The 60,948-nt window shown below is 47.8% G+C and overlaps 2 protein-coding genes and 1 long non-coding RNA gene across 6 annotated transcripts; 2 read left to right on the top strand and 1 right to left on the bottom strand.

Moving 5' to 3' along the window:
- Window positions 1-1,853: 1,853 nt before the first annotated feature.
- Window positions 1,854-31,012, bottom strand: LOC123333959. 3 transcript variants are annotated; one of them, XR_006551571.2, is made up of 3 exons: window positions 29,553-31,012; window positions 24,738-24,831; window positions 1,854-1,980 (listed from the first exon to the last, which is right to left on the bottom strand). It is a non-coding gene; the product is annotated as an uncharacterized LOC123333959 (long non-coding RNA). The 3 variants fall into 3 exon arrangements; XR_006551573.2 differs by lacking the exon at window positions 1,854-1,980 and adding an exon at window positions 8,533-8,644; XR_006551572.2 differs by lacking the exon at window positions 1,854-1,980 and adding an exon at window positions 16,095-16,519.
- CADM3 (cell adhesion molecule 3) lies at window positions 12,261-44,076 on the top strand. 2 transcript variants are annotated; one of them, XM_025287556.3, is made up of 10 exons: window positions 12,261-12,524; window positions 31,250-31,351; window positions 33,389-33,529; window positions 34,047-34,199; window positions 34,897-35,034; window positions 35,386-35,556; window positions 38,015-38,105; window positions 38,533-38,702; window positions 41,435-41,560; window positions 42,903-44,076. In XM_025287556.3, the coding sequence occupies exons 1-10, from the start codon at window positions 12,443-12,445 to the stop codon at window positions 43,019-43,021; spliced, it is 1,293 nt and encodes a 430-aa protein (XP_025143341.1). In that variant the 5' UTR covers window positions 12,261-12,442; the 3' UTR covers window positions 43,022-44,076. The 2 variants fall into 2 exon arrangements, with proteins under 2 accessions (XP_025143341.1, XP_025143342.1); XM_025287557.3 differs by lacking the exon at window positions 31,250-31,351 and having other exon boundaries at window positions 12,264-12,524.
- A 1,490-nt stretch (window positions 44,077-45,566) lies between these two features.
- Window positions 45,567-48,366, top strand: ACKR1 (atypical chemokine receptor 1 (Duffy blood group)). Its single transcript, XM_006061008.4, has 2 exons — window positions 45,567-46,917; window positions 47,344-48,366. The coding sequence occupies exons 1-2, from the start codon at window positions 46,897-46,899 to the stop codon at window positions 48,313-48,315; spliced, it is 993 nt and encodes a 330-aa protein (XP_006061070.3). The 5' UTR covers window positions 45,567-46,896; the 3' UTR covers window positions 48,316-48,366.
- Window positions 48,367-60,948: the final 12,582 nt, after the last annotated feature.

Here is a 60,948-nt window from a genome sequence, read left to right as displayed (position 1 = left end):
GGGGTCAGAGTGACCACACGAGGGCAGCAGAGAGCAAGCTAAACAGAAACGCTCTGGGTAAGCGTGAACAGGTTATTGGAACCAAACGAACTGTATGGCCAAAGTTATGGTTTTTCCAGTAGTCACGTACTTATGTGAGGGTTGGACCACAAAGAAGACTGAATTCCAAAGAATTGTGGTGCTGGAGAAGACTCTTGAGAGTTCTTTGGAGTGCAAGATCAAACCAGTCAATCCTAAAGGAAATCAACCCTGAATTGGAATGACTGATGCTGAAACTCCAATACTTTGGCCAGTGAAGAGCTGAATCACTGGAAAAGACCCTGATGCTGGGAAATATTGAAGGCAGGAAGAGAAGGGGATGACAGAGGATAAGATGGTCAGAGGGCATTACCGAGTCAATCAATGGACATGAGTTTGAGCAAATTCCTGGAGATGATGAAGGACATGGAAGCCTGGTGTGCTGCAGTCCATGGGGTCAAAAAGATTTTGAATACAACTTAGCGACTGATCAACAACCTAGACCCAAAAAGCACTGTCTATTCAGACAGTGGGCACAGAGCAAGATTGTATTGCACAACAGGTAGAAGAGAGAAATATTCCACACACATCTGCTCTAAGGTGAAGGGGCACAGAGAGAGGTAACTAACATGGGTTGAATTCTTAGCTAGGAGTTTTGCATAAATGTCTTCATTTAATCTTCACGACAAGATGGAAAATAACAAAGTGGAACACTTAACAAGTGAAAAGATTGATCTCAAATAAAGGAAGTGGCACAGTTGATATTCAAGCCCAGGAAAGTCCAACTTCAAAAGCCATGCTTTGTCCTGCACTATGCTATAAGATGGAGAAGGCAATGGCACCCCACTCCAGTACTCTTGCCTGGAGAATCCCATGGATGGAGGAGCCTGGTAGGCTGCAGTCCATGGGGTCATGAAGAGTGGGACACGACTGAGCAACTTCACTTTCACTTTTCACTTTCATGCATTGGAGAAAGACATGGCAACCCACTCCAGTGTTCTTGCCTGGAGAATCCCAGGGATGGCAGAGCCTGGTGGGCTGCTGTCTCTGGGGTTGCACAGAGTTGGACACGACTGACGCGACAGCAGCAGCAGCAGCACTCTATAAGAAGTCAAGAATGGCTCCTTGCCGCTGGACCCAGAGCCTGTTTAACTTCCTTAGAAGAGGACACACAGCCACTCCTGGCCTCCTTCGTGCACACCACACTAACCAGGGTTTCAGGTGGTGAGAGGTAGTGGGGAACTACTCCACAAAGAAGCCTTCAGACTGGACTCTCTGCTGGCAAATCTCATCAAGTGTCACCTGGCAAGGGAATGCTACTGAACGGGTAGCAAGCTCCAGAATTTCAGGGCATAGAATCGTCTTAGGACCAACATGGATCACAAGTGATCATGAGTCAGACAAGGAAGACAGCTTAAAAATCAAGGAGAGCAGAACAATATACAAGAAAGCCTGGAACAGTGTCTCATGTTCAACTCATAACCATCAGTTGTGGCCTCTCTTACCTCCCGGAACCTGTTCTGAACTCAACTATCTAAGAGGAAAGAATCAGGGAAGAGGTTCTGAAATGATAAAGGAATTGGCAGAAGGTTAAGAATTAAGATACTTTACCTGACATATAGGAGGTTAAGGAGCAATTTAATAACAGTGTTGCAGCCTCTAGAGAGATGTGTCCTAAAGGCTAGGAAAGAGAAAGAGAGGTCTTCTTTCATGAACCAGAGGGAAAAGCCTTATGATAGTAGGAGGTTCTTGGTTGTAAAATCAATGTGTCAAATGAAAGAATGTGGACATTCTTCCAGATGTGATGAAGGAGAGAGTCCTATTCCATGAATTCGTTCAAACAACATTTAATAAGCACCAATTCCATGGCAGCAACCTAATGCGCACCGTCCTTTCAGTTTCTGCCAACACAACTTGGCAGATAAATTGACAGGGCTTCTTTCTTCGTGAAGCTTGTATCTACTGGGAGAAGGAATACAGACAACAAATAAACCAATGATAAATTATTTTTAAAAATAGCAGAAAATGCTAACTGATCAGAGAAGGAATCCACTTCAATAGTCTTGCCTGGAAAATCCCATGGACAGAGGAACCTGGCGGGCTACAGTCCAAAGGGTTGCAAAGAGTCAGACACGACTGACGACTGAGCAGAGGAGCTAATGGATTACAAGGGAATGGGAAGGCTTCTCTGAGGAAGAGACATTCAAACTGAGATGTGCAAGCAAGAGCAGCTTTGCATAGAGCAGAGAGGGAAGTTTAAGATCAGGAGGACCAGCCAGTGCAAAGGATTAGGATGGGCATGAGCTTGGTTGTTAGAGGTACAAAAAGGACAAGCTGGGAGTGACAATGTGGCCAAAAGGTAAGACAAGGTCAGAGATATAGGCAAGGCTCTTGTTTTACAAACAAGGTCAGCCATCACCGAGAGGAAGAGTCGAGGAAATTATCTGTTGAAAGATTCAGTGATATGTTTTGGTTTTAAAACTTAACACAATAGACTATTTACAGATACAGTTCTCTCAGGAATTAGTGAGTTCCTTGTAAGGATCCACAAGCTGTGGTGTGCTGTTTCTCAGGAATGTCAGGACTGAGGCGTCCTCTGGGAGCACTTAGTAGCAGTGAGGTCAGGAATTTTTATTATTACCCTATGGAATGAGAAACTCCAGGATACCTGTATTATTTTTAACAAGTGCCCCCCACCTCAGGGCTTCCTTGATATCAAGACTTCTCTGGTAGCTCAGTTGGTAAAGAATCCACCTGCAATGCAGGAGATCCCAGTTCGATTCCTGGGTTGGGAAGATCTGCTGGAGAAGACATAGACTACTCACTCCAGCATTCTTGGGAGTACCAGCTCAGCTGGTAAAGAATCCACCTGCAATGTGGGAGACCTGGGTTCGATCCCTGGGTTGGGAAGATCCCCTGGAGAAGGGAAAGGCTACCCACTTTAGTATTTTGGCCTGGAGAATTCCATGGACCGTATAGTCCATGGGGTCACAAAGAGTCGGACAAGACTGTGTGACTCTCACTTCACTTTCCACATAAGTCTTATGATCAGGAACAGGTGGATGTATAGGTTTCTCTGCATGACCAAGAACTCCATCAGTTACTGTGTAACTTGTAGGAAGTTACCAAATTTCCTGAGCCTCATTCTTCATGTGTAAAATGGAAATGCTAATACCTACAAGATACAGGGCTATACATGAAGACTGAGTGATGTAAGCACATGCAAAGTGCCAGGCACACAGGAAGCGCTCCATGGATATCGAAGGACGGTGTGACCAGTCACCCTTCAGTATCCACAGGGACTGGTTCAAGGCCCCCACCCCCGCCCCAGGATACCAAACCTGCAGATGCTTACATGCCTCACAGCTGGCCCTCCACATGGTCAGGTTCCGCATCCCCCTATACAGAGGGCTAATTGTATGTTTGTTGGGAAAACTCCACATGTAAGTGGACCAGGGCAGTTTAAATTTGTGTTTTTCAAGGGTCAACTGTATATGAACTTCATGAATGAATGAAAAGCTAAATATATACATCCAATTCGTTCTCTGCAATCCTGTTTTGAGCCTGCAGAGAGCTCTCTTACCACCAGCAGAGAGCCCGGATCTCAGAGAACGGAGGCGAGATCTGGTACCAAAACCTAGTCTCCACCCACTGCCTCCTACTTAGCCTTTCCTCTTCCCTCCTGCTCAACTAGCCTAGCTATTCAGACTCATGACTACCCCATCCCTTCCCACCCCTTTCTTCCCCTAAAATGGGAAAGAGCATGCTCAACTTTCCTTCCTCTCCAGCCTGGCCTGGAGATGACCCCAGCTGCTTGCTGGGGAGATGGTCTGAGTAATGGTTGCCCTTAAATGGAGGCTGTTTCTGCCAGGAACTGTGTGGAGACCAACCTCATCCCAGTTTGTCTGGATTTTTCAATTTTAGCACTGAAAAGTCCTAGAAAATGCCTCTGGCAAGCTGGGACAACTGGTCAGGGTACCTAGCCCCTTCTGCATACAACTTAATGTTGCTTGGCGCCACTGCTTGGGTCTGTATGCTCCACAGCATTGTCTACGCATTGTCTATATACTGACGTCTGGGTCCAACTACAGTAGCCTGGGGTTATCTCCAAACTACCTATAGAATCGGACAAGACCACCCTCAGTGGGTCCTACTCAATGTCATGGAGCTGGATTGATGGTCCCCAGAATGGTCAGACTTCTGAGTCAAATGCCGTGTAGCCTGCAGTCCACCCATTCACTACGGCAGGAGTTACCACCCTACAATGCAAATCTGGCCCTAACATTTCCCTGCTAAAACCCTTCAGTGACTCTTTGTCATCGGGATAAAGAGCAATCTCCAGCAAAAACTCCCTTCACAATCTAGCCACAGCAGATTCTGTTTCTTGCTTTTGGATATGCTGTTCCCTTTTGTAATACCTTTCATCCCTTTTACAGTTGGCCAACTCCCTAGTCATTTATTAACGTTTTCTATAAATTTAGGCCCTGCCTCTTCCCCAATTCTAAGGTGCCTTATATATCACTGCACTGTGGCATTTATCACATGGAATAGTGATTCTGCATTCGCCTGTCTTTCCTACTGGACTATCAGTTCCTTGAAGGTAGGTTACATGACTTACTTACCTTTGAATTCTCTAGAGGCCAGCTCTAGACATGGCATTTTTAAAATCTTCACTCTTACTAATGATTCTAATAAGTAAGCCATTAGTGTCAGTTCAGTCGCATCCATAAGCATTATCCTATCCCTGACCCTTGCATTATTCCTCTTAGACAAGATGAGGCTCAAAACCAGGGTGGGAATTGGAGATGGGGTAAGAGCATCCACTGATCATTTTGTTTTGTAATTATAAAAATGAAACCTGGGTTTATAGATTTTTTTTTTTATAGACCGCAACAGAACAGCTGGGTCAAAACAGCCACTTTCAACTAGCACCGTGCACCGCACATAAAAACTCGATAAACTATAAATACATGAATGAATGATAAAAGAGTTCCATTCTGGACAAATGATTTTTTTGTCTTCTTATACTTAAGTGTGACTATAAAATGGCAAAACCCTGATTTGATTTTGTTTGTACTAACAAATAGATCAGAATGCCACTGCTCAGAAATTTTCTAGGACTCTGGGCCTTCAGAACCAACATATTAGTCAACCTCTAAGCCCTTACTATTACTTAATAGGCAACTCTCATCTTTCTTTGTATTACCCAACATGAACTGTCACTTATCCATAAGACTTGGATCCCCAAAGGCCTTTGGCTATTTTCAAAATTAAAAGCTAACCTCCAAGGATGGAAATTTTCCACAACTGAAGATATGCAAAAGGAAATGGCAGGCTCTAAGTCAATTCCAAGAATTAAAAAATGTTATCTTAAATAAGTGGATGAAAATATGTGTATTAGAGTCATTCACCTAATTTGGCACACACTGCATCTATATGAACACATACAAACTCAGGGAGTATACCAACGAAGTCAGATTATATACATGTTTGTGTTTCTGAAAAAAAAAATTGATCAAGCCTGTGTGTTTGTAAATATATCACTGCAGCTTAATTCAGTAGAATTAACTGAGAATCAGCTATTTTTCTCTTTCTAAGCTAAGCACTGGGAATAATAAGATTCATGAAATATCATTCTTGCCCTCCGTGAGCTCACAAAAGAGAAAACATGTAGACAAACTATCACAACACAGGGAAAAAGGTGTAACAGCCGAAGGATATATTCAATACGATGGTAGCACCTAGCGAGGAGTGATTAACTCTGTATAGGAGGCTTCACAGAGTCAACGACACCTAATCAAAGTTTGGATGAATAAACACAAGCACAAGTTTCACCAGGCTTAATGAGATGGGCAATCCAGGTATAGAAAATGGTATACGTAAGGACACTGAGGCATGAAACAATGCAGAGAGCTCGGGAAATTACAAGCCCTTTGATATTGCTGGGACCCAGGATGTAAGGGGAGGGGTGCAGAGATTTTTCGTTGGAGAGGCCACAGATATCCATGTAACCAAATGTGTATTTTCGTTTGTGGATGATTATGGGTGTCTTTCCCATATACATCAGTCGGCCTATCGCAGAAGCAAGAGCAGCACACATACTCATTACCTGATTTTATTTTTGCCTGAATTTATCACATAAAAGTTCCCAGGTCTCCATTCATATTTGTTCTATTCCCCTATTATGCTCTCCCCTTTAGCTCACTTCCCCCCATTTGCTAGCTATCTTGCTCCTTTTCCCCTTGTATAGTCGCCTCCTATATCGATCTGGGTCCATCTGTAGTCTTATAGGTCATCCTTCTTTCTAATATCAAGCAACTCCCCTTCTCTCCTTTAGAACAAAGCTCATATGATCTCCTCTCTAACAAGCCTCCTTGTCTAAGTCTAGTGGTTAAAAATTGATGCTGTGTAGTAAGACCAATCTGTCTTGGAAACCTGTGTCTCTCATTCAACATCTTTGTGATTTTGGCTTCTCTGGGCCTTGCTGTCCTCATCTGTAAAATAGGGGTAAAGGCATACCGCATGGGGGAACTTGTGAATGTTAAAAAGGACAACAAAGAGTTTAGCATGGAACCTGGCAGATCATTGCTAAGTCTAAGTCGCTCCAGTCATGTCCGACTCTGTGTGACCCCATGGACAGCAGCCCACCAGGCTCCTCCGTCCATAGGATTCTCCAGGCAAGCATACTGGAGTGGGGTGCCATTTCCTTCTCCATACTTACGCTAGTGTTGGCCCCAAAGTTCATTTGGGTTTTTTGTAACATTTCGTGGAAAACCCCAACAAACTTTTGGGCCAATCAATATATTTCCAGGAAGTGACAGATCATTAGCCTTTAACAATTATTGTTCATGATAAATTCAAATTGTCTAGAGAGCTTCATGCCTAAGTCACATGCATATATATGGTGATTTCACTGGTAGGTGTTTATTTTGACTTTAAGTGCTTCATTGTGGGAGGTTGGACTGCTGTGCTGCAAAACTCCAATGGGAACAATGCCCCCAGGGGTGGCTCAATATGGAAAGTCTGGGGAGGAGAGAAGCCTTTTCCTTTTAGTTTGCTCCTTTCCATAGTTTGAGTATTTTAACTCTATAAACACATGACTTTAATGTTTTAAAGTGGCAATGGGATTTCTGGGCAGGGAGAATTTGGGCTTTTTGTTGGCTTGTTTGGTTTCTATTTTGTACCACTATTTATTTTTTTTAAGCTTAACTAATAATATACTCTCAAGACATTCAGTAATTTAGAAGTTATTCAAGTCAAAATTAGTTAGGATTTTAGGAAAAGCCCAATCAGAAAGTATTTGTTAGCAGAAAAAGAAATGAACACCAACAGTGGGTTTGGATTCACTGTTTACAAAGTACATAATCTCATTAAACCTTTGTTTCCTCATATCTGTAATGCAGCTAATAATCTCAACCACATTAGGGTATTTCAGGTACTAGATGACATACCGTGCAAGTAAAGGACCCAGTGCAAAGTCTGGCGTACAACAGATTCTCAAAAAAATGGTATGTGTTAGTTGTTTAGTTGTGTTCGACTCTTTGCGACCCCATAGACTATAGCCCACCAGGCTCCTCTGTCCATGGGGATTCTCAGGCAAGAATACTGCCATGCCCTCCTCCAGGGGATCTTCCCAACCCAGGGATTGAACCCAGGTCTTCTGCATTGCAAGCAGATTCTTTACCAGCTGAGCTACCAGGAAAGCTTCCCCCCAACCCCCACCCCCCCAAAAATGGTACCTATGATCATTTTTATTATGAACAAGTTGCTGTCCCAAATTGGTTGCTTACAACAGGTTAGAATTAAGATGCTGCTTAAAATTAACAATTAAATTGGAGTTGGTATTGGGATTAGTAGTTAGAGTCTATAAAAAATTAGGGTTAGGGTTGAAATTGGAATTCAATTAAGGTTAGAATTAAAACACATACAAAGGTTTTTATCAAGGATAGGGTTAATTAAAACTGGATAATAGAAATAAAAAGCAGCATGAGGAATCCTGGTTTGCTTGGGTGGGAGACTAAAGAGGAAAGCAAATGTGGAAGCCTGTGCAGAATTTACTGATAAAGAAAAAGTCATACAGAGGCCAAGGGTTAGAGGGCAAAGCAGAACTGAGCCAGGGTTCGGAGTTTTTCTCCTGCAGGTGCTCTCGCTTCCCTCCTAGATGAATATGTAGTGTTCACCCCACTCAGGCCAAGTCCCTGCCCTCCTCCATCCCCAAGAGGAGCCACGTGGGGAAAGGAATGCCCAGGGCCCACACAGCTGCATCCAGCCCAGAACCAGTGCCAGAGACACATTCCTCACCCCCAGCCACCCAGGCTATTGCTGAGTGGACAAGGGCACCCAGGAGCCAGCACTTGCCTTCTCTCCACTCCCCTTCTCTGCTCCCCCCAGTTCTCACTGTGGTGACCAGTTCTTGAATCCCACAGACAACCCACTCCAGACTCTGTGCAAGTCTCTGGGAAACACTGATTGTATATCATAGCATTTTACAGTGAAAAGTAACCATAGAGATCACAATCCAACATGGATACTTTTATTTTACCTGTTTTCAGGCTGAGGATAATCCTTGTAGTTCAGGCTTTCTTTGTAAAACTCTATTCCTAGTGAATGGCCTGCCTGTAAGAGGCTGGGTGCCCAGGGACAAAGAGAATTAGAGTGGTTAGAGGTAAGGAGCTATTCCAAATGGATCCATCTGCCTCTGCAGGAGACATGACCCTTTCACTCTGAGACAGCCAGGAGTGAGAATTCCTTAAAGTGGACACTCCCAGAGAAAAACGATTCTCCTTATCCCTCCTGCTCCCATGGGTATATCTGCCTTATTTATCCAATACTGTAACCCCTCTACTCCACAGCTGTGTGAACACAGAAGTCACCTAAGTCCTCTGTGTTTCGTTTTATCTGTTCAACAAGGGGTATTCATTAGGTAATCTTGAAGGTCCCTTACAAATTCTAATACTCTTTTATCCTGTATTTCTAAAAGCCAATGACTGCTTCCTATTCCCAGACCCTAAATTGCTGCCAAGATGATGCTGATGATGCAGAAAAGAGAGAAGGAACTAGTAGGAAAAGAGCATTCCAGAGTCTCATTTGCTCATGCTTAATACTCTCCACAAAAGCTCTCCCCCTCTCCTCCCACCCTTGGTTCTCTTCCCTTGCAGTTACAGTAGAGGGTGGGGCCAGACCAGCAGAGTCATTAGAGAATTAAAGGACAGGCAGAAGCGGATCAGCAGAGTAGCAGATGGAAAAGGTGATTAGTTACAGAAGCTTGGGACCTAATCCTACATCCTAGCGTCCCAATCCCACCCATCCCCACTCTCATTCCCCCCAACACTAACCTGTCCTCTCTTAATCCCACTTAGATGATCTTTAAAACTTCTAGCTCCAAAGATAATACTCTTTATCCATCAAGACTCTTTAACTAGGATAGCATGATTCTTCTCTGAAGCTTCATTCTCCCTTTGAAAACACACCCACTCGTTCCTTTTTGCTGCATGACTAAATTCACGCCAACCTAATCCCACCTTAGTCAGAAGGTCCATTTTCCCCTGTATCTTCCCTCCTGCCTATCCCATAGCACAGCCTCTCCTCTTCCTTATACCAGGTGTCCTTATTGTGTCTTTCAAGCACACTTCTCCTTCTATCTCTGACTCAGAGATTTCAAGATATCAGAGGACCCCCAGGGAGACAGAGAACCCCAATGTAGCAGGACAGTTTGGAGTCACTGAGATGAGTCAAGGCAGGCAAGTCAGACAACCCAAGGTGGTCAAAAACTGTCTTATAAATAATTTTTAATAACCACCCAGACACTCAAGAAATGTTCAAGAGGTAGGCAGAGCTCTTCTCCCAGAAACCATGGGTAAACTCCACAAACAGTGAGAAGAAAAACAGAGGGGCAGCTTTCTGGCTATCCTTAAGGGACTTCCTAGAGAATATTCTCTCTTGTCCTCTCCACCAGTGACTAACATTTATATCGAGCTTTACTGATTACTGGAGAAGGCAATGGCACCCCACTCCAGTACTCTTGCTTGGAAAATCCCATGGAAGGAGGAGCCTGATAGGCTGCAGTCTATGGGGTCGCGAAGAGTCGGACACGACTGAGCAACTTCACTTTCACTTTACTGATTACAGGGTACCTTCCACATCCTTGTTCCCTGGTGGCTCAGAGGTTAAAGCATCTACCCGCAATGCGGGAGACCCAGGTTCGATCACTGGGTCTGGAAGATTCCCTGGAGAAAGAAATGGCAACCCACTCCAATATTCTTAGCTGGAGAATCCCATGGACGGAGCAGCCTGGTGGGCTATGGGGTCCCAAAGAGTCGGACACGACTGAGCGACTTCACTTTCTTTCCACATCCTTGTCCTTGAGTTACCAGGGGACAGAGACATTAAGTCCATCACAGACAGCTGCAAAAGCTGTCCGAGAGGGGGAAAGATTACTCAAACATTAAAGATCAGCATGGTGATGCGTAGTCAGTGCAGAGAGGGGATGGACCCAGAAGTTAGAAGACAGGCACCCAAATCTCTGATCTAGGGACAAAACTGGCCTTCCAGGATTGGCTGTTGTTTTGTTGCTAGGTTGTGTCCAACTCTTTGTGACCCCATGAACTGCCCTGTCCTTCACCGTCTCCCAGAGTTTGCTCAAACTCACGTGCATTGAGTCAGTGATGCCATCCAACCATCTTATCCTCTGTCATCCCTTTCTCCTCTTGCCCTCAATCATTCTCAGCATCAGGGTCTTTCCCAATGAGTCAGCTCTTCAAATCAGGTGGCCAAAGTATTGGCACTTCAGTGCCAATATCCATTGAATATTCAGGGTTGATTTCCTTTAGGATTGACTGGTTTGATCTCCTTGTAGTCCAAGGGACTCTCAAGAGTCTTCTCCAAGACTACAATTCAAAAGCATCAATTCTTTGGTGTTCAGCCTTTTTTATAGTCCAACTCTCACATCTGTACATACTACCCAAGACTAGAGGGCATTTCAAAAACTATATTATTCCATGTCCTGGCCAACACTTGTGTTTTCTACTATTGTCAGTCTAATCTTGGATAGATCAGTTCATACCCTTTGAATCTCTATTGCACCTGTGTAATAAGGATTGTACCAAATATTTTCTAAAAAATACTCATATACATAAAATTCTTTGATTCAGAGATTCTAAAATTTAGGAGTGTATACCTAAGAGGTAAGTTGGAGCAAAACTGACTCAGGAGGATCTTTCTGAGATCTACTAAGACTCTTCCAGAGATCTTCAATCACAATTTTTTTAAAAAAAAAGCAAGCCCCAGGGGCTTGGAATTCTTGAGCCAAGAGCAAGTACAGACACCCTACTGCTCTCATTCATCTAGCATCTGGCCTCAGGGGCAAGAACTGCGTTAGCCACATAAGGTCCTTAAGAGAGTAGCTTCCTGAGAATCTGTAGATCACACCATTCACCTACAATCTTACTCACTAAAACTTGAAAAAGGAAGGACAAGATCCTCTGAAATATAAAGAAGAAACATATTGGGAAAGGTTGGGAGTAAAGTCGGGAAATAGAAAGGATTAAGGGGGAAAACCACTGAGTTGCGTTGTAGGCTGCTCAGTTCGGCAGAATCTGAAGGGAAACCGCTGATGTTAGACTGGGAGTAATTTCTTTGAGGGATTGAGGGAAGTGTTGATTCCCATGGCCTGGGGGCTTGCTGGAAGATGCCTTTCAAAGGAAATTACCTGGGGCCACAAATTGTTGCTGGAGGTCTAAGTAGGGGCTCTTCCGTCAGAGGAACTAGGGATGTTAGTGCTTTGGAAAAAGACCAGGGTAACTGGTTACCCATTGCAGAGATGTCCCTGGGCACACTGTTGATAGGGGCACCCTAGGGGCATCCCACTCCTGGGGATCCCCAGTTGCCAAAGGAAGGAGGGCGGGGCCGAGAAGCTCTCGGGCTAGTGGGCACGCCCTTGCCCAGGCCTGCAGTGGCAGCTCCCGCCAGCTGGCCCCAGGCCCTGCCCGACTCCCCTCCCTCCACCCCAAGTCTAGGAGGGGTGGGCGCCGGGTCCCACTGCTGAGCCAGCTCGCTCCCTCTGCTCCACGCCCGAGCCGGGCTGGTGGAGCTCCCGGGGGAGAGGGTGGAAGGCACCACGACGGCGCGGAGGGGGTGCGGCAGGCGGGGGGAGTGGGGAATGCGGCAGCCGGTCCCCCCCGCGACCAGCCCAGCCCCCCGTCACCCCCCCTCCACCTCCAACCGAATGGTTTGCTCCGAGCGCCCTATTTAATCCCCGCGACTGCAGCAGCGCCGGCTCCCTCCCGGTCCCCGCCTCGGCCCCGGGCTCCGAAGCGGCTCGGGGGCGCCCTTTCGGTCAGTGGCGTCGTCTACCCCCCTCCCCAGCTCCAGCCCCCAGGGATCCAGGCTCGCCAGCGCCCTGCCAGGGAGCCGGCCGGGAAGCGCGATGGGGGCCCCTTCCGCCCTGCCCCTGCTCCTGCTTTTCGCCTGCTGCTGGGCGCCCGGCGGGGCCAACCTCTCCCAGGACGGTGAGTGAGGGAGGGGGCGGCGCCAGGGGAGGTGGGGAGGGGCCGGGGCGGGGGCTCCGACCGGCGGAGGGGGCGGAGGGAGCCCGTTGGCTTTGTTTGGAAGCGGGGGTTCGAGTCGCCAGCCGCTCCTGATACCCTGTGTCTGTCTCCGAGCATCCGTGTCTCTGTGGATCGTGGGGTGTGCCGCGTATGCCCCCTCCTTGTACACCGTCGAGTGTGTCTGCGTGTGAAGTCGCAGATTTGGGTCTGTTACAAGCCGCCCGGGGTCTGGTTGTGTTGCTGTCCGTGTGCGTCTGGGTGTGCGCGTCTGTGTTGGTGTCTGGCTGCGTTTCTGTGTCAGTATCTGTGTGTATGTCTGTGTCAGTGTGTGTTGGGGGCGGAGTGAGATTTGTCGCTGTTTCAGTCAGGGCGTGTGTCGGCTGTTTGTGTATGTATGTCTGGAGGGGTTGGGTAGCCAGTGCGGTCCCCTGAACTGCTGTATGCAAACATTCCTGCTCCCCCGACCGTCCCCCCACCCGCGGCGGAGCTCCGAGTGGGTAGGGAAGGGGGCCTGGGTGAGGCTGTGGAGGGGGGCGTGGGCAAGGAAGTGGGGGGCTTCTCTCTGGAGCAAAACAACAACACTGGGCGGAGAGGGCCCCCGGATGGCAGTGTCCCTAACGGTGGCAGAAGCTGGGAAAAGAAACCCAGACGGGAGCGGAGGAGGGGGAGTAGCGGGAGGGAGACTGGGCAACAGGAAGACTGAAGATATTTGGGGAGGAGGATGCATGGAAAACCAAAAGCTTTCCTGGGCTGAGAATTGATTTTCCAAATTTGAGGTAAGGTGTCTCGCCTAGCCCCCTCTGCTTCAGTCAGGAACTCAAACCTTCTTGGGTTAGTCATGGTAGAGAGCTGAAGGAAGAGAGTGGGGGGAGCACGGAGGCGGGGCCAGGGGTGAGGGGGCTAGGGGCCCCCTCCCGCCCTGGACCGGGCTATGTAGGTCAGCCCTGTGGGGGCACCTCAGCTTTCTTAAAGGTTGCTGACGCTTAATGGGGTGGCAGGGGACAGTTTGTAGGGAGACCGGGAAGAGAGGCACAGCTCAGAGCCTCAGGTCCCTGGAGGAGGGAGGGCAGGCGGTGAAGGGACTAAAGGAATGCATCCTCCAGTCTCCTCCGCCCCTGGCAGAGGCGGACTGGGCTGGGGGAGGGGAAGGGGGACCGGGACCTCTGCGGAGCCAAGGGATGTGGGGAGAGTGAAGGGGAGGGTGGTGGCCTATGCCCGGCCAGATGCCAACGAAAAACAGAAAGAACCGCAGGGGAGGAGAAAGGGGAGGCGGCTCCTGGGCGATGGACCCAGTGGCCAGCAGGGATGGGCACAGGGCGGGGCGGGGGTGGAGAGGGGAGGGGTTGAAACTGGGGAGGATGATGTAGAGAATTTCATCTGAAGGAAACAGGCGAAGAGCCAGGGTGCTGGAGGAATACTTGCTCCATCTCGCCTGACCTGCTCCCCAAGTCCTATCTCCATCAGGAAGAAGGAGCTTCTGGTGTTATGGGGACACTGGGCAGCTTGCGAGCTGGCTCCTTCTACTCTGTATCCATTCACACTCCCCAAGGGAGTTGCTACCCAAGTCACCACAGGGCAGAGGCCCCTTCTCTCCCCTATGTGGAACCCCCCTTCCCCTGGACAGCTGTACTGATGACCCTACTCACTGAGGAGGTGAAGAGAGTCCTGCAGGAGGGCAGGCTAAGTGCAAGGCAAAGGAGAGGTTGCTGGGTGCGGTGCACATACCCAAATAAGGACTCTCTACTAGGCCTTGACTTTCACCTGAAGCCCCTGGCCTTCCCATTCTGCTAGCTGTGTTGAAGAGAGACAAGCGTGACCCAAACTGCTTCAGTTTGGCAATGGGAACTGATGGGGCAGGCTGGAACCTCAACAGAACAAAGTCATCCCAGAAAGCTGAGCTCTTCAACTCTAGGATATAAACAAACACTGGAGAAGAGAGTAATCTGTGTACTAGCCAGGTCTTTCTTCACCAACTGCACTCTTCTTTCTTAGTCCTCAATTTGGGGGCTCAGCCCCTACTCAGGCTTAAGATTTAGAGGAAAAGAAATGCTTTATCCTTCTAAATACATATATACTTCTCATATCAGTGGCTTGACGGAAGAGTGGAAGCCAATAAATTTTGAATGGAGAATGTCTGGAGGAGGGATTGAGAATTTAGAGATGGGTTAGAAGATATGTTCCCAAAAAAGAGTCAAATCAAGCATCATTGTCGTTCTAGAGCATTGTCTGTCCTGACAGCGGATGTATGTCTGGTTGTAATGTCCCAGGATGCACTGATGCAAAAGAGACACAACCATGTGCCATCTTCTATCTAATTCTACTTCCTAGCTTCGGGATCAGAACAGCCCCACTCTGATGTGGGAGGCAGGTCTATAGATTTAATACCTACGGGTGGCGGTCCTGATGACCATTCTGCCCAGGCTCACACAGAAGGTGTGTCTAGGACCCCTGACTTGGGGTTCCTGAGGGCCCTGGGCAGGGAGCTCAGTGGCAGCACACACAGCTCCCTGGAGTACAGCATACACTTTTTAAGATTTCATCAGACTGAACAGGGATTGAGGCTGGAGAAGGGCAAACAATTGTTATCTGAACCTGACCATTAGTGCTGTGGTTCGAAACTCAGGAATGGTTTAGACATTCTGAGTGAGCCACCTGCCCCTTCCTTCTCACATTTTTTTCACTAGTGTTGGCAGAAGTTGGCAGTTCCAGGTTTGGGGGATTACAAGGCCCGTGAACTTAATGTATCCTGTGGTTGTCTCTCTGGTGAGCTGTTCGACATTCAACATTGTGACCAACTTCCCTTGGTTCTCCTTTTTCAAATTTTTTCCAGCACTCTGTGAGTTGATCTGGTACAGAAACTGACAGGTGGGCAGCTTCCCTTTCCTTCAGATCAAGATACAGCAGTTTAACCTTGGAGTGCACTGCCTCACACATGAACATCTTTCCCTTCCCAATGACCTTCTGTCCACTGCCGTCCATTCTGCAGCCCCCTGGCCAGCTGCCCAGTGTAGAGATCATGCCCAATGTGCCGGAGAAGTCCAGCAGGCATTCGCTCTAGAGCTGCCCACGGATCTGCTTGGCAGACCTACTGCACCTAGTTTCTTTTCCTGGTTGCAGCTGTAGCTGTTCTCGTTCTGTTCTCTTCCCAGTTGCAGCTGGGAATCCTTGGGAAGGATATGCTCTCCCTTCAGACGTGGCATTTTCTGGCACAGAGAAGCTGGAAGCATCAGAGAGACGCTGGTATTGTAGAGTTTAGTTAATTCTATACAGAACCAGTCTGTCTGATGTGGGACCCAAGCTGTACATATCAACTGCCTATTCCAGCAGTTACACCAAAGACTCTGTCCTGAGCTCTCCCTGGGGCTCAGCGGCACTGCTGGGCTCAGTAGTTTCTTTTGGCACAGTGGTTTTCTCACTTTTATCTTTAAAGATGTGAAGGTTCTTTATCAAATAAATAAAACAGATCAAAGGAAAATTACTCTTTTTGAAACAGATAAGTAAGACCTGAAACCCTCTCGCCCTTCTTCTTGACTTCCCCTGTACTTCCCCTAATCCTTAAGGCACAGAGGTTCTGCTACATACACTTTGAAATCCTCTACCCTAGACTGACAATAAATGAGACAGTTCACTATCCTTAGGTTCTTGTTCTCTCTCTTCCTCTCTCTCCTCTTCCAACTGAGCAAGAAAGGAGGTCCAAATCTAATTTCAACAGTGCCTTGTTGGAGACAGTCACTATTTACTTGAAGAATGACTCATAGTTCTGCAGCCATAAAATTCCACAGATGGCATCTTTTTGGTGTTCTGGTCACTCTGAAACAGCAGACCAGGTCGTTGTACCATTGCTCTGAAAATTCTTACAAGTGATTTTGGTACCCCTTGCCATCGCTGCTTTCTTGAAGTCCAAATAATATGTACTGGAATCAAAAGCTTCTTGTCCTTAGGTCACAAAAAATAACCTAAGGAAAAAACCCTCACAGTTATCATCAGAGAAATTATACCCCGGGGGCTGAAGCTAGTCACATTCTTTGTTGTTTCCTACTCCAACAGAACCAACTCAACAATCCCTTTTTTGTCATCTATTTCTCAGTAATGGAATTTTACTGAAGAATGGTAATCTAGGCTCCAGGTTTTCCATAAATGCAAGCTGTAGAATGCACCAGTTCCTAACTGACTACTGAACGAAAAAGCCAGGGTATTAGAAAGTTTTGGTAATTATATCTCTCCTTTCATCTTTTATGCTACAAATTAACACTTCCTGTTTCATCACTGGCTATAGGTCTATGCACTGGAACATTTTGTTTCCTGGATGAGGTCATGTCCTAGAGATCCATCCATAAACTCTGAGAATAGCAATCCTCATGAGAATGCTTATAAGAGATAAGAGAGAAACAAACCACTAGGAAAAAAAAAAAAAAAACCTGGAAAAGCAAGCCATCAGAAAAAGATTCAGGTCCCTAAGAACTCAGTCAAATTAAGAGCAAATACTCCATGTAACTGAAAAATAGGGAAGAACAAGCCTGGGGTCAAAGACCTGCCTCTTCCTCTAGAATCAGCAGTAGAGATGATTTTTTACCAGCTCAGAACCAGCTGATGCTCAGGGATTTTACAACCCAAGTAGAAACCCAATCCAACCCTGTTACAACAAGGAGATCCATCCATTCTAGCACCAAGACAGGAGTCTTGAACACATGAAACAGCTGAGATTTTTTTTTTTTTAACAAAATACAAGCTCATTAAAGCTATATATTCTTCACTGAAGCAACAAGCACTGAAAGAGAGAGCTATCTGTCCCTTTACCAAAATTTCCCTAAGTCTAAAGAGAGTGGCCAAATTTCCCAACTAACACAAAGACCTCTCAGTCCTGAGGACAATACCCTTTTTACAAGGCATAATCCATTATGCTTTTCCATGTATGATCAGGATTGGACTGGTCACATCAATTTGCGGTGCCTTAGAGCGTTTGACTGATACATGCCATGCCCTTTGTTTGTTGTTTAGTCTGTAAGTCCTGTCCCACTCTTCTGCGACCCCATGGACTGTAGCCCACCAGGCTCCCCTGTCCATGGGATTTTCCAGGCAAGAATACTGGAGTGGGTTGCCATTTCCTTCTCCAGGTCCCATACCATACCTAACGATAATACACATTTTGGCTTCCTTATGTCTAGTGTCTCTGAGGAGACACAGGCTTTGTGGCACTGTTTCCCACATTTAAAGATACTCTAAATGTCATTCATAATTGGTTGCAGCAAATCAAAACGTTCTCCACTACCACTGATTCTTATGTAATTTCTATAATTACTGAGGCTTATGTTGACAAACTCAGTCCGGTGGCGGTCCTCACTTTTTTAGCACCATCTCTGGGTTGCATGTGTGGTAGGTTCAAACAAAGTACTTGAGAAGGCCTTTGAGAGCAAATGATGGGTGTGGCGTGATCCTAGCAGAAACCCTGATGTCTGCTCTTTCTCGTTTGATTGTTTGCAAGCTGGCTGCCTTAACCCATGATCCGGGTTTTCCTGTTCTTTGTGGAACAAACTACAGGTGCTTTGAGCTCTCCATGGTGCTAGCCCCTGACGGGGACACTCCAGGCTCTTCTTGCTGCTCTCCGTGGTCCTGCTCCCCATCCAAATTCCTAATCTCTTTATTTTCCACAGTGCAGCCCTCAAAACAGGGATGGGATTTCCCTCCTCCTACCACAAACACACACATGATCTTGGCTATGATTCCTGACTGGCTCTACCAGCAAGAGGGGAACCAGACCAGATCTGGAGAGTGTCCATAACCACCTAATCACCTGTAAGAAGGGGACAGAAAAAACAAATAATTCTGAGGTGGAAAAGTGTTGTTTGCAATATTCAGGAGATGAGGGCCTACAGTCACCTCAAATGGCCTCAAAAGAACCAGATGTTTGGCCATACATGGACTCATAGCTTTAAAACAGAACTACAAACAGTCGTGGCTTAGATTGAGACAGCACTGCTCATGTACAGTTACCACATATACACCATACATGTAGAATGCAAAATGCGTCCTACTCGGTTTATGAGCACACACCTCTTAACACCACTCTGAGCCTGACAACCAACTCAAACTGTCCTGTCATGATACTCATTGTCCCTTTCCCCTTGGCCTTAGCAGTAAACATAAAGACAATATCTAGGTTGGCTCCTCAGAATAGATAATAGAAGAATGCAATACGGGAGAGGCATAGAAAATAAATACCAAATCCATGACTCATGTTCCTCATCATTATAACCATCTCGGATAGACTAAATGGCCTTAATGTAACCATCTTATCCCAGAGTCCAAGTCCTTGGCCATATCTCAGAAGATGCATCTTTAAACTGGACTCTGCTACTCTTTTGGGTGATCTGCCAATAAGCTGATGACGTCAAGTGCAGCAAGGAGCCAAGAATGCTCAGCCCCTGCCAGTCTGAGACTAGACAGCCTGTTCCTCCCATCACATCAGAGCTATACAAGCTTCTCTTCCCCTCAATGATGATTCCCCCCGTCAATTTTGCATAATAGTTCATATAATAGTTAACACTTATGAATGACCTATACAGAGTGAAGCTGGAGAGACAGGTTCCCAGAATTAATTTCCAGTACCCCCCTTCCATTTCCTTATTTGAAACAAGGAGAAATTTCATTCCTCAAGGACAGGTAATGGAAGTGATTTATCTCCATGAGTGAGCTTTCAAGAAGACAGAATTAGGGTTATGGTAACAGCTGGAGTATCTCGCATCTACTCATCTCCCTGAGCCCCCTGTTCTCATAAAGAGCAGACATGTTTCTGAAAGGATTCTGATGCAGAGATTCCAGCTTTTTTTCAATATGTGTATCATTCTGTGTGAGCGCTTAACTCTGGGGTTCTTTAACCCTCTCATCTCTCTCCATCTTTCACCCAGAGGTCTCCAGGAGAATGGTAAGAAAGCTAAATAACATAAAGAACTAAAATGTTATTTTCTCTCAGGACTCATTTTTCCTTACCCCAGCTAGACCTACACTAATTGTGTATTGATTGCTAATTATAAGCACCTTTGGCTCATTTACTTCCAGTTCAGGGTCAAAAAAGGTCAGACGTATCACCTCGCCCTAGGGGGGAAAAAAAAGAAATGAAGGCTGGTATCGCAGCCATTCATCTCTAAGCTAACCCTTACTTAGCCCTCTACTTCCTTCACACAGCTGCAGATATCAGCAAGGTAGAATGGAAAACTAGTCCTTCCAACACCAGGTTTTACTGGGAATATGCAGATCCTTGCTTCTTGCCTTCATTTGTTCTTCTGGGATCTAGCTCTTTACTTCCAATTTGGATTCTAGAATTCCAGCCAACGCCTCAGAATGAAAAAGCTTCAGAAGGTGAACTGGTTTATTGAGTCCCTAACTTAAATACCCAACCCTCCTTGGAAACCCAGCAAGAGTCTAACAAATACCTAGATGACAGGTTACTTGAGACTTAGCCTAGCCTAGGTCAGTCTTTGAAGAGCAAAGTTTTTTCATTATCATAAAATGAGAGGACTGTTTTACCATCTGCTCCTAATCATTTGTCCCTCAGCAAATGGAAACAAAGCAGTGAGACAACTGGACTCACTTGTTCTTACTAGTTCTTATTCTAGTTCTTAAGGATGAAATATTTCCAAACACATATTATCTATTTCCTCCACTCATCTCATCCTAGAATCTCAAACAAATATAAAAACCACCGTCACTAGCGCATGGGCCTCACACATTCTCATTTATCCTCAACTGCTGCTTCATGCCAACTCTCTTCTGGTTTCCAAGCCCTGGAGTCCAGTGTCAATGACAGATGGACTGAGCTCAGCCCTGGGGAGAAGAGGATTCTGGCCCTCTCCTGGGGAGTCTGAGCAGGATTCTGAATTCTGCTTTGAGGAGAATCTCTGAGTTTAAACCATATGGTTTGCTGGATGGACGTAAGGGGTTCTGATTAATAACGGGCTTGTGAAAAGGGCTCTGTATCTGGGTCATAAGAAAAGCTGTGCTTATGACAGAAAAAAAAAAAGGAAAACAGAGATACAAAGAGTGAAAACTAGTCATTGTGTGTGTGTTGAGGGACACGTGCTGAAGGGGAAAAAGAGAGTAACCAGGTTGAAATATATATGCATCGGAATATACATGCATCTTGGGGAACAGAATCGAATGTACATCCACATTAAAGATGAGACACTCGATAGTTTAAGCAGAGGAGGAGAACTTTGGGATGGCAGAATTAATGGCCATTTCAGGGACTGTGACATCTGTGGGCTTGGAGGAATGTATCTGTCTCACAAAAGAGCTAAATTCCCAGGAAGGCACAAAATAAGGCTAATTGAATAATGTGCCACTTGCTGCAAAATACATTTTTAGGTGAGAAAAGTGAAGGGAAGAGACTAAATCTCAGCTGGGATTGGCAGAAGAGGGGGACCAAGAGCAGTGTGGGTGTGCAGAGCAGAGCAGTTTTCTCTCCATGTGATGCTCCTAATCACTGCCCTGAACCTGTCATCCACACCCTGATTCTGATCACCCAGTGAAGGGAAACAGTAAAAACAAGTCAGTAAAATGAGAGCCGGCAGAGAGCCAGAATGCTCTCTTGCCTGACTTCTAACAAATTAAAACTTTTTCACAGCATTGTTATCCCACCACACCAAGCCATCAGCCTAAACTATCTACAGTGTGACATTAAGAGCAAAGGAGAATAAGATACAGCTTGTTGAGAAGGGAACTCATTCATCTGTTCAAACGGGTTTTGTGGCTCTGGACAATTAGGAGCCAGGCTTTGGCACCTGGATGAATATTCCTTAGGGATCTGTTCTTTACTTCTCCCCAATGTTCCTGGGCTTTCCTGCCCATTCCCAGTTCCTATTTTCTCATAGCTAAACATATTTTCTCAGAGAAGGCAATGGCACCCCACTCCAGTACTCTTGCCTGGAAAATCCCATGGACGGAGGAGCCTGGTAGGCTGCAGTCCATGGGGTCGCTAAGAGTCGGACACGACTGAGCGACTTCACTTTCACTTTTCACTTTCATGCATTGGAGAAGGACATGGCAACCCACTCCAGTGTTCTTGCCTGGAGAATCCCGGGGACGGGGGAGCCTGGTGAGCTGCCGTCTATGGGGTCGTACAGAGTCGGGCACGACTGAAGTGACTTAGCAGCAGCAGCAGCAAACATATTTTCCAACAAGTTAAACTTAATTATGCTTTCATTTACTCCACACTGACTCTGTTATGTTTCCTTTCCTAAGTACTTTCCTAAGATGGGGCGATTTTTCCCCAATTCTATTACAGATGTGTGAGAGCAATTACATACACTTAGAGAAAGGGTATAAAGTGCCTGCACTTGGCTCAAGGGACATCTAAGAGTTCAAAATCTGGCCTTCTGACTCTGTTGCGTTAGAACACAGACCCAGGTCATATCTGTCCTGCTTTCTGAGGATGTGAACATGGTGAGAAAGGAATGAGGAAATGGGGGTGAAAGGATGCTTCTAAAATGGTTGAAGGCTGTCATCAACTGGAGTGATTGCATGCCTGACCTTAGGGGCTTGCTTGAGAAATAAATGGTGAGAGTCAACCCCCTGCACAGAACCTGTGCTCCCAGCAGCTCTTACAAAGCCATCCACTCTGCTGTGTCTCATCAACCCTACCCAGCCTCTTAGTACAGAACACTAGATGCTTGTCTGGAGCACATAGCCCAGTCCTGGAAGGCAGGAGCTAAGGCAAAGAAGGGGCTCTTTTGGGATTAGATCCCCTTCCTTTTTTGTCTCCCAACTGCAGTTCTTGCTACAACACCGTGTTGGCTCCAGAGGGGCTTGTTTGTGTTGGGGGCCAGCCCGGGGCTCCCTCCCAGTGCTAATGCACTGAGAACACTGACTCAATAGCAAATCAAAGCAACAGCTGTCCCCACCTCCTTCTCTGCCACCCACTTCCCAGTCTCTGCTCCTCAGAATCTTAACTAAGTCTCTGAGGGCCCCCCCTCAGCCTACTGCAAGCCCACTTCTGCCTCCAGATTTTTTCTGTCACTAGCTCAAGAATAGGATAAGCTCCTCTGCGGCTTTCTCCCTTCTAGTCTCTGTCTCCCACATCACAATCAGGTTAGCATCCACCAGCTCTCCACACAGATGCTAACACTCACACAGCCCACCCTCCTCATCACCCTTTTCATTCCTAAGGGCACGGAAGCGGCTTCAGCCCCATGGCCTCCTCTAAGAATCGGAATCTGCCAGGAAAATGGTGACATTTGTAGGGGGACATTATCCGCACCTTCTGCTTCCTCATTTCACCCCAGCTTCTCTAACCTGCCCAGCATTTAGCAGAGTGACTTCCCTGGAGGTCCAGAGTCCTAGGGTTCCTCACAGCAATGCAGAGGGAGATGGGAAGCAGAAGAGTGGATGTCACTGGAAGTAAAGTCACACTAAATGGTGACTTAACTTCCAAATTAGCTAGTGCACAGGACTGACAATGAGAACAGAAGACTGGGGTTATAAACCCAGCTACTACTGTCTGTGTGACCACGCTTAGAAGTTTATAAGCCTCTGTGAACCTTGGTTTTTCGTCTTTAAAACAGAAAGTGTGCACCAGACACTACTTGGGATTTTTATCAACTCTAAAAGAACCAGTACTTTGGCCACCTCATGCGAAGAGTTGACTCATTGGAAAAGACTCTGATGCTGGGAGGGATTGGGGGCAGGAGGAGAAGGCGACGACAGAGGATGAGATGGCTGGATGGCATCACCAACTCAATGGACGTGAGTTTGAGTGAACTCCGGGAGTTGGTGATGGACAGGGAGGCCTGGCGTGCTGCAATTCATGGGGTCGCAAAGAGTCAGACACGACTGAGCGACTGAACTGAACTGAACTGAACTTCAAAGAACCATAGTGAAAGTGAAAGTCACGAAGACCCATAGTGAAAGTGAAAGTCGCGAAGAATCATAGTGAAAGTGAAAGTCACTCAGTTGTGTCTGACTCTTTGCATCTCCATGGACTGTAAGCTGCCAGGCTCCTCTGTCCGTGGAATTCTCCAGGCAAGAATACTGGAGTGGGTAGCCATTCCCTTCTCTAGGAGGTCTTCCCAACCCAGGCATTGAATCTAGGTCCCCCGCATTGCAGGTGGATTCTTTACCATCTAAGCCACTAGGGAAACCTAAGAATCATAGACGGGAAAATATTCTGGGAAGAATGAGGTGCAAGAAAAGAAGGTGAGGAATTACTGAACTTTGGTAGTGGAGTCAAAAAAGACATCAGTTACATTCTCCTCTGGAAGACTCAAAACTATCTTGGGAATAACCACTTCTGGCCAGTAGGGGTCAGTAGAAAATGACCAGAACATGCAAATTGATTGCAGGGCTTTAGCAAACAGACATAGTTACTCATGGCATCTTAAAACGTGGGTTTTTAAAAAAAAAAAACACTTGGATATGGGAAAACATTTGGGATAACTGTTTTTTGTTTGTTTGTTTTTTAGTGAAGAGGGTTAACAACACAAAATGCTTTTTGTTTTAACCTCAACCTCACGCCCTCTGCAGGCAAGCTAGTCAACTAGCCAACTACCCTAAAGATCCCCTCCTCCTCATTCAGCCTGGAAAAGCTAAGTGCCACACCATTTCAAGACCAGGAAACAAAAGCCTTTCATTGCTAATAACTGCTTAGGATGCAGCCAAAAGGTGTCTGCCAGGCTACAATAATAAGCCTGTTTGAGCCCAGAGTCGTCCCTTCCAAAGCTAAGTCTCTTGGATCACCTAACAGAATAAGACCCCTCGTTCTGTAAAGATCCCTTGTTCTCTTGGCTACACTTTACCAAGCTATGGTGGCTCATCAGCATGTTAGAGACTCCTTACAGCGAAGGTGCTCTTCCCCACCCTATTCACCATCCAGTTTGACTTATATCCTGTACGGCCCCTGCCCCAGGGAGAGTAAAGCCACTCCCAAAGAGTAGTGACTTCTTTGGGCCAAGAGGCTGTTGGGAGCCAGAGAGAAAGTAGATAAACAAGACTCCAGGAGGGAAAGCCAGACAACAATAGAAATAATGGAGAGAGGGAGGGAACACTGAGAAGCTAAGGTCTCAGCAGCCCAGCCAGAGAGAGGGTGGCGGGGGCAGTGAGCCGGAGAGGAGGCTGATCAGGAGGCAGGCAGCTGAAGCGTGACTGAGCTCTGAGGCTCTGAAGTGGATGTGAGCTGGAGCATACCTGAGCTGAGTGAGGAGATCCATTAGGGGATCATGTTGCCTGTGAGGGGACAGGAGCCTGCCCTGAGGAGCCACAGGAAGGGAAGGAAGTACACCTGAAAAAACAGACAAGCCATGATGACAAAATAACTCTTACCTCTATGGCCCCAGCTTTCTTTCATCTGACTGCTCTGTAATATTGGGAATAGAAGCGAACTGGGGACTTGGGGAAGACAAAGTTAAAAAGGAATGTAGAGCAGGAAGTGAGAGAGAACATTTTGACACTCATGCCCTCAAAGTCTTCGACTAGGAAATTACACAGTGACTTCTGCAGAAGTAACGGAATTCCTGGCAACCCAAGAGCAAGCATGAGAAATGAAGTTTAGAGTTCTTTGTGATCAGGATATTATGCTCTAAAGCTACGCAGGTCAAAGTAACTCCCTTCCCAAATCTTGGAGTTATGGATAAAATCGGGCCTCAGATGAGATTGGTCCACTTTCTTCCAAATGCAGAAGCAGACATTCACTATTAAAGAAAAATATGGCTCTGGGCATAAGGAAAGGATGCAGGCACTGAGTTCTAGTTCTGACCTTGTCATGGCCACTCCTTTCAGTGTGACAGAAATATATGTAAGAATCCACTACATAGCTAGGGTCAGGGAAGAATCAAGAGTGAGATCACCTGGCCGGGGAGCCCAGCAATGGGGGTGGGGAAATCCTAAAAGTGGGTCCCTTCAGCATTCTGGGCCACAGCCCCCAGGGTGTTTTTCCCTTGGAGATAACACTCCTCCACCCACCTGCCATGGTAGTCGTGAGGAATAACAAGTAGGCTGGGATGAAGAATATTTTTAACTCTGGAGTTAGAGAAATGCTGAATCATCACCATCACCATCACCATCACCATTAACTCCTACTCAAGAAGCTGGCGTTCTCTATAATCTGGGAAGTGGAGCTCTGGACCCAAGCACGCAAGGCCAGCAGTGGTTATGCAGGGGAGCTCTGTTCCCTTGTCCCACTGTCCCAAATGTGCACCTGTGACTTTATATATGGCCCTAAGACCCATGCAGTGTGGATTCCCAAAACAGACAGGGCAGGGAAAATACATCAACCAAGCAATAAACTTTAAGCACATAAACTTCCCTACTATCATCACCTAAATTGGAAACATAATACATTTTTATTCATTTCAGTTACTCATGTATTTATTCAATAAATATTTATTGAGTACTTACTATGTGTAAGGCCCTGTACTATGGGTGAAAGACAAAATCACAGGTGTCAATGCATGCTTTAAAAGGCACATTAGTAAGTCTCCAGTTCCCACCTCTGCTCCTCTTAATATGAACAGTCATTCAGAAGGAATCAGAGTGAAAGGGCTACTTTGTCCTTTAAAATGCTGGGAGTCCTGAAGATACTGGATCTCATGGGTAAATAGGGCAAGCATTAAGAAAAGACCCAGACAACTGAGAGCAAACCAGAAGGCAATCTTAGTTCATAGCCTAGAGCCAGAGTGCTACGAAAATGTGAGGGGATTCTGTTTTAACCAGACACATCTATTGCTTGCTTAACTAAAGAATCATCCCAGCTCCTTGAGGTGAGCCCCCAAAGGTATGGATGAAGATGCACTAAGGAATCCAATTGAAAATATAACTCAGTGGGTATAAATCATACCAACACCACAAGCTCCCACTTCCAACTTGCCACACTGTTAATTTTTATCGTATTGCAGGTGACTGTTGTGAATATTGTTTAGGTGAACAAACCTTGGCTAGCAATGCAGGAAGGAATCTTTCCAACTATACCTTCTGCCCCCCACCACACACACAAAGCACATGCTTCTACAAAGGGAGGCAGTGTAGTGAAGATATGCAAAAAAAGGTCTGAGCTTTGTGGTCAGAGATATCTACGTTTAAAGGCTGCCCTATCTCAGTACTTATTGGATCTATCATATGGAAAAGTTACTTAAATTTTCTGAGTCTTAGTTAACTCATCCTTAACATAATGCATACTGCTGCTGCTGCTGCTAAGTTGCTTCAGTCGTGTCTGACTCTGTGTGACCCCAGAGACGGCAGCCCACCAGGCTCCCCCATTCCTGGGATTCTCCAGGCAAGAACACTAGAGTGGGTTGCCATTTCCTTCTCCAATGCAGGAAAGTGAAAAGTGAAAAGTGAAAGTGAAGTCGCTGAGTCTTGTCCGACTCTTAGCGACCCCACGGACTGCGGCCCACCAGGCTCCTCCATCCATGGGAGTTTTCCAGGCAAGAGTGCTGGAGTGGGGTGCCATTGCCTTCTCCAATAATGCATACTAATATCTATTAAAGGGTTATTCAGGCTTCTCTGGTGGCTCAGGCAGTAAAGAATCTGCCTGCAAAGTGGGAGACCTGGGTTTGATCCCTGGGTCAGAAAGATCCCCTAGAGGAGGAAATGTCAACCCACTGCAGTATTCTTGCCTGGAAAATACCATGGACAGAGGAGCCTGGCAGGCTACAATCCATGGGGTCCCAAAGAGTTGGGCACGACTGAGTGACTAACACATACACACAGGTTATTTTGGAATCATGAAAACAGAGCACTTGGCTTGGATCATGACACATAGAAGGTAATCAATAAATAGAGATCCCACCCCACCCCACCCCCCCGCCATCTTGTAACCTTCTAGAGCTTCAGCCTCTGGAATATCTACTGTCTTCCTTGGTTCATTTCTTCCTAGCTTGTTTGATTTGCTCTTTCCTCTTCACAGGCATATGTTGAGCCTAGTTACCCCAACTGAAGATGTTCAGCATCTTTGATTCATTTATTAAGGAAATATTTATTAAGCACCTTCTAAGTGCAATATGCTGTAATAGGGCTGGTACCAAATAGAGACATGAATCAGATAGCAACACTACCTGCAGAATTATTATAATTTAGGAGGGAAGCCAAACTTTTAGCTCAAAGTAAAGATTGATGCGTAATTTAAGAAAAGCAGATAAAATGTTGTAACAACAACAACAACAGAATCAGAAATGATTTCCACCTGAGGCAATCAGGGAAGCCTTCTTGAAGGAAGTGCCACAAACAAATAGGCTTCTAAGGATGGTTAGAGCTTAGGTGTGTGCAGATGGGTGAAGGGCATTATCAACAGAGTGACTGTGGGAAAGTGAACTTTGCTGTAAAGCAAAGGGTTTACAGAAAGAATTCCAAATAGCATCATATGTCTAGGATACGGGCTGAGTGAAGTAAAGAAAAGACAAAGCTGAAAGGCATATTGGCATCAGACCGCAGGATCTTGTAAGCTAGGCTAACAAATCTGGATGTTATGGGCAGACGATGGGAAGTCAGCGAAGGGGTCTAAGCAGGGAAACAACATGACCTATATGACTGGAGCTCTCTCTATCAGTTTTTCTACGTGAGTAACCTGGGCCTCCCCTTTCTAATGGGCTTATGGTCTCAAAGTATACATTTCCTTCCAGTGACCCTGCCTGAAGAAAACTGTCACTATTTCCACTTCAAAGTGCATGCCACCTTTTCAGAGCACTCTCTTAAGTTCTTTCCAGACTGAACCCATTGAGGGAATTTATGCTGATGTCATAAACGATTGGCAAGATCTAAATCCAAAGAACAAGGCTTTCACAATCCAGGTTATAATTTCTGCCACTTATCCATGTTTCTATGAATAACATTATATAATCACTCATCTGCTCCCAGGAGAGTGGCTATTCAGAATTTATCATTACAGGTGTACAGTTTTATAAAAACAGCAAGAAAACTTTCAGGCATATTAACAGACAATTCTCAAGAGGAGACAGGAGATCATAAGTACTTTGGAGAATTAAAGGGGAAAATATCACCCCTCACAGGAAAAAAAAAAGAGCTATTTCTTAATCAGTTTCTTAAAGCATAGCAAACCAGACTGAGTTCCTTATAAACCTACAGAGACAATATATCAAGCATATCCCCAACACGCCATTTATTAGAGATTATTTGTTTAGTTATCAGACCCCTCAACTAAACAATTCAGTCTGGTTTGAATGACCAACATCATCATTTCACTTATTCATCCTATGCAGAAAAAAAAAAAAAAATGCCAGCAAAATGCAGGAGGAGGGACGGGATGAATGTAATGTAAGCAAGGAAAAAAGCAACGGAGGAGAAGGCCGAAAACAGCACAAATGAAATAAGGAGCAATAGAATGAAGACTAAATCCATGCTGTTTGGACAGAAGACATGCTCTGCCTGAGTGAGAATGGACATAGCAGAGTGCCAATTGTGACTGAATGAATTACTAGAGGCAATTAAATGTACTGAGGGCCCACGATAGGCTAAGTACTGAAGACACAAAGATGAAAAAGGGAAGGCTCTTGCCCTCTTTACCAACTCAAAGTTTAGATAAGGAGGCTGATAACTAAAGAAAATTGCAATACAGTGGGCTGAAATGTTGTAAGAAAGAGAAGCTGCTGAAAAAGCTTTAAGAGCACCAACCAGCAGGAGAAAGAGGATCCTTGAAAGGGGCCTTATTTGTGTGCCTTTAGGTAGGTCACTGAGCCTCTTCAGACCTCTAGAAAGAGACCCTATCTGGCGGCCTCTCTCTCAAGGTTGTTTTGACATGAATTCATGGTTGGAAGTCCACTCTGAAAACTGAAAGCCTTTATGCCAACGTAAGAGAAGGCTATTTTCTCCATTGCAAAGGTCTGTTTAGTGCTTACTTTGTATACTGGGTACCAATACTGTGGGGTTGAGCACTGACCCCTCTCTGGCTTTCCTTGTCCCTCCACCATGCCAAGCTTTAGCACAACCAATCTGGGTTCCCACTGAAGGACCCACAAACAGACTACTTGGAAAATACCATGAAACACTCACCAACTTCCAGTTGCCTCCATGCTTGAGGTCCACAGAAGATAGCAGGGTGAGAGCCTGGACCCCAGGGTGAGTCTCTGAGCACCCTCGGCGACCTCATCCTGGCCGCCTTTTTTTCTCCCATCCTCGTCTTTTCTGCCTCTCCTTGTCAGCACTTTCCTTGTCCCCTCTCCTGTCGACTTCTACCTGCTACAGATACATTTTTCTCTGCTGTACCCCTCTCCCCATTTGGGCATCAGTGCTTCTCCTGTTCCGGAGTAGAGTCAAGTCTCCAAACTCCTGCAGGATGTCTGAGAAAGACTGAAGAGCAACGGCGTCTCCGAAGCTGTCTTTAGAGCCCTCTCCGGAGACTAAGGACTCCTTCTAACACCCTCTCCCTTCCCCCATCTGTCTCCCTTCTCCCCTCCCCCACGCCCTCCTGTCCCTCACCCTTCTTTCCCTTTGATTCGGCAGATCTCTCCCTCGTTCCCTTTCTTCTCGTGGACCCTAAGCCCATTTCCCACTTAACTTTTTGGCCTGCCACCCATGCCACCCCGTACCCTCCCCACCCCACCCCCACCCATCTTCCTTGGTCCCACCACCCTCTTCTCGTCCTTTCCTCTCCCAACCCCCACCTCCGCTGGCTCCGGAGCCGGCGCGAGGAGGTGACGATTGGCGAAGTTCTGCCGGGACTCCGGCCCCGGGACAAGGAGCAGCTCCGGACTCTGCTCAGCAGCCGATGACGTCACGGAGTTTTGCGTACGTGATTGGCTACTTCCGACGGGCGCTCCTGGAAAGATTCTGCGAATTGATTTCTTTGTCCCTCTGCCTCTCAGGTTGAGTTGGGGGAATAGGCCATGGACACTGGACACTACTTCACAAAAGGGTTTAGGAAGAGAGCCGAGACTCAGGCCTTGGGCGTGTGTTGTGCCAGATGAGGGAGCAGAGTCAGTGATATAAAGTGGTGGGTGGGACTGAGGGCGGAGGAGGAAAACTTGAGAATCTAAACTCTGGATAGAAGGTAACAATCTGGGAAGGCGTGGGGCAACTTGCAGCCCCAACTGTGGTCTCTTGTCTTCAGTGCTGAGGGTTTTACCTTGAAACAGAGCTTGGGCTTTGGAAGCAGGCATTTAATTTCTAGTCTTTGTTCTTCTGTTTGTAGGACCTTGGGCAAGTCACGTCATTCTGTCTCCTCTCTGTGAGGTAGAAATGATAATACCAATATGCTTATTTAACTCGTTTATTTAAAGGATTAAATGGAATTTTCTAATTATTAAACCTGTCATTGTTTTAGTAGAGAATATGGTGTAGCAGAAAGAATCCTGGATCAGAAATGAAGAGTCTTTGTTATCTTTCATGTTTCTGTATGACCTTCACCAACTCACTTTTAACCCTTGTGGGCCTCATTGTCCTCTTCTGTGAACTGGGAGAACTGGACCCGACGATCTCTAAGCTCACTGTTGGTTCTAACATTATATAATTGACTGCTAAAGCTTAGCATCCTCCTTAATTCACCCTTTCAAACAAGGACTTCACTTCCTTTTTCAAGACTCTAGTTAATCTCTCCCCTTTGTGAGAAGACCACCTTCTCTTAGGTACCCTGGTGAACGTGCTTTTCATCGGGGCCAGTCCTCTCCCCCATCCCCAGCAACGAAAGTACAGATCTCAAACTATAGCAGCTTACATGTAGGGCTCATCCTTGATGGAGACTCTCTCCCCAGGCTACTGGCAAGAGCAGAATTTGGAGCTGGGAACTCTGGCTCCACTCGACGAGGCCATCAGCTCCACAGTCTGGAGCAGCCCTGACATGCTGGCCAGTCAAGGTGAGAATCCAGGCCCCCTCATCTCAATGTCCCTCAGTTCCCTCAGCCATTCTCAAATCATCTCTCACTCATGTTGCTTCCACCCCGTGTGCTCACTCCCCTCATTACCACACAACTCTTCCTCCTCTCCATCTGACATTTTAGTACTTAGTTCTACACCACCAACTTCTCTGGCACCTACTCCTCCTTCCCTCACTCCAGTACAGAGACCTCTGTTTCCCCTACACCTTTTTCCAAAAATCAAATGATTCTGGGAGGAGTGTATTATGCAGAATGAAGAGGTTCTGGAAGGACACGATTGAGGTAGACTTCTTCAAAAGGAAAGGGACAATGGGATTACTAGTCAAAAATCACTATATGGTGAGCACTAAATGAAAGACTTCCCAACCCTTCCATTGAAATATTTAAGGAATATGTCACTTCCACATTTATTCAGCCCACTCAGTCTCTGGCTCGCTAATATCAGAGTTGTAGTTTTAGTTCTCAAGTTAGGCGATTACCCGAGGAGCATTCCAGAGAAAAGAGCACTGCCTTGCGAGTCAGGAGGATTCTAGTCCTAACTGGAACCATCGATCAGTGGCATGATCTGAAGCAATCACTCCATCTACATTGCCTCATTGTCTCCATCTGTAAAATGAGGGAATTGGATACCATGAGCCTTAAGATCCCTGTCCGTCCTAATTTTTATGATTCTAAATGCTAAAACTGCCAGCCAGGCTTTGGGCTCCCTTCTGGAGACAGCCACCCAGAGCTGTTGGCACTTGGTGTCAATGCTGGCAGGTGCCACTTTCACTCCTCAGGGCCCCTTCTGTGCCAGGAGTGCTCATTGAATAGTCCTTGAAAATGCAACTCTGGGGACCAAGAAAGATAAGAGAAAGCAGATAAAGTAGGGATAGGTTGGTGCCATAGGGAGTGTGGGGATTTTTTTTAATTGCTCAATTAGGGAGTGTAGGAAGTATGTTTCTTTGTTTCCAAATCAGAGATGACATTGCTAGTTAAATAACTTAGCAGGATAGAAGAAATTGTGTGGATGTTTCAGAAATCAGAGCTGGAAGGTCAGAGCTATTGGGTCCTAGGAAGTCAGACCTGAAGATGAAGGAATCAGTATTGGGAGTCCGTCCATGCTGGGGGGCACATGGGACAATATTGGGTGAAGGAAGCAAGTGTTACACAGGCTGAGGGGCTCATAGCTCGAACTGATTGGAAGGCATATTTGGATTCAAAGGCCTCATCTGTATGTTATCTTATTATCTTCTTTTGTTTAACTTGACTAAGGAGAGAGGGATTAGAAACCATGTCCCTCCATCATTAAAGAGAAAGCTTTAATCCATTCTTCTTTAAAATAACATCAGGATGGTGAGTTGGGTTTGTGTGTTGATTTGGGAAGTGGCACTGATACCGAGTGGAATATGTTAAGGGAGCTGATGACTAAAGGGAAGTTATTGTTGGAGGAATTGAGAAGTCTGTGTCCAAATGTTCCTGTTTTGTTTGTTTTTTTTTTTAATCTTTTTTGTTTGTTTATTTTGCAGTTTTATCAGCTACCTCTTGTGTAAATGAATGTGTAACCCAAGGGCTGACTTGGCCTTTTCTTCACCTTTAGTTTGGGGATTATTAGTCACAATTGCTTCTCCTGTTCCTGCTCTCATATTTAGATGGTGGCAGGAAGGTAAAAGAGAATGACAGATTTGTATGTGTGTTTTCAAAGGTGAATGGTAGCACTCTATCAGAAAAGATACATGTGGAATGGTATGTGTAGATTTTGGGTGCCTTTATTCCTCTCCATGTTTGTGGCCCTGTCAGTTCATTCAGCAAATATTCAACAAGTGACTGTTTTTCTGTGCATTCAAAGCAAGAGGAAATAAGGTCTGTCCTCCCCTACCCCCACCCTCACCCCTATTCCTTCCCCCGTGATGTGTTAAAAAGAATACAGAGACGTGGGCCTTGGATGGTCATAATTAGATGAGGTGGACTTGAGCCCAGAAATGGGTGGAGGGGTCAGCACCATGTCTGGAAACTAATCCTCTTCTACTCCTGCAGACAGTCAGCCCTGGACATCTGATGAGACAGTGGTGGCTGGTGGCACCGTGGTGCTCAAGTGCCAAGTGAAAGACCATGAGGACTCATCCCTACAGTGGTCTAACCCTGCCCAGCAGACTCTCTACTTTGGGGAGAAGAGAGGTAGCGTCCTATGAGTTATCTCCCTCCCATGGGTTAAGGAACGGGGCTGCAGAGCTGAGAGGAGATGTCCCTGCAGTCCAGAGGCTGAGAAACATGAAGGGAAGCTATTTGGGGAATCAACAGGCCATGGGCTCCTCCACTGGTTCCAGAGAAACTTCATTATCATGGCTCTGACCCAGGTCATGCATGGTCCTATAGGGTCCTGCCCAAACTAAAGGGCACCCCAAAGGAGCCCGGAGAAACAGCTGATGACAGTGTTGCCCCAAGGTAGCCCACACATCCAATCTACTTTTCTGAGTATCTCTGAGGCTACTGAGCCCAAGGGCCTAGGAAAGGGACTGAATATCCTAAAGACTGCTCAAACTCAGGAGCAGTTTTTTTTTTTTTTTCCCTGCCCCAAACCATGCTAGACCCTTTCTCAGAAAAAAAAAAAAAAAAAAAACTGGCCTGGGATTGGAAGATAAAGATGAAAAGTGCCAGTAAAAGTCTTGCTTCCAATTCTCACGATTTCCCCCAGCCCTTCGAGATAATCGGATTCAGCTGGTTAAGTCTACACCCCATGAGCTCAGCATCAGCATCAGCAACGTGGCCCTGGCTGACGAGGGCGAATACACTTGCTCCATCTTCACTATGCCCGTGAGAACTGCCAAGTCCCTCGTCACCGTGCTCGGTGAGGCTCCCAAACCCCGATGTCTCCACGGCGTGCTTCCTTGCAAACAGATCTCCCTGGGTGGGCCTCTAAAGCAGCCTAGAGCCAAGCAAGTCTCCAGGCATGTTGGAAAGTTCAGCCTGTGTTAATATTGCAATGTAATGAAATGCAAAGTGTGCTGGGTGTAATTCTCATCTTTTCTCCTTTACTTACTGTTTGCTCTGGGACAAATCTTTAACTCCCTTTGAGCCTGAATTTCCTAACTTGTAACAAAAGGATACTAGTGTCTCTTCCACTTACCTCCGAAGACTGTGTGATGTGACACAAACCTGAGAAATACGTTCAGTGTATGATTTTGATTTCCAAGACAAGCACCCTCGTTGTCTGCATGCTCTCATCTTGACCCCATGTTTCAATTTCCTTCTTTGCTTCCCTGAGCCTCACACTATGTCTGTGGCCACCCAGTTGTGCTTTAGTGCGTTGGGTCATGTATCATCTCAGGTATAGTAAATCTCCCACCACTGTATCTTTTCCCTCTGGGTGGTCTTTCCTCCTGGTCCTCAGGAAGTAGATCAAAGAGGAAGATTATTTCTCTAGCCTTCTACCCATCAGGAACCAAAATAGAACCCAGATATCCTAACCCTCTGAGAGTCCATCCCAGCAGGGAGAGCTGAGGGTGCCTCTCCTTCCTATCCTGGCCACCCCCTGTTCGTGGCAGGAATCCCACAGAAGCCTATAATCAGTGGCTACAAGTCTTCATTACGGGAAAAGGATACAACCACCTTAAGCTGTCAGTCTTCTGGGAGCAAACCTGCAGCCCAGCTCACCTGGAGAAAGGGTGACCAAGAGCTCCATGGTAAGTTCCTCCTGCCTTGGGGGCAATAGGAGGAGGTGGTGCTGGGGCAGCAGGGAGGACAGAGGGAGGGAGGGGTACATGTCTGTCTGTCTGTATGCGTGCACATAAGCCACGGTGTAGAAGAGAAGGGAATGATAGATACTCTGTGTACACTTGTGTTCAAATGTGTGTGTGTGTGTGTTGGGGCCTCCATCCTCCCTGTGTGTACATATCCATTTCACAACTTCCTAAGTCTGTCTAAGTCGAGATGCACCATCTGTGTGTCTACGGTGGGGCCCACACAATCCCTGCATGGTAGAGCCCACTCTGTGTCTATGTGTGTGTGTGCATGTGTCTGTTTCTGCTCTCTAGGGGAATCTACCCGAATACAGGAAGATCCCAATGGCAAAACCTTCACTGTCAGCAGCTCAGTCACCTTCCAGGTCACCCGGGAGGATGATGGCGCAGACATCGTGTGCTCTGTGAACCATGAATCTCTAAAGGGAGCTGACAGATCCACTGCTCAACGCATAGAAGTTTTATGTATGTCATGGGCTTGTGGGTGAAGAGGATCTGGTATAAGATGGGAAGTGGGGAAAAGAAAGGGCTTCCCGGGTGGCGCTGCTGGCAAAGAACCCACCTGCCAGTGCAGGAGACTTAAGAGACGTGGATTCAATCCCTGGGTTGGGAAGATCCCCTGGAGGAGGGCCTGGCAACCCTCTCCATGGGCTTTCCATGGACTGAAGAGCCTGGTGGGCTACAGTCCATAGGGTCGCACAGAGTCAGACACGACTGTAGTGACTTAGCACATATGCAAGGAAAAAAGAAAAGCGTGGGTGACTGTATATGAAGAACCAGGCACAGATAACTAAATAGGGGGAAAAAATAAGACAGATGTGCCAGTGGTAGGCCAACGGTCACTAAACTTTTTCCAGCAATGGTCAACATTTTAGGTTTTGAGGGCCATGTAGCCTCTGTCTCAACTAATTAACTCTGTTGTTGCTGCAGGAAAATAGCCATAGATCATATGTAATTAGTGAACATAGCTGTGTTCCAATAAGACTTTATTTACAGAAAGCGGTAGCTGGAGGGATTTGGCCCAATAGGTAAATTTACCATCTCCTGGGTTAGGCCAGTGTTATGCATCTAAATTGTAAATTATAGCAGTAACTGTAGCAAATCAGGAGTCAGGAGACACAGATTCTCATCTGCCCCTCCACCGCTTCCTGGCCGAGTGATGTTAGGGAACTTAACCCATTGAGCTTGGTTCTTTATTTGGTAAATGAGAAGATGGACATGGATCACAAAGGCTTCCTTCTTGGTCTAACATACCTTGAGTTCAGGAAAAGAGATGGTAGGAAAACCACTCTTTCTGGCATCATTAGTCATAGATTTTCCCCAGTATTCCCCCCATCTGCCCCAGCTCTATGATTTTAGGGATTCTGACCTGAAATGGCCACTGTCACAATCTCTCCTCCCAACCTTTCTAAGATCCGCATCCCTTTATGGAATCTGCCTTGAAAACAGGTGGGAAATTTAGCGATTTTCAAAAAGAACTTTTCGGAGTAGAAAAATCAAGGGGAAAAAAAATAAAGTACAAAGGCAGAAGATAATGAGTTACAAAATAATGCATTTCTTGTCCTAACTTTTCTAAAGACTGGGTACTTTTCTCAAAGAACTCAGACCCTTCACCTCTTTCTTATGGAAGATCCAGGCCTGACTCCAGTGCTATTTGAATCAATTGCCAGACCCATTGCTGACACTTGAACGTGAGGTTTGGGGCGGCGTCACTGTCCACTGTCCACTCTGCAGTTTCTCATCTGGAAGCAGACAGCCTGGAGCCCAGCTGCGGTGACCAGCAGTGACTGCGGGCCTGCTGACTAGCTGCGTCACTCTCACCAAAGCATTTAATCTCAGAGTGGCCCCTGTCTCCTTCAGTGAATTTTCATAAGAATAAATGAAACAGTATATAATGAAAGAACTTTGCAAACTTCAAAGGTCTATATTGCTCTAAGTTGTTCCTCTGATTATTAGTTCTGAGTGTAAAGCCCCTGACCTTGAGCTTCTTGTCCTGACCCCTGGCCAGGGCCGAAGAAGGCCCTCTCGTGTCTGAGTCCCAGAGACTTCTCTGTTAGGTACCAGACCATCTGGCAGTCACTCTCCAGGGACCCTTTTGGCTTCCGTGTGATCAGCAGTCAGTCAACAAATGCTACACTCCAGGCACCACACTGGAGGTTTCTCTGGCTGCGGGGCCCCGGAGCACCATTCTCTTACCTGGCCTGATTCTCTTTGTCCCGTTTGATTGGACTGAAACACGTTCATTAACCGGTTGTTAAGGTTGGCTCTATCCTTAGGGGGAGCTCGGCCTCTTTATCTGTTGTTCTAAACCGGCATCTGGTTGTATTGTTCTGTGCGGCCATCTGGACCCAGCCTCCTAAGCAGCCCTTCGGCACTGGTGGCAGCTGCCATTATTCCTTCCCAGAGCCATTCTACACTGTGTCAGTGCCTTTTTGTAGCCAAAATATGACCCCCATCTCTTGCTCTTTCCAAGCTCTCACTTCATTTTTGGACTGGCCCCCAAAAAATGATGCTTTGTGTTATAGCAGTGCTTCCTGTTTAAACTTCCTTGCAGAGAGGATGGAGAGACTGTGAGCTCAATCAGTGATCAATTTATTTTTTCTGTCAAAAATATGTATTAAGTCCCATTTATGTGCTAGGCACAGGTGATCCCGTGATTCCCCTGCTCAGCTCTCTTGTTAAGACATCTCTTGGGTCCCTAGTAAGGACAGACATGACCCTACTTTTCCAGAGTTTTTGTACATCCAATGGCAGTCGTAGTCTTTGCTCACAGAGGCAGGGGTGGGGTGGCCTTGGATGCACAGCCTCTTGGGCTCCTAGGCCTTTAGAGGTGGATGCTGACATGCATAACTGAATGGTTTTGAGATGGAGGCAGTCTAAATGGCATGAGAGTTTCACGTTGACACCATTTCCTTCTCTGCAGACACACCGACAGCGAAGATAAGGCCAGACCCTCCACATCCTCGCGAGGGCCAAAAGCTGTTGCTCCACTGTGAGGGACGTGGCAATCCCGTGTAAGAGGATCCGTTTCCTGCACTTTTACACACCTCTGCACACAAAGACTTCACCTCAAGTCTTCCTGTCTCCTTCGTGCTATCTGAGCCTCTCGTTTTCCTTGACACTATCGAACCAGGCCCATCTTCTGTTTCTCCTGCAAAGCAGCAGAAGTGGGCAGGGGCCGCTCCCCGACTGAGCCCCTGAGGTTCCTGTAAGGAACCAAGCCACAGTTAGATACGAGCTCGGCAGTCTCCCTTGTCCCCAGGCTGGGCCTCAAAGGGTCACCTTCCCATCCCCCTGAGCAGCTCAGTGTCTCTGGCCCCTTGAACTGCTCAAGCCCCCATCACGCTGTCCTTGACTTCCCTGTTTGCAGTTTTGTTTTCTCCTCCTTTAGCTCCCTGCCCTGCTGTTTCCTGAACACTCCGGATTTCTCTGCCTCCACAGACCCCAGCAGTACGTGTGGGAGAAGGAGGGCAGTGTACCACCGCTGAAGATGGCCCAGGAGAGCGCCCTGATCTTCCCCTTCCTCAACAAGAGCGACAGTGGCACCTACGGCTGCACGGCCACCAGTAACATGGGCAGCTACAAGGCTTACTACACTCTCAACGTGAACGGTGAGCCCTCCTAGCTCTCGTCCAGCAGACCTCTTCTCCTCTCCTCTGCCTTCTGGTCCTCTGATCTTTCCGTCTCCTGATAGCCTCCCCAGACCGTGGCTGGGAGTGGACTAGGGGGGCAACAGTCCACCACTGGAGGGCCCGAGGACTCAGGCTCCGGGTCCACTCTTGGATGTGGAATAAGGAAAAATTGATGGGATGCTGGACTTTCATCTGCCTTTGTTTAGCAGCGATGACCCAGGTGATACCATCCTTCAATCTTTACACTCACCTGGCAACAAGAATAAGAATTGTGTGCCCAGCCCCCAGAGTCACTCATGTGTGCGTGTAGAGGCATCTGCCTTTGTAGCAGGGCTATCCTCAGAGTCACTTCTCCTGTGACTAATACAGGATGCATGCTGCTACTGCCATCTCCTTTGCTGAGGATCTTTGACATGCTATAGAGAATCCATGCGGAAAACAGAGATAAATTTGTACTATGCGGAGAGATAGTCAGAATCTTTTTCTCAGATGCCATATCGTCTAGAGAGACTAGATGATGTTCCTTCTCTGAACTTCTTCCCAAAGGTGTGACTGCAAAATTCAGCTTCAAGAAAAGTGACAGGCTAGGCCTCTTTATGAAGGGCTTTTTGAAGAGCCCCCACCCCCCAATAACAATGGGGGTTTCCCAGGTGGTGCTAGTGGTAAAGAACCTCCCTGCCAATACAGGAAGTGTAAGAGACAGGGGTTCAGAAAAAGAGGAAATGGCCTCCGGTATTCTTGCCCACTCCAGTGTTCTTGTCTAGAGAATCCCATGGACAGAGGAGCCTGGCGGGCTACAGTCCTTAGGGTCGCAAAGAGTCGGACACGACTGAAGCAACGGAGCATGCGGCACATAGTAACACTGAGTCCCGCTAGAAACTCAGGCTTTCCTCACAATAGGGGAAATGCATTGTCAGGGGAACATCAGAGACTCCCTTACATGAAATGTCCATTAAAGCAGTGTGGAGATGGCAATCAGGCCTCCCATGGATAAGAGACCGGAGGTCTTGGGACTCCAGGGGCAAACCTCAGCAACGCAGGAGCTGCCTCGGCACAACGAACAAAGCTATTGCAGGGTGCCAGGAGCAAGGACAATGCACCGAGGTTCTGTGTCTGCCCCCAGATCTCTCCAGACCAACTCTGATGACCATTGGCAGAGAAGGAAAGTTCCTGTGCCCCTGCGGTTGGTCTCTTGCTGATCCCGCCACTCTGTGCTAGAAGCCCAGTCCTCTCTGACGGGTCTGCTTCCAGTGCTGACGCCTGGTGGTAGAGTTAGTTACTGCATCTGCCTCCAGGGAGAACTCCAAACTGGGTTGACTTCCAATTACCTGGAGTGAAATTAAATGGGAGTTATACCTAGAGACACCAACCTGTAATGAACTCAGAGGTCATTTTCGCCGTGCCAACCTAGGCTTTCCTAGGGAATTTTCATTCTTACAGTCTTTGGGATAATTATCTAGAATTGATTTTTAATACAGATTGTATCTCACATTCTCTTGGAGGTAGGGGAAAGGAACAGTGGATAATCTCACTGTGTGTCCTCCAGTTTGAACCATCACACCCACCCCTCCTATCATAGGGCCGCAGGGACCTTCTTCTCCCTCCCTCCCAAGCAGAGCATAAAAACCAGAGCATAATTTTTTTTTTTTTTTCCCCCCAAATAAGGTGGAGACAGGCAAGGAGCTAAAAAACTGGCCCAGTCAAGCCAGAGGAGACATAAGGTAGGAGAGGGAAAATGTACAAGAAGTCAATGAGGCATCAAGACTCAAAGTGAATCTATAAAAAATAATAATAATAATAATAGCTCTCCCATGGGTGGGAGAGCCTTAACTAGAGCTCGTATAATTTTGGACACATCAGAACTGTGTCCCAGGCGTGCACACGGCCTCCTCAGACCTGTGGGGCTCTGACTGTGACCGCGGCTCTCCTCGGCATGCCTGGCCAAGCCTGTGCTTGGGAATCTGTCCTCTATAGACACAGCTGTGGAGGACAGATTCTCTATATCTGATGACAGAGACCATCAGAACTGGGAGGAAGAAGTTCAGTCTTTGTCCTTCCCACAAACCTTTGGATGGTGAAGAAGTGAAGATGGAACCCCAGACCTTTCTGATGAGAGGAAGATTGGGTCTTGCTGGAACTCTAAACTCCCTGACAAGAAGGAACACTTTTCTTTATACAGGGAATCACAGTCCACCGTCTATCCACAGTCCACGTGCCTATTCCTGTCTCCAACATTTATTTCACTGCTCCTTTCCAATATGAAATAAGAACAATGCGTGATTAGGTTGAGAAGCCCCCCCTAGAAAAGCCAGCTCAGAATACCAAGCAGACAGGAGGTAAGAGGGTATGGGGGATAGGGAAAGAATATCCTGATAACCCAGAAATTCAAAGAAAGACACCGACAGAGAGAGAAGATGAGAAATGATGTAGAGATCAAAGTGTTGATCTTTGACCAAGGTCAGGCTTCATGTTCACGAACTCAGAAGGTTAAATATGAGCATATATCTATTTATGCTTGAATACATTTTTCAAAACACGTACTATGTTTCAGATACTGTGTAAGAAACTAGGTGTAAAGTGAGACATGTCCCTTTTGCTGGATGATGCCGCTCCGTTCTCTCTGTGGTGTAAGTTGCTCCATGGCCTGGTCAGACACGTGGTAAGGCACAGGCTCTTCCCAGATCTGACTGTGCGCTCCCGTCTCCCCGCAGACCCCAGCCCGGTGCCCTCGTCCTCCAGCACCTACCACGCCATCATTGGAGGGATCGTGGCTTTCATTGTCTTCTTGCTGCTCATCCTGCTCATCTTCCTCGGTCACTACTTGATCCGACACAAAGGTCAGAGGCACGAAGGAGCATCAGGAGGACTTGAGAGTGGACAGGGAGATCATCAGGGGCAGGCAGGGTAGGAGCGGGCTGAAGGAAGGGCCTTCGGGGTCTCAGTGAGCTAGAGTGTCCGAAACCCTTGGAGCGTTGGTGGGAGGAAAGAACACAGCCAACCTGTGATAACTGAGCACCGCCAGCCCCATAGTCAAGCCTGATCACTTGGTGATCATCCAAGTAAAGTCAAACCTTCCCACTCAGTCAGCTGCTGCTCCCATGCCGCTCTGCTTCCAGGGCTGCTTCCAGACAGAACTGCCGGAACTCTGCATCTCCCTCCTGTTTCTTCCTGCACTTTGCTCCTTTCGGTTCAGCCTCGTGTTTTTTGTCCTTTGAGCTCCTCACCCCTTAACCCCATACCATCCCTTTCCTTTTCTCTCCTCTCTGTATCTCTCAGAGAAGGCAATGGCACCCCACTCCAGTACTCTTGCCTGGAAAATCCCATGGGTGGAGGAGCCTGGTGGGCTGCAGTCCATGGGATCGCTAAGAGTCGGACACGACTGAGCGACTTCACTTTCACTTTTCACTTTCATGCATTGGAGAAGGAAATGGCAACCCACGCCAGGGTTCTTGCCTGGAGAATCCCGGGAACGGGGGAGCCTGGTGGGCTGCCGTCTATGGGGTCGTACAGAGTCGGGCACGACTGAAGCGACTTAGCAGCAGCAGCAACAGCTTGTATCTCTGCCGTCTCTTCCTCCCCTCTCCTCATATGCCTTCCTCTCAGATTTAGCCCTCTGTTATTTCTTGTAAGCTAGCCGCCTGGGTCTTAGTTGCATTGCAGCACATGAAATCTTTTTAGCTGTGGTATGTAGGATCTAGTTCCCTGACCAGGGATTGAACCCAGGTCCCCTGCGTTGGGAACACAGAATCTTAACCACTGAACACCCAGGGAAATCCCTGGCCAGCAGCCTGACTCTGTGGACTGGTCAGATGCTAGCCAGATCTCAGCAGCGCTGTCATGGAGCCGACAATGCAGCTTCCCTGTTACCACGATATGAGCACACACATGTGTATACACACATACACGCACACATATACACACACATAACACACACTTTTTTTTTTTTTGGCCTGTGTTATAGATGAGACTAAAAGCAGGCTTCATCAATTCTTAGTAGTGTGTTTAGGTGAGAGATATCAGCAGCAAGATGCTAATTAGGGCAGGTGGGGAAGAAGAAAGCTCTAGGTAGGAGAAAAGTTACAGAAGCAAGGTGTGGGTGAGTGGGTGGGAAAGTGGACAGGGGGGCCTCCGAGATTCGGAAACTGCTCCTGAAAGAAGGAGCCTCTTCTCTCTCCCCAGGAACCTACCTGACACACGAGGCAAAAGGCTCCGACGATGCCCCAGATGCGGACACAGCCATCATCAATGCAGAAGGCGGGCAGTCGGGCGGGGACGACAAGAAGGAATATTTCATCTAGGGGCGCCCCCCAGGGACCCCATGGGGACGTCTGGGGCCATCACCAACCTGGACTTGTACAGAGCGACCCCAGGGCCGCCCCTCCCGCTTGCTCCCCAGCCCCTCCCCCACCCCCCTGTACAGAATGTCTGCTTTGGGTGCGGTTTTGTACTCGGTTTGGAATGGGGAGGGCGGGTGGGGAGGGAGGGTTGCCCTCAGCCCTTTCCGTGGCTTCTCTGCGTTTGGGTTATTATTATTTTTGTAACAATCCCAAATCAAATCCGTTTCCAGGCTGGAGGGGCAGGGGCCCTGGGGTGAGGAAAGCAAAAAAAAAAAAAAAAAAAACACAAACAGAAAACCTGGAGTGTTAGGAGGAGGATGAGGAGAGGGTTAGGGCAGGAAGGAGCTGGGTCAGTTTGGTGGGGGGCTCTCACCAGCCCTCCATCATGAGAGCCTCTTCCTGGATTTCTCCGGGGTTGGGGAGGTTGTGAGCAGGAGGCACAGAGGTGGCTTTTCCTCTGTAAGTCGCCCACCTTGAGCTCTGCACAGAGAAGGTACCACCTGACGCCCCTCCCCCACCCTAACAGGAAAGGAGTGAATGGGGGCACCCCAGGAGATGTGACCTTCAGGTGGCATGCAGCCACGTGGGGGCCCAGGGCTTCCCCACGTGGGAGGATGCGGGTCCCTGCAGGAAGGGCAGATTTGGAGAGAAAGGATGGCAGAGATGGCCCTCTCTGGCCCCTCGCCCCACCACCAGGCCCCTATGGTGAATGAAGCCAGGCCCTTTTCCGTGGAACCACCCTTGGGGGATAGCAGAGCAAGGCAGCCCCTCCTTGCTCTAGCAGCTGCGGGGGAGGCGCTGCTCTGGGCCCTAAACTGCATCTGCTTCCCCGCCCGGGGGCCCCTGACTCTCTCTCGCTGGAGCCCTGGACTGTTGCACGGCAACCACTTGTCTTAGGCACTGCTCAGCAACTTCGCCTCCCTGGCTTGTGCTGCCCTCTGCCCCATCCTGTTCCCCAAGCCCTCCCTCCCTCCCTCAGCAGCCAGGCAGACAGAACAACAAAAATACTAAAAGGAGCTTCACTGCACTGAGCTGTTTCCTGCCCAAACGAAGGGAGTAGTAATGTGTGTGTCTGTGTGTGTCCGTGTGTCTGTGCACATGTGTATGTGAGTGAGAGGCAGAGGTGCTCCTCGGCAGGTGGGGGGCTGCGGGGCATGCGGAGGAGGGCTGTGGGAGCTGACGGTCCCTAGGCAGGCTGTGTACCTCACCTGGGATGTCGCTCCTTCCTGGTATTTCCATGCCAATCCCAGCACCCATCTGTTATGGAGAAAACAGTCCCAGGGTGTGTTTTTGCTCAGTCGTCATCTCATCTCTCCCTGAAACACAGGGCGTTCAACCTCTGCCTCCGTTTCCCCTTCTCGGAGCCACGGAGTCAGTGCCAAAGCCTTTGCTATGCATCCCTCAGGCCTCCCGCTGGCGCTGACCCTGGAATGACCGCTGTCACTTCTTGTCCCCATAGTCTGTACCTGGTGTGTTGAGGGCTAGGAGCAAAACCGCCTGTCTCCTTCCCATCTCCATTCCATCCCTGCTTTTGATTTTCTGTCTTCCTTGTGGCCAAGCCGGTTGCCATGGAAACGAGGCCACGCGCCCTCCTCGCCCACCGGCCGCCCCGCCTCAGACCCAGGGTGCCCCTTGGCACCCCTCTCACCCTCCTCCAGCATGTCCTGCTGTCCTGGCAACCCAGGGGCGTGCAAAGTGGGGGCAGCTGCAGCCAGCAGGTCTGCCCACCCCCTTCAGTTCAGGTAATACTGTCGTGAATCTTCCAGCCGCTGGTTAGGGCCCTGGGCCCCCTCCTCTTACAGCAGCAAGGCAGCCTAGGGCCCCAGGCCTGTGGGCTCCCTGCCTCCCAGCACCCGCTTTTGGGAAAATGACTCTTCCTCTTTGAGCTGAACCACTCTGTCCATATTACACAGAAGCCATATTTGTACCGGGGGGCGGGGGGAAACGGGCGTTGTGCTGTGTGTGTCTGTCTGGGGGTGGGGGGCGGGCCAGGGAGCAGGGAGGCACCGTGTATCTTTATAATCTTTCTAACTCTCCTGTGCTGATCTCAGAGGGGCCACCCTCAATATATCTGGATTATCCGTGTCCTTGGGCTGCCTCCTTCTTGCCACTCTTGCTCCTGTTGGGATGCGTGTGTGTAAGGGCTGTTCTGCACCTGCTGCCTCCAGGGGTGGTGTGTGCCTTGCCAGGCCGCTCTCTCTAGGGCGTCTTGTATGGAAATGACAGAACTCTTCTGTGGGAGAGAAGAGCGTTCCTTCGTGCCCTTTGACCAGGTCCTTACATTCCAGTGTTGGGTGGGGTACCTGACTGCTCCCCACTGTCCTCTGCCAGGCCGTGCTGGAAAAAAAGGAGACCTCCGGCACCATCCCAGGATCGCTTCAACAGACCCCCAAACTCCCTTTTCAATCCTCTTCATGTTGAACCTGAAGCTGAAGCTAGTGTCCCGGGAGAAAGGAGACCATCCTGGCAAGGTGACCATTCCTCTGCGCCTCTGCTTCCACCTCCAGCCGCCCCTGAGTGAGTGGGGAGGAGGACTTGGCAGAATTAGCGCTATGACACCCAGCGCCTTGGACAAATGTAGTATCACCTAACTAACCCTCTGTATTGTTCCAACTCGGATGCTCTATGAGTCACCCTTCCCCGTGTCCAGACTAAGCGTCCCCCAGTGAGGAAATAAAATGCAAGGTAGGGGTGGGTGGGGGACAAAAGAGCAGAAGTCATGTGAGAATCGGGGTGGTGAGGGGACGGCTCACCAGAGGGCAGAAATGTCCATTTAGGGGCATCCTCCTGCAGGATGCTGGTGAGAAACCGCTCTCCCCACCACAAGAAACTTTACATCTTGCTAAGATGCCAGGACAATGTCGCATTTCCAGGACTTTTATATCCCCCAACAGAAATGTGAATAGAGATTGCCCCATAGGCAACAGTCCCATTTTAAAGTATGCTATCGCATTGTCCCCCAGAGCCTGCTTTAACTTGTCACATCATGTGTTCCGCTTGGTACGGAAGACGCATTTACTGTGCCCATAGGTGGCTGGGCAAATGCCCAATTGCTCCCTGAAGCAGCTTCATTATACAACCTCTACAGCTGCCCCCTAGCCTTCCCTCCTGTCACACCAAAACACCCAGACCCAGAGAGTAGCACACACGCCCAGACACCTAGCACTCAGCCCAAAACCTAGCACTCAGATATGACACACAACATACAGCCATGCATAAAGATAAGTACATTCCTACACCATGAATGATACACAAGGAGCCCCCGCCCGAACACATACCGCTCAGGTTGCCGGCATCACATGGATCCAGCCAACAAGCACCACTAACACCCTCTCCCACAAGCACGTCGCTTTTGAACTATCTTTCCTTGGATCAAGTTCAAGGGGATGGAGAAATGGTGAGAGCCATCAGCTGCCCTTTCCCTCCAATTTCCCAGCACATCTTTTATCACCATCTCACACTTTACCTCTGGCCCCCTCTTCCTTCCTTCCTTGTGCTTGAAGAATCCCTTTGTGCTGGAAAGCCCCCTGGCTTCTCATCCTCCCTTTCCACCTTCAGAAAAACACGGTCCCCACCTTTTTCCTTTCCGGAGTGTGGGTCCTCACCAGCAGACTCCAATCTCAAAACAGGAAGCCCCTGGGGTCAGTGCCATAAGTGGTCCTGGGGCTCAGACAGGCGGTGGGCGTGGGGTAAGCACTTCCTGAATGCACTGCCCGCCCCATGGCCCTGCCCAGGGCTGATGGCCTTCATTAGTCCCTGGCGCTTATCTTGGAACCACAGCCACTGACAGAACTACCCCAGCCCATCTCTCTGCCCGCCCTGCTCCCAGCAGCGTCATGGGGAACTGTCTTAACCCGGTGAGTGTGGGGCTGAGCCCACAGCCCCTCCCTCTCTGCCTCCTACCACCCCTTCTGTCTGCCCCTCGGGTCTTATACCTCACTCCTTCTCTCATCTCTTGTCCCTTCCCTCATTTTCCTTGTCCTCTTCTTCTCCCCGTGTCCAGGGTCCCCCATTCTTTGCCTCCTCATTCATCTCTGTCAGTTTCATCCAGACCTGCTCCTCTCTCCCAGGCCTGTCCACTCCCCGTCCCTTGCTTTCCTATGACTCTTGGCTCCTCCTGAGTTGCTCAGTCTTGTCCACTCCCACCCTCTCCCCTGCACCCAGCTCTTGCAGCCCCCACTTTCCCCCTGCCCTTCTCTCCCTACCTCCTGCCCTCAGCTCCCAGGATCCCCTTCAGAGGGATAGCTGGATGCTCTGATTGTCCCTTTGGGGATGTCCTCCAGGTGGCTGATGACAATTCCACCATGTTGGCCTTTAAAGAAGAATTTTTGAGTGACTTTCCGGAGGACTACTATCCAGACTATAATGAGACCGACGTGGAAGCAGCTGCGCCCTGCCACTCCTGCCCACTGCTCAACTACTCCTCACTGCCCTTCTTCATCCTTGTCAGCGTCCTGGGCATCCTGGCTAGTGGGACCATCCTCTATGCTCTTCTCAGACCTTTGTTCCGCTGGCAGCTCTACCAGGACAGGTCTACCCTGGTGCAACTGGCCGTGGGCAGTGCCCTCTTCAGCATCGTGGTGCCCATCCTGGCACGGGAGCTCAGTGGGGCTTTCATCACCTTCCTGTGCCACCTGGCTCACTTGGTCGCCTATGGCTCAGCCTTTGCTCAAGCTCTGCTGATAGGGTACCATGCCTGCCTGGGCCCCCAGCTGGGTGCAGGCCAAGTCCCAGGCCTCAGACTGGGGGTCACTGTGGGACTTTGGGGAGTGGCTGCCCTCCTGTCACTGCCAGTCGTGCTGGGCAGTGACACTTCCCAAGGACGCTGCACCGTGACCTTCAGCGGGGAGTGGGAAACGTTGCGGTACATACACGCTGCAGCCTGCTTTGCCATTTTTGTCTTATTGCCACTGGGTTTGTTGGGAACCAAGGGGCTGAAGATGGCGCTGGGCAGGGCACCGTGCCCATGGTTTGATGTCCTGTGGGTCTGGTTCATTTTTTGGTGGCCTCAGGGCATGGTTCTGGGATTGGACTCCCTAGTGAGGTCCAAGGCCATAGTGGTGTCAACATGTCCGGCCCAGCAGGCCCTGGACATGCTGCTGGATGTGGCAGAAGCCCTGGCAATATTGCACTGCGTGGCTACACCCCTGCTCCTTGCCTGGGTGTGCTACCAGGCCACTCGCACCTCCCCACCCTCCCTGCCTCTGCCTACAACACAGACTTCTCATCTGGACACCCTTGGAGGCAAATCCTAGCTCTCTGCCCACCTGTCAACCTGAATTAAAGTCTACGCTGTTTTTATTTTATGAAGCTGGTGGTTTCTTATTTTGTCTGGGGACGTAAAGGAGAAGGAGGAGAATGGAGAGAGAGAGACATTTCACACCAGACTTTGCTGTCAGCGTCTGCTTCTCTGGCTGGCCTAGAGAGAAAGTGAATGATGTACAAACATCCTCGGGGCACACAGATGTTCTCTTGAGGTGTGGGGTTACTGCCATCTCAAAGGGCAAGAGCAAGGGGACCAGAATTTGAGGACAGCAGCTAAACCTTAAAAAAAAAAAAGCTAGAAGACATGGCTTAGCTAGTAAAGAAAGAAGAGATGCTGCTGCAGTGAGAAAAACAGAGAAGAGTGAAGATGAACTGAGAGCATGACTCCTCTCTGCCTGGCCTGTCCAGCATTCCTCTCTGCCTTCTATATGCCTTCTGTCTTCCTGTTGGCTTTGCTTAGAGATCAGGGTGGTGGGGGGAGGGGGAGCAGTGGAGGAGAGAAGCGTCCTGGAGGACCTTACTTAGCTCAGGGAACCTAGCAAGATAATTCTAAAGCCACTTTCCAGGAGTCATCTCTGAGGCTTTTTCTTCAGCGTAGTCCTAATCCCCATGTGTGTGCGCATCTGTCTGTCTAAACCTGTTAGAACCCATGTCCATGTTAGATGCATGTGTGTAATAACAGATGGGCTTCCCTGGTGTCTCAGATGGTACAGAATCTGCCTGGGTTCGATTCCTGGGTCAAGAAGACTCCCTGGAGAAGGGAATGGCTACCCACTCCAGTATTCTTGCCTGGAGAATCCCATGGACAGACTACAGTCTATGGGATTGCAAAGAGTCGGACACGACTGAGTAATAACAGATGCCTATGTGTATACGTGCCTCTCTATCAGAGTTTGACTTGCATACTCCTGCGCGAGTGATCTGCTCTCTCTTTTTCTCGGGCCTCCCCCTCCACCTCATTCTGCTCTCCATCCTTGTTCTCAGGGCATGGAATCAGGATTTGTAGCTCACTCCTAACTCAAATGAGTTTTCTTTACCGTGAAGCGTAAGATACTTGATGAGGAAAGGCCTGATCTGGCTGGGCCATCTGCTTGGAATCCCCCAAATTTCCCTTCTAATACCTTTTAGCTCTCAAAATAAGCCATTTTCCCCACACAAATATATCCTTCTGCTTTCCCCACCATACCCCTTTGCCCTGGGGCCTCTTCCTCAAATAGCCTCCCTGATTGTCTGGATGCTTCATCATCACCCTGGAGGCTTTTTCTCAGTCAAGTTTAGGTGATGATAGGAAGGACCATGAATAAGCCCCTCTCCATAAGGAGGACAGCCTCTTTTTTATAGTTGTATTTATTTATTTTTGGCTGTGCTGGGTCTTTGTCGCTGCATGGGCTTTTCTCTACTTGTGGTGAGTGGGGGCTACTCTCCAGTTGCCATGTGCAGGTTTCTCATTGAGGAGGCTTCTCTTGTTGTGGAGAACAGGCTCTAGGGTGATTGGGGTTCAGTAGTTGTGGTTCCCGGGCCCCAGAGCACAGACTAAATAGTTATGGCACACAGGCTTAGTTGGTCCACAGCATGTGGAATCTTCCCAGACCAAGGATCGAACCCATTTCTCCTGCATTGGCAGGCAGATTCTTTACCACTGAGCCACCAGGGAAGCCAATTGGGAAGCCCAGTTTTAATGGCACCAACAAATTCACCCTGTATCTGAGAGGCCACACAAAAATGTGTCTCTCCCTCCAACCCAATTAAACACTGGGGAGACTTGAGAAGGTACCTTACATCTATCGGAATCTAGGGATGTTATTGTGTTAGTCGCTCAGTTGTGTCCAGCTCTTTGAGATCCCATGGACTGTAGCTTTCCAGACTCCCTCTGTCCATGGAATTCTCCAGGCAAGAATACTGGAGTGGGTGGCCATTGCCTTCTCCAGGGGATCTTCCCAACCCAGAGACTGAACGCAGGTCTCTTGCATTACAGGCAGATTCTTTACCTACTGAGCCACTAGGGAAGCCCTGAATCTAGGTATGGCCTGTCATTTTTCAAAGATGTGCTATATGTGGTTTCTCCCCCAAAATCATTTCTGCTTGACTCTTTGGACTTTGGAGATAAGTAGGAGAATGCAGGAGAAGGGCAGAGATGAGTTACAGCATCCTGGGCAGGCGACTTGAAAGGCAGGAGGAATTTTCCTGGGTGGGTGCAATGACAAATCCTCTCCACCCCCCCACCTCCCGTCCCTTAGCAACCACCAGATTAGCTGCTGATTGGTGCATCCTAAATTGAAAGGCGGGAGTTAGGGACCAATTGAGACGCGGGAGACATACTGAAACAGAAAGAAAGGCAGAGAAAATAGAGAAAAGAGAGATAAATTACAAACCTAAATTATGCTAAGATCTCCAGTCACAGTTTACGAATGTATCCCAGTGTTTTCTTTGCTGTAATTCCCTTCCCAGCCTATTCTCATAGATTGCACCCTCCAGCAACTGACCACTCTCTCAATCCTCCAGGTACTGGCCAACTCCCTTACAAGCTACTGGATTCAGATGCTGACCTAGTTAAGGCGGAGGAGAGGGCATTTTCAACTTGCCAAATCTTCCAGTGTCAACCTGATCCAAAGGAGGCTTAATTTAGGACCACTTGGGTTGTCTTATTTACCTACCCCCTCAGCCATGCCTCCAGGCAGAGATCCCTCTTTGCTCAGCCTGGGTAGACAGACCCTCAGATACTCTGCCCCTCTTCCATCTCTCGCAAAGGAAAGGCCGAGGCAGGAGCCTGGAGCTGATAAGAGGAAAGGCTTGGTTGGAAATGTGTCCCCACAACTTTCTCCTTCCCAGTCCGTCCCCTCTGCTTTGCCCCAGTTCCCCTGGGTGCTGGCCTTTCCCTGTGTTATCTCCATTGCATTCAGGTAGCTCTTCTGTACGTCTAACCCTGGCCTTAAATCATTTCTCTAAGGCTTTCCTGGGGATCCTGTTATCCCAGTCCATTTAACCCACTGCACACCACCAACCACTTCCAAACTGCTCTGACTCAGGCATCTTTTCTGCAACCCTTCAGGAATACACTTCCTATTTCCTTTGAACCCTTAAGAATTTAATCTCAGGGATGGCAGGGACTTTAGCTCTGTATGAATTATTGGGCCTCTGGCTAAAGGAAAAATCCTCTCAGGAAGAAGACAGCCAGAAAGCAAGCTCTTGGGAACACACACATACCCTAGGGAGGGTTGCTCTGCATTACTTCTTTATGGAGAGAGACTTATTTCTTAAGGGAAGATGGAAGATCGCATTGATGCCCATAGTTCATTGATTTCAAACTGGAGCCCCTCCCAGAGGATTTCAGAAGCAAATACCTGGTCCTTACATCCTATTTCCCTGAAACCATAGCCCCATCATTACCTTCCTTAAGAAAGAGTCCTCAGAGGAATTCTGATTGAAAACTTCACTGGGATTTCAAACCCAATTCATTGCCAGCTCTAATTGTCAGGGATTTGCATGAAAACCATCGTATGCTACCTAATTATTCTGACAACAGCAGCCCGCCGTCTGGGCACAAGGAGAATCGCAGTTTTAATTAACAAGAATGCACCTTGCAGACGAATGTGACTGTTTAGGTTAATTAACAAGTCCGAGTCCTTCCAAATCATCTCTGCATGTCTTCCAGGTGACTGGGGCAGGAGGGACTTGGGGGCATTCACGGGGTGGTAGGGGAAGGTTAGAAATCCATTCGGCCAAAATGCGTGTCAGCTTTCATCCTCCGTACAGCTATTTGGTGAAGGGAAGAGGGAATCACCAGGGGAAAGTGGTCCTTGAAAAAATTGATTTAGGGAAATCTGAGGCATAGTTTTAGGGTGGTTTTAGGCATTTTTATGTCACCCTTAGACTTTTAGAAACCTTGTAGACACAGCTATGGAAAAGAGAGGAAGAAGTCCTGGTAATTCTCAAATATCTCTGATTCATTGTCCAGTTGTTTGCAAACTTGTTGTCTTCCAGGAGATCTCCAGCACTCCCCAAACTGCCATTTCTTCCCACATTTGGAGGTACGTTCCTACCCCATTTGGAAGTGTTAGTCAGTTGTGTCTGACTCTTTGAGATCCCATGGACTATAGCTCACTAGGCTCCAATGTCCATGGGATTCTCCAGGCAAGAATACTGGAGTGGGTTGCTATGCCCTCCTCCAGGGGATCTTCCTGACCCAGGGATCAAAGTTGCTTATTCCCTAAGATTTCACAGATAATGTCCCAAATTTCACCCTTGCCCTCTTCAAGGGTTATTGTTTGTATTTTTTTTTTTTCCTGAGTAGCTCTCCACCTCCTAGAAGAATACACTGCATGTGACTCCAAACTGCGTGTGTTTGAAGGGCTTGGGTTTTCTCCCTCTATGTCATGCATTATTAATGTATGGAGGAGGAACGTTGCAGGTGTCTTGGAAAATCTGGTGAAAATTGTGAAATCTCTCTTCAGGAAAATAGACTATTCCATCCCAAATTTGGTGTTTACTTCTCCCGTACTGTACTCAGAGCTAAACTCACATGCCTTCCCTCTAACTATAGGGGCTTCCATCAGCTCCTCCATGCTCACTAAGCTGGAGGCCCATGGCCTAGGGCCCTGTCTGTTCTCTGAACGGGCAAGTCCCATTTCCACTAAGTGTCTTCACCCTTGACATCTCTTCTGCCCATGACTCTCTTTCCTGTGTTCTTTCTGTGGCTGAGACTTTCTTATCCTTGAGATCTCGATGCAAATCTCACCTCTTCCAAGAATGACCTTCCCTGACATCCAGTGGGCTGTAGCCCCCAGCCACCTCATGCACCCAGTGATTCCCCACCAGTTCATCTAGGACGTTTCCAGCATGGCACCAAGTACCATGCACTGATATGGTCTTGTCTCTTTATTGGTTTGCTTACCAGCTTGTTGATGATCTACCTTCCCCCCAGTAGAAAATCAAACACCAGGAGTGCAAGAACTTTCCCTGTCTTGTGACTGGAACATAGAGCTCGTAAACATATTATGAGAAGTGGCTTCCCTGATAGCTCAGTTGGTAAAGAATCTGCCTGCAATGCAGGAGACCTGAGTTGGATCCCTGGGTTGGGAAGATCCCCTGAAGAAGGAAAAGGCTACCCACTCCAGTATTCTGGCTTCGAGAATTCCATGAACCGTATCGTCCATGGGGTCACAAAGAGTCGGACACAACTGAGTGACTTTCACTTCACTTCTCTTCAGATGTGAGAAATGATTAATTGTATAAACATAAAGTGTGGTGCCCCACTCTTCAGAGTTTACAGTCCCGTGGGGAAGAGGAATAAGTAAGAAAAGAATTAGCACAGAAGAACTGCCCTCAAATGGAACTCCTCTCCCTCAGTCCCTCCGGCCATACTTTCCACAGCGTGCAAACCATTTGGGGGCCGAAGAGTTCAGAGGGCCGTCAGCACATGATTTCTGGAAACCTGTTTTCTGGGCCACCTTTCGGGTGGCTGGAGCTGAGGGTGTCTTCGCCACAGCTCCCCAGCCACGTTGGAGGAACGATGCAGGCTTTCCTTTGCGACAAAGCTGCCGTGGGCACCGCGAAGCTGTGGGCCTCAGACAGCCGGGGAGGAGCTACCATTCTTCATCTTCTCTTGCAGAGAAGTGAGTCCTGGGAGACTCCCCAGAGTTCTCAGACAGTCTCCCTTTGGCTCGGAACTGAATTTGGAGTCCAGCCACCTCCTTACATGTCATCACCCTCAGTGGGAGCACACACCCTCCTTGGACCTGGAAGCCGTTTCTGTTCCCTGTTGATTTTTCTTTTCCATTCTATCCCCTTCTCCTCTTTAGTTCCAGTTTAGGTGTCCCTGTGCCCCAGGCCTTCCCACCCTCTGAACTCTGCGTCCTTCTTTCCAGTTCTGGCCTCTGTAGTCAGCATGCCTGCATTCACTTCCCTGCAGTTCTGGGTACTTTGTCAGGTTAACCCTTTAAGGCACTTGTGCTCAGTCGTTCAGTTGTAGCCAACTCTTTGCTATTCCATGGACTGCAGACCCCCAGGCTCCTCTGTCCACGGAATTTTCCGGGCAAGCATACTGGAGTGAATTGCCATTTCTTTCTCCATTAAGGCACCTAAGGTTGTATAATTATGTATGAAAGGGAGTGAAACTGTTAGCTGCTGAATCATGTCAGACTCTGTGAGACCACATGGACTGTAGCCCACCAGGGTCAGCTGTCCATGGGATTCTTCAGGCAAGAATACTGCAGTGGGCTGCCAAGTCCTCCTCCACGGGATCTTCCTGATCCAGGTATAGAACCTGGGTCTGCTGCACTGCAGGCAGATTCTTTACCATCTGAGCCACCAGGGAAGCCCTGGTAATATATAGCAGTATATAATCATTATACACTTAGGGGTGTATAATTCATTCCACTTAAGGATGTACTGAGTGCTTTCTAAGTCAAAGACACTGTGAGAGGTCTCAGAGACACATGAGTGAATCAGACACAATCCTGGATACCAGCATCTCTCCAGACCCATCTGGTTCCCTCCGTCCCTTTTCTTTCTCAATTTTCTGGCTTTTCCAGCCCTCTTCAGAATAACTCTGAACATATCTGGATCCCAGGGCACACAGGAGTTCCACAAGGCCCTCAGTCACATAGACACAGCTCCATCTATTCTGCTGTTCACCAGCTACAGACCCGCAGCAAACCAAAGCCCCTGGCCAATGGGTGGTTCTGTCTCACTGTCACATCGAGAATGCTCTTTATGTACAGATACAGAGAAGATACAAAAATAAAGGACATTTTTCCTTCCACACTCTTCCAAAGTGGGTGTGGTGGATTCTTGAAGCCAGTGCAATGAAGGCCAGTCATCCAGAAGAGAAGGGAATGGGTGTGGAGCATTGGAAAAGAAAGCTATTTACAAACCAGTTGGTCATTTTCTCTCTGTGACCTGAGAAAGAGGTGAGGATGAAGTGGACTCTCTTGACTCTCAGCATGGAAGCTTCCAAAAATATGACCATATTTCTCCTCTATATCCACTCCTTCAGGCCCCAGAACTGGGCTGCTCAATCTGCATTCTTGATTGATTGACAGAAGGAGGTCTATCGACAGCTCTGGAAGTGTGAAAGGAGTAAGTTGGAGGGGAGGTCACAGAGATAGAAAAAAATTCTGCAGAAATTAAATAAAATTTAACAAATTAATGCAAAACCTGTGTTTTAAAAAATCAATTGTACAAAAGCAGGATGGAAGAGGCCTGGTTCAACAGAAGTTCTTTTGAAAAAAATAAAAGGTTTTAGAGGTTTCATTTGGCCACAGGCTAAAGATGATTCAATAGTGTGCACAGCAGCCAAAACGCTAATGCAGACTTCAACTGCATTAAGAGACACAGTGTCCAGGACGAGGGAGGGCATATACCACCCTCACCTGCCCAGGACAGGCCATTCTGGAAATCAAGGGCTCTGGGAACCACATGTTGAGTCACTAATAAATCAGAGCTCTTCCTAGGGGGTGGCCAAGATGATGCAACTCCAGAGACTATGCCTCTTCCATACAGAAGGGCTAAAAGAACAGGGGTTGGTGCAGGCGGGGCAGTGACATTGGAAAAGTGTAGAAAAATACATAGCTATCATTGTGTACCTGAAGAGTTGTCCTTGAGAGGAACATAAGACATATATGTAGCTATAGCTTTAGAACTAGAAACACAGGATGGGGAGAAATAATGGAGATGGATTTTGACTGAAGATTAGGAAAGGCTTTCCACGACAGGACTGCTGATTTCAGGGATGGGGTGTGGCATTCTTGACATTGTAAAACAGTAACACGTGCACACACACGCAGTGTGCTCTGCACTGCTCTGTGTTCCCGTTTCACGGTGATGAGCACACCAGATGAGGGCCTTGCTTTTGTCAAGCTCAGAGACAAATAAGAGAGGCAGAGACACTAAGCACATAGATAAATTACAAATGCTGCTGCAAGAGAAAAGAACTGGCGCCATAGAAGAGCATAAGAGGATAGAACTGATACTGTGTCAGCATTTCACTGTTACAGAAAGGACTCAAGCTGAGGCTGGACAGTAACGAATCATCAGAATATTTTCCAGGGATAGTCCATGCTTTGGGATAGATCCAGAACGAGTCCAGCAGCTTTTCCCCAAATTGGCAGTGCAACAGAACCACCAGGGGAGAGCCTTGACTCAATGCAAGATATCCTGAATTCAAATAGTTGGGACCAGGAGACTCTGAAAACCCTATGGTGATAGGTTAAATGAAAGAGCTAGACTAAAATGCTTTGATTCCTGTGACTGGGTCGTGCTTGGGATGATTTTAATCTCTTTGCTTGCATCCTCGAATTAAAATCCTCTGGCTCAGAGCTGGGTGCTTTGGTCTCTTCCAGACCTGGCTCGTAGAACAATGAAGGGCTTCTTAGCCAGATGTGCACCTGACCTGAATTTTTCTAGGAGGTGTGTACCTTTCCAAGCATCAATTGCTGCAGGAAAAAAAAAAAAAAATTGTAGCTGGTGCCCGGGGTCCCTCTAGTGGTCAGAACTCATCATTTCAGCTCTACTTCTCTCCAAATCCTCATTTGGCCCAAGAATTATTTTCTGACACGGGCTCTATGAAGATGAAATGGGCCCTATGAAAAGAAAGCAGAGACTCCTAAATACATATTTTAGAAAGTTATTCACCAGAATTAGCGTTAATAAATAGAAGTGCTAAAGCTAAGCAATTGCTTACCGAATTCCTCTTGCCCCTTGCCATGTCTTCATGCATTTCCTGCATCGACCAGTGCATTTACCACTTCACCACCTGGAAAGCCCCTTGCCATGTCTTAGATGATCTCAAATTAGATAAATTTAAAAAACCAGAATTGACAACTCCCCAGGAAACCAGACCATCAATTAGCGACTCCATGGGTCATTTTAATTCTCTGGGAAAATACAAAATGTATGAGAAATCGTCATTTGAATAGAGCATTGGATCGAGCTGAGAGACAAGGATCATGGCATTCTAAATGTGTCCCTTACCAGCTTTCTGAACTATAGTTTTCCCACCTGAGAAAAAGCAGAGAATGCCACTGGCTTGCCTAGCTTACAGATCTGATGTAAAGATGAAATGAGCTGGCAGATGTGGAAGCTGTAAAATGAGTTACAGCTAGGAGGAAATACACTGCAATTAGTATTAAAGAAAATTTTCCCCGCAGGCAGTTGGGAAAATTGTCCATTGCCTTCTGGGCCATTCCACCAAAATGTAAGTTTTTACAAAAGCTGTAGTACACGTAACAAGCTGGACTGCTGGGACTCACCCCTCTACCCCTTCCTTGTGTCTCCACTTAGCCCTGTGACCAAAGGGCTAACAGAAGCTGTCTGAGACAGTTTAACAGGAAGCTCCCAAGAAGCGTGCCTTCAAAAGAGAGGTTGACCCAGGGGGGCGATGGCAGTGGTGATAATAAGGGTAGTTGCAGGCATCTTGCTGGCATTTGGGCTGGCTTTTGTTGCATTACAGTATTATTTAGGGCAGAGCACAAAATATTCCTGGATTGCTAAAAAGCAGTGATATCTCCACAGTGCTGTTTATTATACCCAGCCTTGGTCCAGGGACCCAAAAATGACCACATTCCAGCTCTTCTCATATGTTCTTTCCTGCAGTTTCTGTCCCTTGGAACATGGCATCTTTTGGAGGCTCTTTTTGGAGGGAGTACTTGCCTGCTTAGCAGCCCCTACATGTGTGAGTGCACGCTAAGTCGCTTCAGTCATGTCCGAGTCTGTGAGACCCCATGGACTGTAGCCAACCAGGTTCCTCTGTCCAAGGGATTCTCCAGGCAAGAATATTGGAGTGGGCTGCCATTCCCTTCTCCAGGGTATCTTCCTGACCCAGGAATTAAACTCAGGTCTCTAATGTCTCCTGAATTGGCTGATGGGTTCTTTACCACTAGCACCACCTGGGAAGCCCAAGCAGGCCCTAAGCTTCCTGCAATTTTTTGAGAAAGATTAATATTATGTATTCTACACCCCTGCCACTCAAAGTGTGGGCCACAAATTACAATTTTGACAAAACCTGGGAGTTTGCTGTAAATACAGACTCTCAGGCTCCACCCCAGGCCCTTGGCTGAATTGTAATCTGCCCTTTAATATAATCCCAGGTGATTTGTAGGTTTATGGAAGTTTGGGGAGCAGCCCCAACTTTCATGGATATTCGGGCTCTGTTTTCATCCATCATCCCCTATCCAGCACCCCACTCTCAGCAGACAGAAGTCCTGGTTCTCTGAACCTTCCCTTTCTCCAGTCTCCCTGCCTTCCAAACTCCACTTCAAAATTCAGGAATTACTGTGCACTGGGGGCAGGGCCTGCACTTCATTCTCATGCTTTAGACAAAGTGAGAAGAAAGCCACATCCTGGTTCCTTCCCAGGCTTCTTCTGCCCCAGAAATGTAGACGTTCTGCAAATCTTCCCTCAAATGGCACAAGTCTGGCGGCTGTGGGGCAAGGAGAACATGGTCTTTCTACCTTCTTTTGTTCTGGATAAGTGGTATCTCTAGAAAGGTCAGCGGTGAGAAACCATTAGTAAGTCAGGTATGATGTAAGAGTCAGACTAAGGGGCCTACCCTGTGGCCAAGACTCCACACTCTCAATGCAGGGGGCCTGGGTTCTATCCCTGGTCAGGGAATCAGATCCCACATGCCTCAACTAAGACCCAGGGCAGCCCCCCCCAAAAAAAATCTTTTAAAGAACAAGTGACTGAGTATTGAGGGGTTGCCAGTCACAGGGTGGAAAAGTGTCACTCCCTCTGGGTAGCAAGGGGACCACACAGGGTCATCCCATATGCAGGGGCTGGCAGGCACGTTCACACGTACACAAGGCATCCTCTTCCGTGACACTATGTCTGGGCACTGTGTCCTTTAGGCAGAGGCCATGCTGCCCCACTCCCCCTGGCCAGGCCTCATCTGCATTTGGTGGCACAGACCTAACCCCAGCAGGCTGTGTCAGAACTACCATGTATGTCATAGATGGGAAGGAGGTGGGAAAGGATGGTGGGGGAAGGCCTTCCAGCCCAATCCCTGAAGCCCACTCCCACTGCTGATTCCTGAAATGACTGCTGTTGGAAATCTCTTTCTCCTTGGTCAACATTGCCCTCACCCTGATTCCTCTTCTAACATAGATATTCCCTTAAGAGAGGCAATGAGTAAAGAAACAAAGGGCTAGTTACCTTAGCAGTACTGTTGGCTCTGGTCCACAGTGTAGGCCATTGGCTGGAGTTATGCAGGTCCATCTTCTTGGGGCAAGTGGAGGAACTAACATTTCCAGCCTTCTGAAGAGCCCATCATCCGACAGGAAAGCCAAGCCTTAGCATGAAACCTACAGTCCTGAACCTGCCTCTCCAGCCTCACCAGTCATGCTGAGCTCCAGACACAGTGCCCAACTCGCCCAAAGCAAACCGCCTTCCCTCAGGTCCCTGTGCCTTCGCCTGGGGCTGCTTCACTAGACTGAAAAGCTTCCACACTTCCCCTTTGTCTGGCCAGTGCCTAAACTTGTTCTTCAAGACTTGACTCAGGTGTCCCCTTACCTGTCACCATCTTCCATGTGCTCTTAGGCTGGGTTTATGAGTTAGGTAGACCTGATCATGCTCCCTAAGTCTCTTGGGCACAATAGTTACTTCAGTCTGTGTTACTTAACCTCTGTCCCTGTATGTCACTCCTAGACTAAGAGCTGATGGCTTCCTTGTTTTTCAATTTCTATAACCTAGCCCAGTACTGGACACCAAGTATGCATTTTAAATGTTAAATATCTGTTGTATGTATTAACACACGTACAGAGGACAGAAGTTAGGCACCAAAAGGGAAGAATGTAGAAATTTCTAACCAGAAGTTATGTAACTTGTTCAAGCATAAGTTGTTAGGAACCAAAAAAATCTAAAGATTTGAACCCAGGTCAGAAGGACTTCAACTTTAAAGCCCTTGCTTCTTTCTCTCTTGCATCCAGCTGATGGTAAGTCATCACAGCATAGCCCTCTCACTATATTTTCCATCAGTGAGTCCAGATGTTCACATCTGACCTCCTGGGAGGGACCTTAAAGTATCTCAGGTTCTGCCTTCTTGTTTTTTAGTTGATGGATGAGGCTCAAGGCTGTGGAAGTTTCCCTGTTTATTGTGATACCAACATTATGGTCTGCAACAGGTTGGGACTGGGAGGGGCTGGGGATGAGGAAGGGGACAGAGAACACAAAACCCATCTTCTCCACATCAGATCATACTGAATCAGTGCAATATATATTGATTGATCAATCACAAGCTAGGTCCCCAAATTCTAAATCCTAGCTATAGGAAAAAGGTAGCCAGGAGAACAAAGGATATGCTTCTCCAGACATCCCTGGCCCCTGGCCCAAAGGGAGAACTGAACAGACTCCATGACTTAAGAGTCCACTTCCTCTGGCCTCACCACAACAGGCTGCATCCAGATGGAAAAACGAATTAAGAGGATCTCCTATTTGCATACATTTACATGCATTTGCATACCCACACAAGAACACGTAGTTCATTCTCAGGCAATTTTCAAGCAAATGTGATTATTGCCACCTTCAGGTTGTCATGGATAGATCTTGCTCTTCTCACTTTCGTTCTCACCGCCCACAGTCCCTGAGCCCTGGATCAGTGTTGTGGGAAGGGCAGTGCTGACAGGTTCGGG

The sequence above is a fragment of the Bubalus bubalis genome, chromosome 6 (genome assembly GCF_019923935.1).
Source record: "Bubalus bubalis isolate 160015118507 breed Murrah chromosome 6, NDDB_SH_1, whole genome shotgun sequence".
NCBI classification, from domain to species: domain Eukaryota; kingdom Metazoa; phylum Chordata; class Mammalia; order Artiodactyla; family Bovidae; genus Bubalus; species Bubalus bubalis.
The sequence above is the reverse complement of the archived record's forward strand: the minus strand, read 5'-3'. Positions and strand labels throughout refer to the sequence as shown.

Excerpts from the sequence above, each read along its gene's own strand:
- CADM3 (XM_025287556.3), top strand. The coding sequence starts at position 12,443 with ATGGGGGCCCCTTCCGCCCTGCCCCTGCTCCTGCTTTTCGCCTGCTGC. Across the intron at positions 38,106-38,532 it reads GAGGGACGTGGCAATCCCGT|ACCCCAGCAGTACGTGTGGG; the intron begins GTAAGAGGATCC and ends CTGCCTCCACAG. Across the intron at positions 41,561-42,902 it reads CTACTTGATCCGACACAAAG|GAACCTACCTGACACACGAG; the intron begins GTCAGAGGCACG and ends CTCTCTCCCCAG.
- ACKR1 (XM_006061008.4), top strand. The coding sequence starts at position 46,897 with ATGGGGAACTGTCTTAACCCG. Across the intron at positions 46,918-47,343 it reads TGGGGAACTGTCTTAACCCG|GTGGCTGATGACAATTCCAC; the intron begins GTGAGTGTGGGG and ends GATGTCCTCCAG.